We start from the raw sequence: 72,089 nt of genomic DNA, 5'->3' as shown, positions 1-72,089 counted from the left end.
TTCAGTATGGCCTGTCCTGGGTATCAGATCTTCAGGCAAAAGAGGGTTTTGCAAGGTAGAGAAAGTACAAGGAAACCAAGAGGATTATTTAGAAATTGATCTTTAGAATCCCCCAAAATATCGAGCCCCTAATACACAGGCAAATGAATCCACCATTCCAACACCAGCAATCACTGCATATGCCTGTGATTATCTCCCTCCACCCCATCTACCACCAAATAAACACCTTTAAATATCCTCCTGATTTTGCACATAGATAATTAAAGAATGCAGTTTGATTGCTCATCATCTGTGCTATAGCTATGAGTCAATGTATGGGATTTACACTCTGGCTGTGGTTATCTCTGAGCATTCAATTTAGCAGGGGAAATTTTCCTTTTCTCTTTCTACTTGGGGACCTAGCTCTTTAAATTCTATCCTTATTGGCAGGCTGTTGTCATGGAGAAAAATAACTTTAAGTAGCTCTTTGTAAAGCTTTGAGTTGCTGTTCCCTGCTATTTAAAGATCCCTCAGTAAAGCAAAAAGTACACTCTGCTTCCATATAAGGCTCTGCCACTCCAAGACAAGAGTGTCACTGGGGGGCTTGATTCCATGTGCTCATAGCAGAACAAAACATGTCCTGAGCACCTAGGATCACATTTACTAAACAGGTCAGCTTGGGAAGGCAAAGGGAAATCAGAAATCAGAACTCTGATATCTGAAATCTTTGGACAACCAGGCTCCCAAATCATTATGAGCTGAAGTAAAGGAGAGAAGCCAGATCTTATAATCCCCACTTATTTGCCTCCCACAGGGAGTATTTGCTCTATATGGCCTTGGAACCAATTGCATAATCCATTTCTTTGTCAAATGCTCACCTTCTAGTTGAATACTTAGCATCTAAAACTTCCTTCATTTCAATTCACGAGCATTTACTACACACTTAAAATATGTCTACCTCTTGGTTGGACTCTGTAGAGAATACTGAAGTGTAGAACAAAGTCTCAACAGGGTAAGATATGAGAGATGAAACAAAACAAATAAAGCCGACGAAACACCAAGTGATACAGAATGTAAGTGATTCCCATCTTCGCCTGATGATTGGATTCAACCATGAAGCTATTTTAAAAACACCTGTTCCCAGGTCCTTGCACCTGACCTATTGAATCAGAAACTCTAGGGCCAGGGGGAGGGCAGAATCAGCAGGATTTTTCCCTATGTGCATGGTTGAGATCTGTAAGAACTCTGACAAGAACAGCTCCTGACTGATTCTCTGTTTTCTCATCTGTAAAACAATAGAGGCCTCTGAAGTCCTTCATGCTCTGATTTTGTTATTTAAAGTACCAATAAATATGGTTTAGATAATAATCAATGTAAAAAGTCAAAGAGGGCTTCGTGGACAGTGTGGGACTTGGAAGAGCAAAAACATTCCAAGGAGTGCACAACGGCCCCTAGTGTGGACTTCAGAATAAGACATCTTTGGACTTGAATCTCAGTTCTGCGACATATTGGCTGAATGAACCTTAGCTATGTGATTTAACCTCTCTAATTATCAATTTTTTTCTATAAAATGATTATATTAATAGTACCTACTTCTTGGGGTTGTTAGTAGTAGTCAAAAAGACAATGTATAAAAAGCACATAGTAACAGCTCAATGGTTATCGTGAGCATTGTTCTCCTTTTTATGGCTGAAGAGAAGAGAATAAGAAATTCCACCCGGAGCAAAAGCTCTTGGGCAAATGCATATAGGCTGTAAGAAGCTTAGCAGTTTGCATGGAGGGGAAGAAACTGGTTTGACTCTGTTGTGAGGAGAGAGATAAGTTTGGATGGCACGGGTGGGGTTAGATTCTCCAGTTTATTGTGCAAACTACTTGGCTAAAGAAGACCTCTTCACTCCCTCCAAGACAGACGCTTCCTCACTTCCTTGTAACCACAAACTATTTAAATGTATCCCTCAGCATTAGCTATTTCAGCAAACGCTCTCTGTCATCAGGCACAGAAAGAATCCAGATGGTGTCTTCTTATACAGTTGATCTGGTTATGCCAGGATGGACCATACACAGAATGACCTACTTCAACAGAGCAGGGGAGTACAAGCCTTTACAACCACAGCTGTGAAAGACATGGAGCTATGTCTGGCATGGAGATGATTAGACCTTTCTCTGGGGTCAGAAATGCTGGCCGACAGCCAGATTACCATTTGGAAGAGGAATCTGTGCTCACCATTGTGATCATTGTAGATAAGGTCTCTCCCTGTCTAGAAAGTGAACTCATTCTTCAGTGAACCTGTGGCCAAATCTATGATATCCAAGTTCTAGGAAAGGGTTCATGGGGAAAAAGTATCATAGAGAACTAGTTAGGGTTATGTAATGGGTTGGGATATGTTTTGTATTCATTTCTGAGCACCAAAGTATCAACATTTTAAGAGAAATCTCTTCCTTGGTTTCAGTTTATTTACATTTGTGACCAAATGAATCAGTTACATAGTTTGCCTTTTTGGTTATCAAATATGTTGCCTACTCAAGAAAAGGGATTTTCTACCTTTTAATTGAAACACCTACCTAATTAAATAAATATTAAGTTTTAAAGGAATGGCTCGAGATTGGCTGAGTCTGGGAGATAGTTCTATCTTCGCTTCATTTACTTGGTCATTCTATTCACTCCTGAGTGTCTAATATATAGGAAGAACTTTGCTAGGTACTGGGGCAGTGATTCACAAATGGGTAAAATCATGGCTTCCTAGGCTGCTGTTCAGAGATTTTTCTTTCTGTGGTTCTAGAGTGGGTCCCAGAATGTGAATTTTTAGCAAAGTTGATGCTGAATGATCAGACTACGCTTTCAGAAACACTTGTATAGAAGATGCGAAGATGAATAAGGCAATATTTTTGCTTGAAGGAATTTACAGTGATCCATCAAATGCCTTTGAAGAACCAAATACATTTTTCTGCTTTCAACTTTCATCTCTCCTCTCTTCCCCCACTTATTTACCCCATTGTCTGTATACTCAGTACAAGGTGCAGAGCTGGCACCGTGAGAGACAGAAACATGAAAAAGAGAGACTTCTGTCTTCTAAAAGTGTGCATTTATGAAACTCAAAATAATTAAAAGTTGCCATGGCAAGTGAGCATAAGCTACCCCTGATATATATGCACCTTATACAACAGGCCCATGTAGGGAAATTTCCTTGTTCCAATTCAGCAGCCTCTTAAGCGTATGAGATTAATTTCAAGAAGTTCATTTGGTGGGCTGGGAAGAAAGTGGATGGGGGACAGAGAAAAACGTGTATCGCACGTATTTACTTAGTCACTACTCTGCTTTGAGTGCTGGGCCAAGTCCTCAGGAGGAATATAAAAATTAAAAATGAGAGGATGTTTTCAGGAGGTTTTAATATTGAGGTTGTGTTGGTTAGGACCCATTTGGTTCCCAGGAACCATATAACAAATTAATATTGGTGTAAATAATAAAGGCATTAAATGAAAGGATATAACAAGAAGCTGACAGATGATTGTTCTAGAGCTGGTTCATCTGCTCTGTACTGTCAAGAGCACTGGGTTGGCATCTCTGGGAGTCCCTTGGATTTCCCATTTTGTTCACAAGGTGGTTTTGCAGATCTAGATGGTTCTCACATCCCTCAGAAGCTCATCCAAAACAAGGCCAAGGGAAGCGCCAAGGCCATGAGAGGGTCCCTGCATGCACCTTTTCCCTTTGTCATGGAGGATATGTCTTTTTCATCAGATACCAGTGCATGAGGTCTGTCCAGAAAAAGTCCAGCCTAATATAATGAGAATGCTGTGCACATCAGTGTAACCTGACAGCCAAGTAGAGTGGATTGGAATGTGCATACGTGAACAATGATGACTTCACTGTCCTAGTCAGTGGGGGCAGTAGACACCATTGAGTGAGCATGTGTACTGTGTGACCATAGCATTCAAAATAACCTGTGCACCACAATGTTCATAGCAGCACAATTTACAATAGGCAAAAGGTGGAAGTGACCTAGGTGCCTGTCAGTAAATGAATGGATCAAAAAATTGTGGTACATATACACAATGGAATTCTATGCAGCAGAGAGAAAGAAGGAGCTACTACCCTTTGCAACAACATGGATGGAACTGGAAAGCATTATGCTGAGTGAAATAGGCCAGGTGTTGAAAGACAAATACCATATGATCTCACCTTTAACAGGAAGTGAAACAACAAAACAAACAAGCAAGCAGAATAAAAACAAAGACACTGAAATAGAGAACAAGGGGACAGTGACCAGAGGGGAGAGGGAAGGGAATTTAAGGGGGAAAAAAAAGGGAGGGATTTGGAGGAACAAATATGAAGGATCCAGGGACAAGAACTAAGGGGGGTGGAAATGGGAGGGAGGTGGGGAGCATGGGGTGGGGGGGCTGGGATGGGAGAAATAGACAAAAAACTGTACTTGAAAAATAACTAAATAAAATTATTTAAAAAAATAACTAAGTGAGTAGAACAATGAATCTGCACCAAATTTTGCATTAAGATTAAACATTTCTGCCTGGAAGCTGTTCAGACAGTTCAGAAGGCATCAGTTATAGGCAACTGGAGACTGGAAACTTCATCATGACAACATGCCATCTCATGCATCATTTCTCATGCAGTTTTTTTGCAAAACATCAAATCACCCAGGTGACTTGGTCCCTCTACAGCTCAGATTTGGAGCTCTGCATCTTCTGGCTTTTCCAAAACTGCAGTCACTTTTGAAAGGGAAGAGATTTCAGACTATCAAAGAGATTCAGGGAAATATGACAAGGCAGTTGATGGTGACTGGGAGAACTGTGTGAGGTCCCAAGGTGCCTACTTTGAAGGGGACTGAGATGTCATTGTCCTATGTACAATGTTTCTTGTATCTGGTACCTTCTTCAATAAATGTCTCTATTTTTCATATTATATGGCTGGTATTTCATATCGTATGGGAGGTATTAAATGATACCTCCTGGACAAACCTCGTTTTTCCCCTTGTAGCTCACTGGATAGAACTACCTTACAGGTGTCATCCTTAGCTACAAGCAAGGCTGGGAAAAGGAGGATTGCTGGGTAGCCAGTCAACACTTTTTTCCAACAGACATGGAATGATTATAAAATTCTAAGAATATATTATTTAACCAATTACTCAAAATCATATGAGTATTCTGAAATAAAGAAAAGGAAGGAATATACATGGCATGCAAGGGAATTTTAAAAGAGACAGAGAAACCATTAGATAAAAGATGAGGCAAATTTAAAGTGATAGACAACACAAGGTGGAGGTCTTTCAGAAAAAAAAGAAATCAAGAAAATTGGTAATGGCATTGAATGATCTGTAATATCAATAGCATCAAGGTATAGTGTTGGCAATGTTCATATCAATATTAGGATAATTTTCTTATTTTGACTGGCAGATCATTTTAAATTTAAATAAACAATATCCTTTTTTGAAATGTGTGTGTGATATTTCCTAAGAAGTGATCCAACTCTTTAGACAAAATGAATGCAAGTTAGCCAATTACATGATAGAAGTTTCCATTTCCTAATGCGGGATGGAAAGAGGCAGGCATATTTTTTCCACTCAAAGCCTTTCTTAATGAAGTTTTGCAAGCAACTGTGAGAGTTGTCCTGAGGAGGGGTGCTAGTGCTACATGTCAACCATCAGTGATATTCCAAGCTTTGAAGGCACCGAAATGCTGAGTTACCAGGACCACCAAGAATATATGTAAGTATAAAACAACCAAGGTAGGGGATACAGTGTGTCTCTGAAATCTGCTGGTAAGATGGAGACCAGCAAAGCCTTTGCCACAGTAATGCTTGCTCTAATGGATTGTTGCTTTTCTAACTCCAGTTATTCTATATCTCACCCCCATATTTCTTTCCTTTATCAGTCTTGTTAAAGCTCACACTTATTTTACTGATGTTTGTTTACCTAGGTTTGTTATCTTTCCTTCCTACAATAAAACCTTCCCGAGGACAGATATTATATTCTTGTTTACCCAGGTATCCCCAGAGCTGGTCACAGGGCCTGGAGTCTCTCAGTGTTTATTAAGTTAGTGAAAAATGAATAAATACCCCTATCCGTAACTCATTTTTTAGACACTTGAAATCTGCAAAACTGTCCAGCCCTAGCTGTCTTTCCTCAGGCTCATGGTGTGTATCACAATAGGAATGACACTGGGAGTGGATGGAGCCTGTTCAGCAAGCAGAATAGACCAAACCAAACATTACCAAACAATCGGTAAAAGAAGAATCATTACTCCAATACCTACCACACTAAGCCAGGGGTTTGGCTCACATTAAGGAAAGCTGATTCATTATCAGCTGTCACCCCCTAGTGGTAAAGATTATACTTATCAGGGCTCCACATTTTAGCCTCATTTCAAAAGCATGAAGTCAGAGGCTTTTGCAGAAAAGTTCTTTCACTACCAATTTCAAAACCTTTGAATTACCTATAACACACACGTGTATTATGAGTTGTACCTTCCCATAATGATCTGTTTGTTAACTTACTAACATAGCCAGATGTGAAAATAACTTACTTAAAATTCCCTTTGAATCTTGTCTGCTTCTGTCATTTCACTTGCTTATGGATCCTTTTTCTAAGAAAGATTTTAAATATCTTTATTTTCAAAGCACCTTAGAGAAGAGTATTAGTTTTCTATTTAAAATTTGGCATGCCATGAGTAGATCTTTCAGACAGAAAGAAAACCATGACTAAGTTACCCTAAAGCTTGATATAGATCAACTTTTTGAGATGAATTTCAGTGAACTACATGTTTTAATGTTGTTAAAAAAACAACATTAAATTCAGCCAAACCACTACTTACAAATCATTAGCTGCAAAACAGACAGCTGCTTAACTGAATTCAACATTTCTCTGCCTCCACCCAACCCACAGAAACCTACATTTGTATCTAAGGATATAGATTAAGGAAGGTTTTTAAAAATAAACTACTCAAGATTATTTCTAATTCAAAAAGAATTATGAGAGCAGAGAACACATTTTTATATGTACATTTTGGTTTTGTATTTGACTCTCTGTCTTAGCTAAAGAGAGTTTATAGTGAGTTTCTAGTAGAGTTTAGAATGAGAATATCATCTGCTTATAAAATTTGTTTGAAATGTTTGGGGTGTGTGTGTGTGTGTGTGTGTATGTGTGTGTGTGTCAGGAACATTGTGAGCATTAATTATATAGCATTCGTTGAACTTGGCATATAACCTTTCTAACAAAACTGTGAAATAGACATTATTATCATCACCAATTTACAGATCAGCCTGTCAGATATATTACATTCCTGGTGCAAGGTTACCAACTCTGGATACTGGATCTTTCTGGATTCCAATTAGCTGTCCTTGTAGCAATGACTCTTTCACTTAATTGGTACGACTCAACAAGCAGGATCCTAGTAATTGCAGTGACATTGGCCATTGAGGATGCTAGGCAGGATTCAAAGGCTTCAGGAAATATTTATCTCCCACTGACTAAGAACAAATGGAAACTGTTCTGCCTTAAGGAAGGGAGAACTTAACTGATGCCTAAAGACTTATAGGGCATCGAAATTATTCTTCTTAATGCTACATATTTTATATGCTATTATTTGTAACTTGAACATATTCTAGAACTTTATTTAACCAAATCTCAATTATTACTTATTTTGTTGTCATTTGCTTTTGTTTTCTCTAAATAAAAAAGTATAGTGCCCTTGGTTGCCTTTTCGATCACACAAAAAAAGGTAATTTATTTAGGATTTTAGTTACTTTAGTACTAGTTAGCCAAAATTTTATCCTATTAAATTTGTGTGGCCATTGGAACTGTCCCATCTGTCTAGAAGAAAATTCCCATGGTCTGAAAAATTGGCTGCTTGTCTGGAGGGATGGTTAACATGCTGGTTGTAGTATCTTCTCCAATACACCAGATGGCGGTGGCTCATTTAACCGGTACATGCATGTAAGTGAGCCTCACAAAGATGTTCAGACTAGTGTATCAGTTAGACTGTAAAGAAAGGAAAGTTTGTCTTAAAATGTTGCAGTATGGGAAACCAAATACCAAACGGCATACTTTTCATGAGCCTCAGGTGTAAAACACTTCCTTCGAAGCATCAAAGAAAAAGAAGCACACAATGACATAGGACTGTTAGAATGGATAACTTGTCTTATACCAACGCTAAAGAACAATTTTCATAGAACTGGCCTCTTGTTAAATATTTCAGAAATGGCATTCTGTCTCAGCATGATATGGACACACTTGACTTTTGGGAAACAACACAGAGTAGATTGAGTAAATATGTTCTAAAAGAAACAAATTTGTTTTCTTTCACTGGAGGAATTCAAGCATTGCCCAGAGTCTGGATGGAACTGTGGCTGTGAAAGTCCATGGTAAAAAAATGAATGAGTGAGTGAGTGAATGAATGAATAAACAGACAAACAAACAAACAAACAAATAAATAAATAAATAAGTAGCTTCCATGCTAGTTAACATAATGGATGAGAATCGGGACTGGCTTAATTTCTGGTGCTCAAACCATTCCAGATCTTCATGGGGCATGAACCATTTTCCCATGATCTTTGTCGGATGAGGATAAAAGTCTACAGCACCTCACTATTTCTAGCTTCTGTTTTCCCTTAGTTATTTGAGATGGGCTGCTAAAATTCCTCAGTGCTTAAGTTGGTGAGCCTTCTAGTGTCCCACATCTCTAAACCTATTTCAGTGCTTAAATCCTAGCACGCGATGGATACAAAACGAGGGCATCTGTGAGGCTGAGTGTTCACTGGGAATGACATTCAGAAGGTTATGTCCAACAGAAAAGAAGTTACCTGCAAACACTAGGAAACCCGGGCTCTAGTCTTACCATTACCTGGGCAACTTCTCTGTTCTCTCTGCACCTCAGTTTTCTCATCCACCAGACACATCGACACACACGTCTTTTGTCTATTAACCCTCCCCAAATCTCTTTAGCAGGGCCTGTAGAGTAGTGTCCTTGCTTCACTCTCCTTCCCGAATTGCTCAAGACCCTTTATGGACTGTTTTCCTTCCTATCAGCTACCACCCTCTGAAACAGTCTTATTTATTTGTTCACTTATTTATTGCCTATCTCATTTTAACAAAGATCAAGAAACTTGTGGAAAAGTGACAAAAAGGAAAAGAAGTTTAGGCAGTAGGTTCAGTGGATTGTGAGGAGGTAGATATATGGGGGAAACTAACAAAAGGCAAGAACTATTTTAGTAGAGTTGGCTTATTCAGGTTCATCTTGGTGCGGTCTCCATCTCAGGTGGTAAGGGCTGTTCTGATCCTCCTGGTGCAGGTAAGGGAAGAGGGAATCCTTCACAAAGGAAATTTATACCTTGCCTTGAGGGAGGGTAGAGAGCTTTTACTTGCACCTGCCTTTACTTAATTCAGTTGAAAATGATCTTTAGGCCAAAGTGGCAGGTTTTGGGGTGCTATCTTCTCATTTCCTACACCTTCTAGAATATAAGCTCTGAACACCTTCTACAATGCACTCAGGAACCCATCTTGTTCACCACTGTATCCAGAGGACCTACAACAGAGTCTGGTACATGGGAGGACTCAGTAGGTAATGCTGAATACACGAAGGAATGAACTTATGAATTTTTGCTCTTCTGATAAAGAGTCTGCTCCAATGTCTTTTGTTAGCAGATGCGTCGTGAGAAGGGGAGGCCATCCAGAGTTTGTGCGCTGCAATGCTGACACTAATTTCCGGTAGACTTCTTTGCTTGGATGGTTCATGTCCCATTCCACCATCCTTGAATGAATACAGTCTCTCCTTAATATGGGACCAGTTCAGAAAAGTTTTTTGAGTAGATAAGTTCATTGCCCACTTTTGGTGCTTGCCCTGATTGCTGACATTCTCGATGCCTCCATCCCATTGCCTTTGAATCTTGGTAATACACCAGAAAAAAATTCAAGGGGATTCTTGAGCTATCGACCCCCCAGGGTGAGTGAATTAATCAGGCCATTCCTGAGGAAAAGTATTAATTTAGAGCACGAGAAACACACAGTCTCTTCAGTATCGAAGGTTAAGTTTACCCGAGACGATCTTCATATGAGTATTTTAGTGGCAGACCAGCCCCACCAATACCTCTCCACCTACAACAAAATTTGATTGGTTTTTCATTTAATACTTGTTTCCCCAATTTGGAAGGAGGATAAGAAAAAGGGTTTGTGTTTTGAAGGATCATTTGGGCAATCTTAAAGCTAAAAATATCTTACTGATCATCTAATACAGTGTTTCCCCAAATTTGTCAGAACATAAGAATCACCTAAGGTGGTGGTTAAAAAACAATTCTCAGGCCCCACCCTACTGGTTTGGATTCAGTCAGCTGGGGTGAGGTGAAGGGTATCCGTATTTTTAACAGGTGCCACAGGCAATCCTCGTGTTGGAGCAAGTTTGAAACATTATCTGATACAACCTTTTCAATTATCAGATGAAGAAACTGAGGCTTAGAAGGGCCTGGATGATCATTTGGGTCACATGTCTCAAGAATCTTCATGTTCCTTGACCTGAATTCTTACTTTTATGCCAACCTGCCTCCACCTAAATCTCCATCCTCCTAAAAAAATATTAAAAGCCACCCAACATGAGAACTGAGAACCCAAAAATGCTTCCCCAGTGTTTCCAACAAAAATGTCGGCTGACTTCTTTCAATATCCTCTCATTATGAAATATCTTTTTCCCCCTAAAACTTGATACTCATAATGTGTATGTGGTCCAGATTAGCATCCAGACTTTAAATGACAGACACCTTAGAACCAGTCTGATGGCTTTGTGGAGTTAGACATAGGTCAACCACTAGATTAGTGTCTTAAATCTTAACCTAGATCCTCATCAAGTATCACTTGGCTTATCTGGTGAATAAAGAATCCAGTGAGGTAAGTGTTTAGAGCAGTTTTTTCATCATCAGGAACTACAAACAATTACTAATCTGTTTGTTTATACAAATGTAGTCCATCTGTGCATGAGCAATTTTGTGGTTTTTCCTAAGTAGAATATCATATTCTCCATATACCTATAAGCTTAATACAATGAAAGAGAAGGAAGGAAGGAAGGAAGGAAGGAAGGAAGGAAGGAAGGAAGGAAGGAAGGAAGGAAGGAAGGAAGAAAAAAAGAAAGGAAGGAAGAAAGATCCCATCAGCCCCAGTGCTTATAAAGCAGAGCTGTAAGCAGGTGAGTCAGCTGACTTGAAATGACTCAGCCTGCCTTGATAGCCAAAGTTGGTGAGTCATCTGTCTACTGTCTGAAGAAATTCATTTCAGGAACACCATTTCCACAGACCTCCAAAAACTCACTAGCTCATTAGTAATGAATTGGTTATATTGGAGTTATCCAACCCTTGGTCTTCAACCTCAGTTTTTATCCCTCCTCAAAAAAACATATGATGAACTTAGAGATATCAAGCAGTGGTTCCTGTAAGGAACACCTCACATCTCGGGTGAATTTGTACTTCCTTTGGTTTGATTTTCCTGGTAATCTGGGCTTTTAGGGGGAACCCAAAGAATGGAGTGGCTTTGCTTGGGAACAAATTCTTAGATTTACTAAATCTCATGATGAATGAAAAGTGAGCAGAAATAAATGCTTAGTTTGGGTTCCCTGGGAGAGTACTCAACATAAATCTTAGAACTTAAAATATTACTGGAGTAAAATTTTTTTAAAAAAATATTTATTTATTTTTAGACAGAGGGGAAAGAAGAAAAAGAGGGAGAAAGAGGGAGAGAAACATCAATGCATGGTTGCCTCTTGCACGCCCCCTACTGGGGACCCAGGCTGCAACCCAGGCATGTGCCCTGACTGGAATCAAACCAGTGACCCTTTGGTTCACATGCTGGTGCTCAATCCACTGAGCCACACCAGCCTGAGAGGGAATGAAAAATTATTATACTATTTTGGGTAAAGAAACCTCATTTTTATCTAGTTTCTCTTCAATCTTACTGGTATAGCTGCAAGTCTTGCAGGCCCTGAACCTTACCTTAATTGGCTATTGCGAAATTGCTCATCTTCTGTCATTATAAAATAGCTGCTATTGTTTACTGAGCATTTATTTTTTACTCAGCATTGGGCTAAGCTGAAATTACAGAGGTACTAATTTTCTCACAGTGGTCTAAAAAGACAGTGGTCTTTTAAGGAATTTTGATATATTAATTATTTGTAAAAGTGAGGGATTTAGAAAAAGAACCCAGAAAATGTCAATAGTCAATCTTTCTGTGCTGGACTTGTGGGTAGCAAGGCACCATTTCAGTGAAATAGTTTCTTGAAATCAGACTCCAAAATGGAAAAGACCAAAGTTACTCAAACCATAGGAGCAACACTGACAAACCATCATCTCTAAGACTGCTTCTCACTATGGAAGAATATTCTGACAGTTGAGTCAAATAGAACATTGGCTCAAATTCCTCCTGCAGCTGATGAACATATGTCTGGGGCCAAATGACAAGAAAAATGTTCTCCTAAAATATCTTATACTTTTCCCTCAGCACCCATCAGTGTTAATCTGGACAAAGGCTGAACTCCTTATCAACACAGCTCACTTTCTGAGAACTGTGGCTTCCAGCTTTGACTAACATTCACTCACAAACAATAGTACTGGAAGTCCTAAGTGGCAAACAAATCACAGAAAACCATTCTGTAAGATAGTTCAAAGATTATATAATACTCTTTTTAGAGATGAGAAAACTGAGATCAGAAGAGGTGATCGGGCAAAGATCACAGTGTATGTCTATGATCAACCATAATACAACCTCAGGTCTCCCATTCTTGCTCCAACATGAAATCTTTTTATTTTAAGTGATAGCTTTGGATCTCAATATCATTATTAGAATCTCTGTTTGCCCTGAGTATTTTTAAAACAACAATAACAAAAAAGAACAAATGCTGCATAAGCCTCTAGTTAAAACAACAGAATGGAAAATTTACCAGATGGTCATTTTTATTAAATCCTCCTTAAAATATTATCCATTCTTACCTCATTGTTATATCCAGAAGCTCATTTTCTGCTTTGCTTTGTCATTATCATCAAAAGGTGATTTTATTGCTTATATACCCTTTGACCTAGAACTTCATCATAGACATATACTCCCCAAAATATGCTAGGATGTACATTGTGGCAATGATTAGAACCGCCAAAAAAAAAAAACAGAATAGCCATCCGTTGAAGATTAGTTTAAAAATTATCATGGAGACATACTTAGCCTATGTTGCTGTTTAAAAAAAAAGAAAGAGGAAGGAGGGAAGGCTGGAAGGCAGGCAGGCAAACAGGTCGGGGGGAAGGAAGGTGGGATCACTTTCAGGATAGGTCGTAAAGTCAACCAAGAATGTATGTAGGATGACTCCATGTTGGCATGTTTTTAAGCATTCATATACATATATATACCTTTGTTTCTACATAGAATATTCTGGAAGGATACCCAGAGCAGTACTGTTTTCACTATTACTATTACTATACTATTACTTTATAATAATTTCATAAGTAATAACACAGAGCAGGCAGAGGGAAAGCCATTGTGTGCTTCTAAATCTGGGGCTGTTGGCCAAAATCAATAGAGCTGACCTATTTGTGAAAGTAAGTTAGTCCTCCCAGGCAGGCTGCTGGAACTGCAACCCGGGAAACGTGATGGAGACAGATGGTAAAACACTTGACTTTTACCCACTGTTTTGGTTTTCCCCTTTGGCCAAACACATTAAGAGCCATTTAAAAGGGAAACACTATAATTATGCCTACACGAGAAATAAAAACAGCAGCTAAATGATAGGATTAGACTCTTAATCCTTATTACCACCTCCTTAGAAGACAGGTGTGACAGCCACTCATTCAGGAATACACCTGAGGCCACACCTTATTTGTCATACTACATCTTGTTTGTCAGATACCTTGTGCTTAGTATTACAGCAGAGAGAAAAATAACAAAAGACATTCCACCCAACAAGCTATTCAGGTTAGCTTAGCCTTGGCACACGGCCTGGCAACTTTGCCGACCATCTCTTTCTCCCTCCAACTTTGGCAGCTTGTATTTTGGTGATGAATGAGTCTTTATAAAGCGTCAGCAAACCAGCATTTCCTGTTTTCTCTATAGAGTTCTAGTTTTATTGCACATAAAGCCTAGGGTAAAAAACAAAAACAAAAACAAAAAACCTCACAAGGGTCCATTCCATGATATTTATATTATATTATTAACCTTAAAATGAAGAGAGCTTTCACCCTCCTCTTTTTAGAAAGATGGTCATCTATGGAAATACAGTCTTTTAAAACCTTTTTCTAAAGCAATTTCAGGTTTATAAAACAAGAATCTTAAAAATATCTTTACTTTTTGATCTAATAATATTATATCTATACTTCCATTCTAACCATAATCAAAGAGGTAGATAAGGTTTAGGTACAAGGAATGCTCCTCAAATTATTATTAATATCACAGTGGAATCATGCTTATCTTATAGAGTAAGAGTTAAATCAGTTACAGTACATTCACATGATAGTACAGTGTCACAGAGAACATTAGTAACAAGAATCATGAACTATGTACATATAATATCATCTAATTTTATTATTTATAATGTTAACTGTCAGTCTTTCTGAGATTTTGGGTGATTTTATGCTTTTCTCTGCTTTCTGAGTTTCCTTCAATGACTGTTTCTCTCATTACCAGAAATATATAAATGTGAAAGGCACTGATCTTCATGAGAGTTTGCTTAGTAACAGTCAGCTGCCTATTGAGAACTGGTGATTGGCTCCAATCAGCCCCCTGCTAGGAGTCAGCCTACCACACCATAATGTCAGCACTACCACCATGAGCATGCCACCAGGACTGGGATTGAAACGGAGTGAGCTTCCATGGTAAGCAATGCTAGAAAACCAGAACTGGAACTTTTCTCCAGTTCCAATCGTGACTCCTAGTAGCCGGCAAACATTTAGCTTCAGTCTGGCTTAGTTTCTCATACACAAAAGTGAGACACCAAGACCATCAATAAGAAAGAAACTCAATTCTCCCCCTGGCATTATAAGCCAATTATTGAAACTTCCCAAGAAGTTAGAGTGGCGTGTTTCATGTTACTATGTCCCCAATAAATTGAACTGTGGAAAACTAAGATATGGACATCCAGAGTTTACTCTGTGACACACACACACACACACACGCACACACACACACACACACACACAGTTTAAGAGTAATAACAGCCCTGGCTGGTATAGCTCAGTGGATTGAGCATGGACCTGTGAACTAAAGGGTCTCAGTTCTATTCCCAGTCAGGGCACATGCCTGGGTTGCAGGCCAGTTCCCAGCAGGGGATGCACAAGAGGCAACCATACATTGATATTTCTCTCCCTCTCTCCTCCTTCCCTTCCCCACTAAAGATAAATAAATAAAATCTTTTAAAAAAGACTAATAACATATTATCAACAATTAGATATATCTTCTAGTTTACCTCAAAGGTCAAAGTCTAGCTTTACTTGGAGCTGAGACTAGTTCACCATTAAGCATTTTTGTGAAGGAAACACCAAGACTCGGCAGTTCTTAAGTAAGTTTACTGTAAGCAATCTCTGCAGTGGTAACTGTGCTTATAGCAATTCAGTATTCAAAACCACAAAAAAATGCTTTGAGTTCCTCAAGGCTAGGTGCTAAACAGAAATCAGTACTAAATTTTATTAACATCAACAATATGTGTAACAGGACTTCTCAGATGGCCCAAGGCCAAGATTGGGACTTACTCAACTAGACATGAACAGTAGTGGGCAATGACCACTCCTATGTCTCGCTCTGAGCATCCACTGGTTTGCAGAGAGGCTGGGAAGCTTCCAGGGGGAACTCAGTGTTCACACACACACAGGCATTTCCGGTTGGAGGCAGAATCAATGGCACAGGTAGGTGAAGAACACAGGGGGATGCTAGACGCAGATCCTATTAGCTAGAGAGAGCCCATTGGGCACCTCTCCTCTCAACTCCTTGTTCAGTGAATTCACATTGGTGGCTTGAAACTCCCCATGGTGTGAGAATTTACACCATGGAAAGCAACCGATGCTAAAAATCAGAGCCTACCCCACCTCCACCCCCCAAGCCAGATGTTGAACATTTATGAGCACACCAATGTCGCATCCTTTGAAAGAAAATTTGTGGAGGGAATGAGGTGTCTGGAGTGACAAGCCACATTCAGCAACATGATGTGAGGCTATCACTCAAAAGGGTTTATCCCTACCAGTCTCAGAGGCCACCGTGGGCACAGAGTGTCCCTCTTTGGGCTCCTGTCATGCTGGGCTGGAAAGACAGGGCATGACATCCAGCGTGTGTTTGTAAGTACATGTCCACATCCCATGAGACCTTTAATATTCCAACCTCACAATAGTGTTGTCGGTAATCTTGCTGAAGAGCTGTGATATGAGAGGTCCCATAACATGAATATCATAATATCTATGTCCTCACATATTTCCTACTTGGTCCTGTCCTCCAGAAAGACCAAGTAGGAAATTAATCACATAGGATCAGTCACAGAGCAAGCCAGGTGAGGGATGCTCTAAAAACTGGTTCTCTGACTTAACCTGTGGTTGAAGCGACAAATACCTATCCCACTCTTCCTTTTCCATCATATTGGCCACTGTGATGTTCAAGTAGAGTGAATACGGAATTTCTTGCATGTTTAACTCTCTCATGTCTATTTCTCAGCAACAGCAAAGACTATTCTGCAAGAGGCAGGCAGCTCTGGTCTACAGCACTGACACCTACTGCAGCAACAGAACCAGAGAAGACCCCCAACGCAGGAGCTGCCTTCTAGCATGGGGAATAGTGTTCCTGGAGATGGACAGGAGCCATTCCCTCAGCATTTGCAGCCTGGACATTAGCAAATGCAGGGTGACTAGCAGGGGCCAGCATTCCTCTGGGTTAACCCTGCGAAGTAATGCAAGTACAAAATTATCAAGGCGGGATATAAAAGGAAAATTACAAAGTGTAATGGGAGCACACAGGGAAATAATGTTTCTTGCTGGGAGAAATTGGAAAACTTCCCAGGGGGAAATGGATAGTTGAACTGAGACTAAAAGGCTAAGTAGGCTTTCAGTAATAGATGTGGAGGAAGTGAGGTGCTAGACACTGGGTATTCTAGTCATGAAAACGGTATAGGCAAAAGTACTGCTTTGTTTATACTGTTTATTTTTTGTGTATTATGTACGATGTTTTGACATCTTAAAAACATTTATGGTTGAAGAGAGACCACTGGTCCTGGAACCAACCAATTCTTAGAGACAGCCAAGGGCTCAGCAAGGAGCATGACTTTGATGTGCAATGAACGAACCCAGAGCCCTACCTCCTCCATTTGGCCCTTGCGCTGCAGGAGGCAATATTCCTCTGCCTTAATCATCCCAAAGGGGAGGGGCCAGGCAACCAGGAATGAAATGTCCCGAAGGGTTAGAGCCTTCTGAGTTATTCACACTGGCTTATCCTAAACTGTTTACCTTAGTACTCCTTGCCTTTCCCACAGAAACCCCAATAAAGTCTCCGGTCTTGGTTTTCCCCTAGCTCCTGTCGTCTGCCACCTGAACCCAAACTGGTGTTCCCCACATGGCTCTGCCTGCCATGGAATGCCTCTGTGATTAGAATACACTTTGTTTTCCTGCTGTGTCCCTGCTATTGACTGCACCTGACTACTCATCTCATAAAAGAACGTAGAGCAACCACACAGGTAGAATGTTCTGGGTATGTTCAGGAGACTGGGACTCGGGATGTGCATGTTTAGGAGGGAGACCGAAGGACAGTTGACCTGAACTGCAATGATAAAGAACAGACCACAGAAGCTTCTAAACAGGGGAACTCCAGGTGAAAAGCTGAGTTTCCAGTTAGTGTAGTATTGGATGAGGCTTGAGGTGGGGAACCCCAAAAGTTGTTAAATTCATCCAGATGAGCAGGTATCAAGACACCAAGAGGGAGAAGGACTAGAAGTCAAGGGAGGGAAGTCAAGGGGGAGAAGCCAAGAGGGAGAAGTCAAGGACTAAAAGACAGTGATAGTAATAAAGAAAATGAACACATGATCAGGTTCAAGGACAGAGTGAGGAGTTTGGTTCTGGAGTTACAAGAATAAAACTGCTGGTATAGGCTTTAGTATCAAGGAAAGGATTTATACATTTCCACTGATTGTTGATGAGTCACTGTTATGGAGTCAAATGAAAACCTATTATAACATAGTTGTTTTGACTTGCATTTCTTTAGTAATAGTAGACTTGAACATCTTTTTGTTTGTTTATTCATTCATTATTCATTCAGCAATTACTTAGTGAACTCCTACTATATGCCAGGTACTAGTCTAAGTGTGAGGCATATAGCAGTAAGCACTAGAGGCAAAATTCCTGTACCTCATGAATCTTGCCTTCTGATAAGGAGAAATCAACAATAACAATAATGAGAAAATATATAGAACGTCCATGGTGATAAATGCTGTGAAGAAAAGCAAGGCAGGGAAGGGGAACAGGAAATGCTGGCAGTTGGGGGTGCGATTTTAAACAGAGAAGACCTTATAAAAAAGTGACATTTCAGCAGAAATCATCACAAGTGAGGGTGAGCCAAAGATATCTGAGAAAAGGGCATTTAGACAGAGGGAATGATAAGCAAAAGGCCTCTGGCTGGACCACATCTGGCTCCCTTTTAAAAAGATTGGAGCCGGCCATTGAGAGCTATTTTGCATAGCAATTTTGGTACTCTGTGGAATGGTTATTTAACATATCTATAACCTTTAACTGGTTTCATAGATATGTTAAATAGCAGTGGCCAAGTTTGGAGCCAGGGAGAAAGACTGGGACTCAGGAAAAAAAAAAACTAGGGGCTGCTCTCCTGAGACAGAAGGAACTAGGGGGGACTCAAGATGGGAACTCAGGAGCTGCGCTCCTGAGTGAGAAGGGACTTGAGCTGGTAATGAGGGGCTGCGCTCCTGAGTGAGAAGGGTTTGGACTCAGGAGGGTAACGAGGGACTCCTGAGTGAGAAGGCCTGTGTGAGAGCTTGGAAAGGACTGGCTCCAGGACACTAAGGGTCCCCACTTGGCCAGATGAGAGAGAGAGAGCCACGCGGTTTCAGCAGAGTGAGGACCCCCTCTTGGTGAGGTGAAAGAGGGAGCCACGTGGTTTTGGCAGGGTGTGGATCCCCTCTTTCCCAGGTGAAAGGGAAGAACCACGCAGCTTTGCCAGAATGGAGATCCCTGCAGCCAGGTGAAGAAGAAAGCCACATGCTTTTAGTGGAGTGCGGACTCCTGCAGCTTTGGTAGAAGAGGCCCACGTGGCTTTGGGGTGCCCCTTTGGCCGAGTGGCCTGGGAAAGCAAGAGAGACTTTGACTGGAACTGGGTACAAAGGACTCTTGCCAGTGGACCATGAGAGGGTACCACAGTACTTTGGATTAACTCGAGATCCTGCCTGCATGGTGACACAGCTGACGGTGCCAGCGGCCTGCAACACAGACGTGTGCTCTTTTCCTGATTTACGGTACCCGGAGTTGGGACAGTGGGAGAAGGGAGCGCTGTGTGGGTGTAGGTGTATACATAAAGGACTTTGATATTTTAGTAGTGGCGTTAGGCCTGAATAGCATTAAATAAACATTTTGTTTCCTTTTCACAAATCTCTGGCATTAAGAGATGTCTTTCCAATTGGCGGCGGACAGAAGGGCCCAGTAGATTTTAGTATTTTGTTTTCGGGAGGGGCCCCTGTTGTATAGCAGTTTTGGGCATCCCTAGGTGGGCCAAATATTGTATTGCCCCTCCCTTGGACCTCCTCCTCTTGTTCGGTAACACTACTAAAGTCGACATTCACAGATGCCAACAGCATTCTCTGGAGTCTCATTTCCAAAAGTACTTCTGTGGCACTCTAGTTCCATAGGATGACTACAGATATTCTGAAAAAAAGTTCTTCCATGTTAAAATAAGTTGGAAAAACTTGGGATAATTGTTTTTTAACTATAGGACAACCGAAATCCTTTAACATGTTGGTATCGTTTGGAGTCTTTAATAAGAGCACTGTTTGCCAATGGAACCCTTGTTTCATAAGGTATCTCAGGAGCCAGCATTTATACCTGGAACAGTGGTTCCTTGATTTGGTTATGTCAGAAATACCTACACAGTGTTTTATAACACAGACTGTTGAATCCGATTTCTGATCAGTTGGATCAAAATCCATGAGGATGATATGCAGGAACTTTTAAAGCTCTTGTGGCTGCTGTTTTGAAATCAGTATTCCAGAGCAACCTCTATCAAAGAAGTTTCTGTTAAAGAATTAGCTTTACAAATAACCATTTGAATGGCTATTTTCTCAGTTCTCCCAAGGATGAGACATAGCACTAGCACTGTTCTTGATGCATAGGAGGAAAGTTAATCCTCTGCATACAATGGATTCCTGAGGCCAGTAAGTTTTATTTCTCTCCCAGAATCTGGGTTGAGAAGAGCTGGTCTATGACATCACATAATAACTGCAATGGGACTAGAGATGGTGCTTGTAAACAAAATCCCCTTGTACCTTACCACCTCTTCATCTCTTATCCCTTACAAACAGAACAATAAGTGTTGAATTTCATAGTCAGGATGAGTAATTGTTGTAGACCGCTCTGTCTAGTTTTAGGAATTGTATCTCTACCCCTTGTAGCTAAGGGCGAGAGACGATCTCTGGAATGCCAGCCACAGGAGACAAAGCCTGTCTCTGGTAGCAAACTCTGCCTCAGTTCCTCTCCCTGCACCCAGAGCTTGGTCAGAAGTCAATGACAGGTAAGACCCCTCACAGCGGGGAGCAACCTAAGCCAGACTCAATCACCTGGGAGGCCTTCATGGAAGGACTCAGAGGGCTGCAACAGAGAGCAATGGACTCTCGCCCCACAGCTTTGTCAAAGCCCGAGTCCCCGTGTCCTCTGGGAGAAGCGCTTCCTGGCTCTAATCCTTTTAAGCCTGAATACCTGTTGGGGAGAGGTGCAGCTCCTTGCTTGGCTAGAGCGTGCCCTGGGGAAATATCTGGCACCACAAAGACTTGCTGATAAACCTGTGAAATCTGCTCTGCTAAAATGCTTTCATTCATATGATAAGGGTCTGGGAGGAAATGAGTATGTCTCCCAAAGTTTCTGCAACTCTCTTCCTGACAGACGCTGACTCATAGTAAGCCCTCAGATTTCTTTGTAATGTTATCTACTGTTTGATCCTTGCCACCCTATATTCTTGTGTATTACAACACAATAAAAGGCTATGGAAGAGGGCGCTCGGGGCCTTTTTCTCCTCGGAGAAACTGGCCGCTGCTGGCCTCCGTCTCCCCTGAGAAACTGGCCACAGCCCACTCCTCCATCCCCAAACAGATCCAACATGTCTCGACCATATTTATTCACTCATGCATGTCTGTGGCACTGGGGGGACTCGAGAGAGAAGTCACTCCCACAAATAATGGGATTGAAATTAAATTAAGCTTCATTGAACAGGCAAAATCACTTGTGGGCTTCTTAAATTAATATAGTTCTCAGAAGTTTGTACTGATCAATCATTTTTGTTCTTTCAGTATATATTAATGTTTGAATGGTCTGTTATAAAAGCTCATTAATAACATAAAGTCAATCCTGGCTGGTGTGGCTCAGGGGATTGAGTGCCAGCCTGAGAACCAAAGGGTCACTGCTCTGATTCCCAGTCAGGGCACATGCCTGGGTTGTAGGCCAGGTCCCTGGTAGGGGAGCACTGGAGAGGCAACCACACATTGATGTTTTTCTCTTTTTCTCCCTCCCTTCCACTCTGGAAAAATAAATAAACAGAATCTTTAAAAACATAACACAAAGTCATTTGTGATAAGATCTGATTTTTTCTTATCCTATCTTGCCCTTATCTTGTGTACAACTCTTTCCTCTGATCAGTGTCTCAAAAGAAAGTATAATGTATGTCAGACTCCAGAAATTTCTATGGATGTGCAAAACTAAGTGTATTTGATTTAAAAAGTTAAGAATTATTTCAATAATTTGAATAAACTGATGTGTAATCACAGAGCCAAATATTATGCTTATTATTATAATTATTTCTCTTTCCAAATCAATTGGTTTGTAAGCTCAAAGAACACATTTCATTATATCCTAATTGGATTCAGAGAGCTGTGATCTCCCTGTAACCTTACTCCCTATTACAAACTGGGAAAAATCATCATTAAATTTGATTTACACATTCCTTTTGGGTAGTGTCACCTATATTCCCTAACGGCAAAGATTTTCTATTCAAATCTCTTTCTGAACTAAGGAGCCTAGTCATTTAGAATAACCAAGATGAGTACATCTTACATCCTAGTCAGTTAGTATAAAAATTAACACTTTCATTTCTAGCTATCAAACCCAGCATTCTGTCAAAGCCTAAGTCATTAAAATCCAAATTCCCAAGACACATTCCAAAAAGCACTACACCTGTGAAATGCTCTGTGAAGATGGGGGTGTCTCAGGGTCAAATAAGTTTAGGAAATGCTGGAATTCAAAATATAGCTTAGTATCTTAGGTTCTTTAGACCTGCTGTAGGTTTCTAGTAAAAAATTTTCAAGTTTATTAGACAAGAAATTCTTTTTGAGTATCATACTTGGTGGCATTCCTCAGAACACAATTTGGAAATTATAGGGCTAGACTGATATTTACAGAAAATTGACTATATATGTTAGTCTCACAATAAATTCATCTAACATCACAGTAAGTCTCTTCCTAGCTGGTGTCAATGGGCTGTGTGAAGAAACCTTTGGTGACCTGGGTCCAGGCATTTCCTCATCAGACAACTAGTCGCAGGGAACTCCTTAAGAGGCCAGGGGAGTTGAGGGAGATGGCAACAGCCAGCTGTTCATACAACTTAGTTTCGTCTTCAACATTTGCTGGACTTCAGTTTTATAGACAGTCCTTTCTCCTTCTTGTGATCATAGAGTGCCTATGAACACCCAATTTTACGATTTGGTGAAATAGTACCTAACTCATGATGAACTCCTTAAGTTGCAGGTACATGTGCACTACTTAAGTTGCATGCTGGATCTGTTCCAGCATTGAATCGGTACTAGATCCCAGGAGAAAGCCAAGAATTATTTCATAAATGAAGAATGATTCTTTTCAGAAGAGGACGTGGCTTTGCTTCAAAATCCTGGGGATCTGCATTCTGAGTCCCCTGTTAGGGTACCTATCTCCAAACCCCAGACAGCATCACTAGCTTCCTGGTCTGCTAAGTCATAAGGCTCAGGTAGCAGGAGTCTCAAACTGCAGTCATGTGGACCAGCTTCAGAGCCTCTTTTATTCTAGGTTCATTCAAACTGGCAAACATACATCATATTCAGACGTGTATAAGTTGCCTTTAAAATCTAAAGAAACCCAAATGTACATTCTTAGTAATAAGAGTGTATGATGCAACAATCTGTCACCCATTTCTTAGGAGATATCACATTTCCCAGGCCACTCAACCCCAAGAAACTTCACCAAGGTGACACACCTTGAATTTTATGCATTGTTTCTCCCACCTCCAGCATGCAAATATTTTACCAAGGCATCTAAAATACCTGTTACTGCCTACTCACCTGGTTCAATCAGCATGAGTTTTGTAGAGTCGTAATACAACCTTGGGCTCTGTGGACTAGATTATTGCTAAGAACCAGAATGTTGACATAGCCCTCAAGGGAGATCATGGAGGTGTATGGCCATCCTGGTAGATAAAAGCATATCCACCGTCATTATTCTAGATTCATCTGTATTCTGCAAGGACCAAACAGATGAGTTAATGTTTCTATGACGGGAATCAATAGCTCTGCAGCTTTCAAGGGCTGATAGTGGCACTTCAGGGATGTAGTATTAATTGCTGTTTACTATTTGGGGGAAGCAGTCCCAAGGTTTTCTCCTTGGCTTTTCCTGTATAAAAGCCATACTCCAGATGAGTGGATGCCAATGTGGGGATGTTGCCAGTAGCTAATTAAATGGATTTCAATCGTGCTTCCGTAGATAAGCATAGTATGATTTTGCTGATGCACTAGACCAATTACAATATGGATTTAGATTATTCCACTTTCCACCTAAAGTCCAAGCCCTTACTCTAACTGACAGATGTCAGAGGACCTTGGGGTACTCAGAAATTTGCATCAAGTCAGATCAAGTGAGAAGTAATTCCTGAAAATGTTGGGACTTGACTTTACCTACTGTGGATTAACTGGCAAATGGCTACAGGTTCCTCTTTGAAAGGGTAGGTAACAGATTTACAGTGCATCATTATGACAGTGTTGTAGAGTCCTTCATCGAGTTGACTAGATATCCCTCCATTCGCAAGGCCCTGTGAGCTTGCTCAGGTTGGAAAATAGGGATGAGACCATGGCCATTGATGATTTAGGTCTCTGTTACCAAACAAAGTGTCTACCTACCTATTTGAGTGCAAGGGACATCATAATCAGTTGGCTTCTACCAGTGACGTGGATAAGGTACAACCATTCTGATCAGTGCTCTGGGCCTACCACTCATTACAGTCACCACATTTACTTCATTTCAGGAGTTGAGTGCTGCAACTTGACTTCCACGTCAGGATCCCATCATCCTCACCACAATGAAAGAGACCTTTTCCATGATAACATTTCCCACCATCATCTCTGAACTGCAGAGGGCAGCTACTGCAGAGCTTTCCAAGGATATGTAAACTTCCTCTTTGTCTTGTCCAATGTCATATCCAGTAGCTCTTCTGAGAGGATGTAGTAAAGGAATGGGGGATGGGATACACATGATATAGCCATTTCAATCAATATTCTTATCCTCTTAAGCCTTTAGATTCCTTCCTCTATGTTATATCAGAAAGTCCTAGCAACTCAACTTTATTTAATGTAGACCACCATTGATTCCAGTTTCTATCAACTAATAAAGTGTAAAGCTACCTCAAGTTGCTTGAGTTAACACAATGAATCCAGAATTTCTGTTAAGTATCTCATGAGACAATGTTGGCTTATTCCTAACTGGTCTAGTACACTTGTAATCCATCCATACATATTCTCCAAGTGTCTGCAGGTACAGATCAGCCACATCAGGAAGGTTTTTGTGTGTGTGTTTGAACTACCCACTGCGAGTTGCAGTTTGTAGTTGTTCTTCTAGAGTATGTTCGGGATCTCACTCTGGTTACCAACCTAGGGACAGTGTGGATGGGGGTGGGCCATAATAGAATCTTCAAGCAAGAGGAAATCAGCATCTTCCAACCAGAAAGGTAGAAGGCTCAGTGGTATTTGAGGCATTAGATTTATCCCTACTCACCTAAATTTGCCTATTCTAATTCTCAGTCAGTGCTCTAACATTACAGAAGATGTCTACACTTAAACTGTAATTCAGCAGCCCGCAGAATCCAACTTTGTAGTTTTAAGATATATTAACACCATAATTACAAGAGATAATGTTTTCTTTTAGCATAGTCATAATTATGATTTCCAACAAGGTCTTAATCCAAGAATTTAAAACCCTAAGTTTATAAATTCAGTTAGAATTTTCCATAGTATTTTTTAAAAATTATTATTATTCCTAACAGAACAATCAGTTGTAGCAGCCACTTGGTTTCCCAAAGACTTTCCCTCAATTAATATCTCACGCCAAACAAAAATAAATGAAAATAGATAAATACATATCTTGCCACTATATGTTATGAACTATCACTATCAGTTATCAACCCTTCTAAGTGTAAGTAGGGCAGATTCCCATCTTTGAGAGTTTGTTTCCCAGAACTGCTTCTGCTATAAATGTCTTTATTGCCAGAAACTGCTGGAGAAGGGTTAAGTGCCTGCAAAACCTAATTAGGGAACTAGGTTCTCATAGAATCACTGGAAGGGCTAGAAGGGAGAAGGTCAGGGTAGGCCATCATCTGTTTTCACATTCATGGTCAACTTGTGGAAATCCAGATATGATTTCTGAAGTCCAGGTCAAGAACTCAAAAACCTGCCAGTGACAGAAAAGATCATCAAATATTCTGTTTCCTTTCCTTTGTATCTTATCTTCTGTGCAGTTCCATGAGGCCAGGACTGTGAGAAGATACGTGCATCATTGCTGGGTTAGAAAGAGAAATCCCACATGCAGCTCTCCAGTCTCTTGACTTCTGTGCCATGGCTCTCCAGAAGGATGCAAGTTTCATTTGTGCAGTTACCAAGATGGGGAAGCGCCATCATCCTGGATCCTTCAATAACTGTGGGAAGCAGAGTATCCCATCAACCGGTGGTGGACACCAAGTATTTAAAAAAAAATACTTTTTTTGTGTGTTAAGCCACTTCTGTTTCAGGGTTAATTTATTGCTGAAGAATAGCCTCGGTTTGCTGGCTAAGGTGGACACTCGTAGTCACAGACACCAGCAGCAGTAAAGCAACAGATTGCAGGGAATCTGGAGGTTGCTGCTGGATCCCACATCAGTTGAAACTAATGTATCTGCCTGTTGCAAAAAGCAGAGTAATGGCCCTTGTTTTCTTCTGCCTTTCAAATACACGAGTGCTTCTCTTTGGCAGATCTTAACCGGGAATCAATTTGCAGGGGATTCTGAGAAATATAGTTTCAAGGCTTCTAGCTTTTGCTATATGAGGATAACAAAGCAGGTGGCAAAACGATGTCAAGTTTGGAGAAAAAGAAACCCTCATGCACTGTTGGTGGAACTGTAAACTGGCACAGCCACCATGGATAAGAATGTGAACATTCCTCAAAAATTAAAAATTAAATTACTATATGACCCAGCAATTCTACTTTTGGGTATTTATCTAAAGAAATCAAAAATACTAATTCAGAAAGATATACATACCCCAATCTTCAGTGCAGCATTACTTACAATAGCCAAGATATGGAAGCAAATTTTAAAAAATTTTTCATATGTTAAAGGTGCCCTTCCTGTACTAGCATAGTAGAAGGCACCTTTATCACTAGATACAGGGAATTGAAGGCCACCAAGTCTGTGTACACGGCCTTGTCGCGTCTTCACCATCTCATTATTCCAGCCCAAATCCCTTTGTCTGGCCAATTCTCCATAAATTTGTTGTGTAAAAGCTTCATGCTTTGGTCACTTTCCTGAGACTCATATCTTTACATGGCTCTCCTATGTACATATGTGCACACTTAATTAAAATTGTTTTATTGATAATATATCTTTTATTATAGGGGGCTCTCAGCTGAGATTTTAGAAGAGTAGAAGAAACATTAATTTTTCTCCCTATGATAGATCTGAGAAATATGAGCAAGTGTATCAAGGTTTTTATTCAGATGAGTTGATTTTCATTTTTCCTCACTTTCCACACCAGCCCTTTGGATGGAAGGACTGCAGGAAAGAGCTTTAGCTGAATCCAACACAGCATTAGCAAAGAAATGAGAATGGACATTTTGTTCATGTTTAAAGCAGATTCTTTTTATGAAAGACTAGTTAATGTTTTATCTGCTGAAATCATTACTAGTATTTTTAAAAATAACTATTGGGACACAGAGCACTAAAATAGTCTACTCCAAGCACTTCAGATACGATGCACAGTAATGATCGGCATTAGGCTGATGTATGAATAAACATTGCAATGATGCAAAGTAAGGAGAAAAAATTAGAATGTTTAGTTAAAGCGGGTTCAAGGAGTTAATGACTAGTGCCAGAAATTATAAGTAAAAAGAAGTAGTCATTTGGTAAACAAAGTAAGTACATTTATTGAGGTTGACTCTCTTGAATAAAAATACACACTTTAATATCATTTCCAGTAACGCTTTTGCTCACTAAATATGTCTATGGGATCTCAAGTCTTCTGTAATTCTCTGGGTTTGAGTTATGAAAGGACACAGTCTCTAAAAGGGTTCTTATCACTGGTTTGGAGAAAAAGCACATCAAATACAGTAATATCTTCCTGCTATATGATCACATGTCTGCTCATCTCTCTATCTCTCTCATAATATTTCAATGTGAATAGAAAATGATTATTTTGAGTAAGTTGCCACCTAATGTTTCAGTATCTATGGCCCCTCAACAATCTTTAATTTATTAGTTTTCCTGCTTTCTGTAATCCAGAAATTGGCTCTCTCTTCAAAGAACAGACATGTGTTGTTTTGGATTCAGTACTGGAAAAACACGGAAATATTTCTGGTGAAAAGAATTCTTAAGAGAATAAATACCTAGAGAAAATGCTTCCCTTTCTTTTGTTAGAGAAATGTTACTTGAGTACAAATCATTCTTCCATCAAAAGTTATTTCTTGCATTTGGCTTGCTCTGTGTTAAGCTGATACTATTTTAGTTTCATAGTAAGTTTTTTTTCTGGTTAGTCTTCCACCTGATGATGTGGAAGCCTAAGACACTTGACCTGTGCTGGGGACCCGTGCAGGGGGAAAAAGCTTGAGAGACTTACATGGCTAATTCCTGAGGGTGAGCCAAGAAACAGCATCCAGTGTGAAACCAAAATGAAAAACCAGAGAAACTGTGTGATCAAAGTCATAGTCCAAAAGGCAAGATAGAAGAGTCCAATTCTGGGTAGAATGGAGTAATTTGAGGCTGGCCAAGGCTTCCTTCAAGAACTACAGACACTGGGTAAGATACAGAATCACTTGTATAAAGACATCTGACAGCTGCTGAATCAAAGAAGATAAGAATGACTACATTTCTCCAGAGGAGAGAACTTCAGCTCTCAGGCAATCACTTTAGTTTTTCCCTCGGGGCATATGCAGATTCTAAGAGATTGGAAATCTGAGATTTTCCCAGACTGCTGTGGGAAAGCAAAGCCATCAGAGATTTTAATGGTCTTGTGGGGCTTTCGAGATGTAATTAAAGGCTTGAGGGACCTCAAATACACAACCACTCAAAACATGTGCCAGTTTCTGAAGTTGTAAGAACAGGTGATTAAAAAGCTAAGCAGAAAGCATCTGAAACACAAAGTAACAGTTTTTTCAGAGACCAGTGTTACTGGGGAAACAAAGAGTAGACTTTAGGACTCGCAAGCTATGCCAAAATCCTTTGAAAATCCGAGAGAAGTTCTACTCTTTTATAATGCTGAGGAGACAAAGATTAGACTCTGCCAGTAGCGGGGAGACCAATGAAAAAGCATGAGCATTCAGTTGAAAACCCTAAAGGTCAACACTGTAGTCTCGGAAAGAAATCAGAGGCAGATTTAAGCTTACCAAAAGTAGAAGGCTGTCTCTACTCACTTCACTCCATATTTGTTTTAAGATGATCAGTCACAATTTCACCTGCCTAGGGAGGGAAAGGATAAACCCACTCTAAAGGGGAAAGAAAGTCACTTGGAGTTACATAATTTTTATACACAATGACCAGCCCTCAATACAAAGTTTGTAGACATGTTTTGAGTCACCAGATTACTGAAGAGCTCAGGAAAAAACATTCGGTAGGAATAGAACCACAGGTAGTGTGTATATTTGGAGTTAGTAGACAAGGACTTTAAAATAACTGATTAACATATTCAAGAACACAGAGAAGAAACTTTCAAATGGAGGCATTTTCAGAGAATTTTGATCTGTAAAAAGAAATTGAATGGACATTTTAGAATTAAAAATATAACGTCTGCTATTATTGGTTTAATCGTCCTAGACACAGAAGACAGAATTAATGGAATGGAAGAGTGCTCAATAGAAAAGATCCAAACTGAAACACAGAGAAAATAGGGACAAAAACTATAGGGAAAACCCCATAGGACATATATGGGACAGCATAAGGTACAACACATATAATTTGAGCCCCTGAAGGAAAGGAGAGAATGAGGCAGAAGTTCTATTTGAAGATACAATGGCCCAGAATCTTCCCAATTGAAGAATGGTATGTGCACACAAATTCATGAAACTGTGCCAGAGACTTAACAAATAATTATAAGCAACATAAGTAAAAAGAAAGCCACACTTAAGCACATCATGATAAAACTGCTGAAAACCAACTGGCAAGGCAAGGGAGAGAATCCAGAAACCAGAGAAAGGCCCGATGAATAGAGGGGGGAAGAGGATGGATTACCTGGATGATCCACTGGGTGGTACACTTGGCAGCGTATTTCAGACATGGAGGTGAAAGCGCTTCAGAACAAACACTGCAACCTTGAGCTTCATTCTCAGTCCATTTGTGTGTTAAGAAGCCTAACAAGAGGATAAAATCTGAAGCAATTTTTGCATTAATTAATTTGAGTCCTAGCTAGCTTTTTTTCCTGTACATTCTATCCAATAAATTAACTTATACAATTTACTATTTGAGAAACCCTGAAAGTTTCAGGAAGGGCTTGCTTTTTGCTGGGTATCCTGATCTGTGAGGACTGCTGTAGCTGATTTTCTCAGCCAGGAGCCCCCCTTGAAAAAACTGGGCCGAAGAAGGGAAGATCCAGAGAGAATATCAGTATTACCACGGGGTACTTTTCCTCCTTCTCACTTCTTACAGGAGTCAATCAGAAATTCTGCTGAGGGCTGGCAAGGAGAGGGCCAGTAATTGTACCCTGAGTGGCTCCCCATGTATTTCTGCACCTGATTAAGAGTCACTTCTCTATTATATTGGTGCATATGAATCCTCCAGAAATCCTCCTAAAGCATAGATTCAATAGTTCTGGGATGGGACCTTGCATTCTGAGTTCTAACAATATACCAAGTGATGCCAGAAACTGCTGGTCCAGACTATTTTGACATGAAAAGGTTTGGTGAACCCCAAGTCACTTAAAAATGGCCATTCTGGCTGTTAACTGTGAGCTGCTTTAAAATAGAGGGTCCTAAATTATCCTGAGAGAGGTGTGCCCAGTGATGGCACTTTTGAAGTGTTTACCAAGGTATATTCTGAACACTAAGTACTATAGCTGCAGAAGATACTGAGATAGGTTCCCTAAAAGAAACCTTTCCAAAGCCAAATCAGTTTAGGAAGCATTTGTTCACTTTCCCCCCCTTTGGGAGATTCACAATTCACATTTGCATCTTAATGACTCCGAACCACCTGCAGTAGGAAAACATGTTTAACTTGATAATTCATTTATTTAGCTATTAACATTCTGAGGAACTGTGTTCCATGTAACAAACTTTGGGAAATGCAGCCATACTGAGCAGTAGTTTTCAAACTTTGGTGTCTATTGGGTTATTGGAGACCTAATAGGGAATACATACGACAGAACTTGTTGGAATAGGATAGGCCCTAGGCCTTTGTAGTTTCGCCCAATTTCCCAAGTGATTCCAGTTCTCATCAAGGGTTGAGAATCACTGCCATCAAGTAATCTCAGAGGAGTTTCTCTTACCGTCTGGGGAGGCAGCATTGTCTATTGCTCAGCCTCCCTCTTGCAGAATTACCCCTGTTGACTCCAGGAGGACCAACATCAGCCACGAACTGCCTTCACATTGCAACCAAATGGGGCACCCCAAAATTCCTATCTACACACTACAGGAATCCCTCCAAGTCTTTTCACTGTAACTTCCCATCAACAGTGGCTATCCCTTAGCCCTGCTCCAGATCAGAGCTCACAAGAAGGATTTTCTCTCTAGAATCAATGAATCAATTCATTAATTCATTGAACAAATATTCATCAACCAGGATTTGGGCAGTATTCAGGAAATAAGATAGACAAGACCCTCCCATGAGGCTGGGGTAGGAGACAGACGATAAACAAATAAATGAATAAATAAAATAAGTTCACACAGTAACCAGTGCTTTGAAGAAAATAAACAGTGTCATGGGAAAGAGAATAACTGAGTCAGGGATTCCATTTATACTCTTCAGTCCTGGAAGACTGGAGAAGGCCCAGGGCCATTCAGGGTAATGTGGACACCATTCCAGAGAGGCCAACAGTGACTGGGATTGGCCCGGATAACCAAGAAAATTTCACCAGCTACCCCAAATATATCTGGCAAGAAGGCAGCCAACATCCGTTGTACCTACTACAGTGACTTGCTCATACATTTCTTGTGAATATTGGTCTATGGTGTTGGATAGTTGGATGAACAGATGGATGGATGGATGAATGGATGGATATGTAGTTAATAGTAGTGATTTTGACCAGAGCCTTTTGGTGAAATCTTAAAACAGAACTCATCTAAGCTATTAGGCTAGACTGAGCATTCAATATGATGAGCAACTCTCTCCTAAACTATAATGCAAATGGTGGGATACCCTGTACCTGATCCTGAAGCTTAGAAGGGGTGGGCTGAGTAAGAATGCACAAAACCTCTTTAGTACTACAGAGTCAATAGAGTCAGTAGCTACTTCATTGAAGACCATATGAAATTCATTCCAGACCACATTAAAGGAAGTGGTTCCTCTTCCCAAGCTACTTGAAACAGATGTGCTATATTCTTCTGGGTCCTTAATGGCAAGTAACAGAAATTGCTTCTAGCTGATTTAACAGAAAAAAAAGCTTATCAAAATGGCATTGTAAGCTCACATCATCTCTGGGAAGGATAGAGAACCAGGTGAGGAGGTGCTACCCATCCAAGAGCAAGGCTGAAATTATATGACTGAAATGGTCCAGTGAAGATACCAGGGTAACTGTCCGTGGGCACAAACATCCCAACTGGCTGCAGCCAAACTGGACGCTGGATCCTGCTGCCAGAACTGGCATTGCAGATGCCTCAGAACATGGGAGGAACTGCTCCCTGCACTATCTTCCACCACTAGGCTGGTTTCTGTACCCCCCTGCCTCCTGAGGTGGGCACGTGTGATTGGCGACTTAAGTCACAGAGCTTCAGGATAGGATGGCACAGTGAGTATGTCACATTTTGTAGTTCTCTTGTAGAACACGGCTCTACCCCATTAGGTGGGGGGATTTCCCTGCAAAACAAGAAAGGGTTCAAATGCTGGGCAGCCCAAAAGAATAGATTTTCCATGATAGCTAGAGTACAGACTCCCAAGAAAAGAAAGCCAAGGACGTTACATTGATCCTGCTGGAGAATGAAGATGTGGGGCCCCAAGAACCAAGTAAAGCAGGTGAATTAAGGTCCAAAAGCAGTGCATACAAAAGAATTTTCTGGAATCCAGATTTACCAGTAGCACTGATATATGGTACTTGTATGTGTTGGGCTCAGGAATCATAACTGTTGGTTGGTTCCGAACTTTGGAAGGGAGCTTTATTTCCCTTCTGAACTTTGGAACCAATATATCCACAACAGATGCTATTTGCATTTGTTTTTGACATTTCTTTTATAAACTTCCATTTTCTTTCTTTTTTAAGTATATTTTATTGATTATGCCATTACAGTTGTCCTATTTACCCCCTTCATTCCCCTCCACCCTGCATATCCCCTCCCCCACTCCCTCCTCTTTAGTTTATGTCCATGTGTCACAAGTTCTTTAGATTCTATATTTTCCATACTATTCTTGCCCTCCCCCCCATTTTCTACCTACTGTCTATGCTACTTATTCTCTATACCTTCTCCCCCCTTCCCAACTCTCTCTTAAATAAATCTATTGGGTGCTGACTTTGCCAAGCATTGGGCTAAAAATTTTACACATATTATCTCATAATCCCAATTAGAGTGAGAAAATAAGATTTTGAGGAAATAAATTGCCCAAGATAACAATATTAGCAAGTGGTAGAGCCCAGGTCTTTCTTCAGCTATGTTAATATCTAGCTGTTTTAATATAATATCAACTGCCTTATAATCCTATCCCTGTCTTATTTTCAGCCATTTTCACATAATCTTCCTTACTTTCCCTCCTTAATTTTATATGCATAAAAGAAACTTCAAGATTGTCATTCCCTGGAGCATTTGACATCTTGCTTCCTAGCACTTGTCATCAGTTCTGGCTCAAATAAGCTCATAAAAATTCTCAAAAAGAATTCTAGCTGTTTTGTTATGTTAATATCATCAAATAGATTACAGTTAATTCACCATTTGGATTTTAATGTAACTTCATAATTTTATAATTTGATTATACATTATTATAATTCATTTTTAAAATTTTCATATACAAGGACGATTTTTTTAAATTTTCAAATTCTTGGGTAGGGAGTTGGTAGGAATGAAGGAAAACTTCATGGTTGTCCCCCAAGTACTTTCTGCATGGCCAAGGCATGGCTGTATTCTATTTTCCCCCTGAGGAAACTGTACCCACAGTTACAGAAGATGAAAATGATAGAGCAGGCAGCCCAAACCGGTCCTCCTGCAACTGCACCATTTTTGAGGAGTGGCAAGTAGACTGCACTTTGTGTGCCAAACATGATAAGCTGGAATATTAGTCTTCTGTGGCTGTTGTGACAATTAACCAAAACCTTAGGGGCAAAACACAGTGCCTGTTTATTATCTTACAATTCTATAGTTTCAAAATTCAACGTAGGTGTTCTTTGGCTAAAGTCAAGGTGTCAGCAGGGCTGCATTTCTCTCTGGTGGCTCTGGGGGAATCGTTTTCCTGCCTTTTCCCACATCTAGAGGCTGTCCACTCTCCTTGGCTTGCAGTCCCTTCCTCCAGTGCCAGCAGTGGCAGGTTGAGTCTTCCTTGTGTCATTTCACTCTGACATAGACATTTTTTTGGGGGGGGTGTATTATTCTGTCCACCACAGCTGGTCATGACTGTGCTGAAAAAGAAACTGAGGTCATGTGTACATGTATCAGGAAAGATAATTATGGCCAATTAGCAGTATTTCTTGTGGATTCAAAAGGAGGAAATGCCATGTATTTTCCATCCCACCATAGCTGCAGGCTTAAAAGAAGAAGAATTTCAAAATATCTACTGATAGGAGTGGTGACCAGCCAGTCCACACGTTCTAGCACTAGCTGGAAGGGCCCTTATCAGGGAAATGCTCCAATAATCTGTGTCTCCTCCTCCAACTGGAGCTACTTGCCCTTACTGGCAAACTGAGGCCCTTCCTAGGCTGTAGGTATAATCCTATGCTTTATGATCTGTCTGGAATGGAAGTAGAGCAACTAGTCTGGTGCTAGGTGCTGGACATCAAGATAGATTAGGACACAGTCTACAGGATAGGTGCAGACCAAAGAAGCTTACCCTCTTGATGGGGAGACAGATGAGCGAACATATGGCCACACGAGGTGAAATATCATTACTTCCTGGGCCTTGTTGGGCCTGTGCTCTCTACATCCATGGCTGTGCTCAGACAGCCTAAAGTGCACTTCTCTTTTCTGTTATGCCCAGTCCTACCTATTCTTCAAGCACCACTTCCCAGCTGGAAGAAAATCCACATTCTCATCATTCTTTCCTCTTTTAACATACCTGAGGCTACTGATGTTTGCATGCTCTGCACACAATACTTAGTGAAGAGCCACTCTGTGCCAGGCACTGCACCTGACATTGGGGACACACTGGGGATAAAAGCTACAAATATGGCCCCTTTTCATGGAAATGACAGACTAGTGGGGAAGCAGATGTGAGTCAAGGAATCACACCGTTAGATCTAAAGGGGCACCTCAGATCACTGCAACAATGAAAACGTACATGATGTTCCAAGAGTTATGAAGCTGCCCTGGGGAAGTGACAGTTGACCTGAAATCTGAAGGCTGAGTAAAAATTAACCCAGTGCAGATAAAAGAAAAGGGCATCCAGGCAGAAGTAGGGAGCAGAACGGTGGTGCTCCGAGAGCGCAGGGTATTTGCAGTGCTCGGAAGGGAAGCCAGATGCTAGAAGGAGGGAGTCAGCCGTGTGGGACTGGAGGAGGTGGGAGAGGCAGGCCAGAGCCAGAGCGTGTGGGCAAGCTCAGGGCTTCGTCCTCCGTCCCATTAACGACTGCGTATCCACCCACTTGCCCTTACCCCACTGTGAGCACCTTTGTTTCTGCTAGGGAGACCCTCACTTTGTAAGACTCCCAGTTCCCTCCACCAGCCTTCTGTGTTTAGGGTTATTTACGAAATTTTAGCTATGGTGTCAAGTTACAGGATGACTTAAAGAGGGATTAACAACAAAAAAAAATGTGGTGCACTCCTGACATGAGGGGAATGGCCACAGGGTCTTGAACAAAGAGGAGCTGAGGTATATAATCGGCTGTTTCTCTATGCCAGGTAGACCTAGGTGAACGCAGCACCTCTCTACCAATCTGAAGTGTCCAAAATATGTGCATTAAATTCTAACAGACTTCGATCTGAAACTTGGGAAATACTTAGCACATTGAAATGGCCCCATTACAAGCTGGGGGAGTCTCTAGAGATGACAGAGTGGTGATCATTTATGTCGCCCACAGAGGCTTGTATTAAATAGTTGCTATAATTGACAATAAATACTAAACGGAATTTTAGGACAATGAGGACCGTTGTATAATCAACAAATGCACATATTTAGGACCATTTTTCTGGGAATCTTGTCAAGGAGGTGTCTCAGTATTGTGTAAAAAGGGCTAGCTGAGATTCGGGAAGACAATATTCTGGTTCTCTTGCTTTGTCTGGCATGAAGGAAAAAAATTTTTCAAACCATTGTAAACCCCACTTTCATTACAAAATATGAAGTCACGTTCTTAAATATTGACAGAAGGCAAAAGTTTAGTATATTTTGTACTACCTTAAAAAATGCCCGAGGAAGGCATAACACTGGAGCCCGATACACTGCAGGCCGTCTCAAACTGAGTGCCACGTTGCCAAGTCCTCCCGCAGGGTTGGACAGCATGGCTGTTAATTCAGCTGAACACCAGATGAAATGGCTGGCTTGCTCTCAGGTGCCATGTTTTAACAAAAAGTGCACCTTCTCTTTCAACACTGAAACCGCATTCAGTGAGGTGAGGCGCTTCCTGAGAAGCACATGGTCCTGCCAGATGTACACCTCCCATTTCCCCAACTGCTCTTTCTGTTCCTGCTAGGGGGAGAAACTGATACCTCTTCACCCTACCTGCCTCAAAAGCATCTATGAGAATAACTGGAGGTGAGTGTCATAGGACATTCCATCAAGTTCAAGTCAGTGAAAATCCCTGGCTGGGTAGCTCGGTTGATTAGAGTGTCGTCCTGATACACCAAGGCTGTGGGCATGATCTCCAGTCAGGGCACCTACAAGAAGCAACCCATGAATGCATAAATAAGTGGAACAGCAAATCAGTATTTCTCTCTCTCTAAAAAATCAATAAATAAAAAATTGAAAACAAGGGCAAAACATAATTTTTTTTAAAAGTCAGTGAAATAAGATCTCCTAGATCAGTCACCGTGTCAATACAAAGTTTTATATAGGCCAAAATAGTGTAACTCCAGTACCTATGGTGGAATCCCAGAGTTACATGTATTTTGAAGAATCCAGTCCAATTGCCCACCCAAAGAAGGGTCCCATCCACCATGAAGAGCAGTGGGGAGACATGGAACTCACTCTTCAACAAGGAGACCTATTACTTGTTGAATTTAGAGACATTTTTTGTTCAGTGAGTTGGTACCTGCTTCTTCAGAACTCCCACTCCCTGATTTTAGTTATGTGTTTTGCAGTTACGCAGAATAAGTATTCTTGCATGTGACAGCCCTTCAGACATTTGAGGACAGTAAGCATGACCTCCCTTCTCTCAGAACTTGGGCGCCAAAGGCCTTGATCACCATCTGACACCTGCCTCCACGTATGTAACATTTAATGGTGTCCCCATTGCAGCATGGGCAACACAGCAGGGCCTACCTATGCATATTTACTCTCATGGAAAACCTCACTTTTGTCTTAGAATAAGGGCTGCAAACCCAGAAGCAATGTATCATAGGGAGGGCTACAGGTTGAAGATCCCTTTCAGATATGTCAATTTTACTGATACAGAACATGGACAAAAAAAATTTCACCACCTTAATTCCACAAAAAGGAACTCAGTTTTTAAAGTTCCCTCTCATTTACGTATTTGAAATGACTCCAGGGCTTGTGTTTGGGACCCTGCATGCCTGCCATCTCTGGAGTTCATTTTTCAAGGATCTCAACTGAGAAGAATCAAGATATTGAGGCTTATGTTTTCTAATGTCCAGAGATAATCAAGAATGTCATGGTTATTTCTCAATAATCATATGACCTGGTGAACTCATTAACTTTAATGTAAGTATAAGAACAGACTGTGGTCATCTCCCTAATAGTTCTAATAGCTCCTGAATAAATGGGAGTCCCCTAAACTCTCCTAATTCCATGGTTCTTGAAAGACCAGTGGTTGAGAAATTCTACCAGTGATATACTTCTCTTCTCTATGTGATCTGTCCCCATCACTCTCTGGGCCTTGCAATGACTAGGATAGATAACATATATAGGTAGAGATGTACAGTGTGAAATCTGGTCGTGGTTTTCGCTAAGAGTTGACAAGTTTAAAAATATAGTGTGGGAAAATTACTCATAGTTATGCAGGAAGATGGGAGGAAAGTGCCAAATGGGCCTGTGTTCTCAGTGTGAACATATGTAAAAAGAACTCTGAGATACAGACATTATGATAAACAAAAACGATCAACCTAACTTATCAAGAAAGTGTACAGATAGAAGATCACGGTGATCGTGTCTATAAGAAAGAGCTTATTCATAAAAGACGACTTTGTTCACTGATAATGGACTGGCACACTTGGCTCTCCAGGAACATTTCAACTAAACAAAACATGGCAACACATTAATCAGAAATATAGCTTTATTATTATATTTCATAATTTAAAAACTTTCCTTTTAATTCTTGGAAGAGAATATTCCAACTTCCAGACAACTGACCGACCCTGCAAAATACTAGAAAACAGTGTCTACGACATCTGACTTTTGCAGTTAAGAATCTGTAACCTAGTTTGGGAAAAAAAAGGAAAAAACAGTTCCAATAAAGATTATTTTACTTATAAAACAAATTAGATCCATTCTTGAGTTTAACCTTTAACATGTTTTCCCAGAACTCTGGTGATTTCTTCCAAAGAGCAACTCTAAGGTTGGCTTCCCATGTAGACAAAAAAATAAAAATAAAAACTAAGACGCAAGTGGGACATGGCACCTGGCTCAGGCCATGGCGTGGAAGTGGGTGTCTGTCGGAGTGAGCCAGCTGTCACGCTTCTATCGCAAGTGTATGTGACTAAGGAAGCACAACATACATAATGCATTTGCTTGTGTGAGGGTCAGACTTTAGTTGAAACTTAAAAAAAATTTAAATATAATACATCTTAAAAATCACCTCCCTTGTGTAATGTACATAGAGTAGAAAGACATGGTGCTTTCTAAAGATCACGGGTACCACTGTCAAAAAAAGCTCTTGGCATATGCCTCTCGGCATGTCAAATGAAAATCGAAAATGTACCTTACATTAAAGAAATTAGAAAAAGAGTCTGGTTACACCACCTTTAAAAACAAGTTGTGGCTGCACACACATGTTATAGGACCATCAGCATGCAATACAATCACCAAGCCAGTTTTCAGTGTATAAAGGCTAAAGTGCAATCATGGTATGAACATCAGTAATAAATAACCTTGGAGAAGATTAGTTCTCCAAGGAAATAATTGTAACATTACAATTTTACAATGTTAGCCCAAACAGGGATATTCACAGCAATGTTTTTCCCACTTGATAGGTGCCTTTACACACATGAATGGCCCACCCCAAAGAGCCAAAAGTCAAAGTGAAGATTAAAAAATCAACATTTTCACTATAACAGGTTAAAAATGTTTGTATAATGATAAGTTATACTTTTCAATATACTGTCATGTTAAGTAATTGCTTTATTACCTATTTTTAATGCACTGCTAATCTGATGTTTATTGTAACAACAATCATAATTCTACTAATGTTAATTAGGTTACAGTTTTAATTTTTAAAATGACAGAATTCAATTTACACGAGCTAACATATGTAGTTTAAAAACCACCCACCACAAACACACATCTTTTCCATGAGTATTTAAAAATAAACTAATATACTTAACATATATTTTTATGTTATATATACGTATACATGTATATATTTGTGGACATAATTATTCTTATTTCCAGGAGGATGTCAGCACTTGTAAACTCTGCAGGAGATTTGAGGATAATAGTAAGTTTAAAAACCACAAAAGTTCATTCTTGAAGAAAGTCATAAAGCAGGAGATTCTTAACAGATGGGTGTTTGTGGAAGCAAAGGCCATTTCAGGGCAGGAGAGGAGGACCGTCTCAGACTCTGGATCCCACATGTGCTGCTTATTTCAGAAACTACTTTAGAAAGCAGTGTACAATGAATACTGCAGGTACCTGGTTGAAAGGTAAGAATGTATTTCAGTCATAAAAGGGCGCAGAAGCAGCAGGAGGTGGACCAGTGAGGTGAGCAAGGAGACAGCCATGCCCGCAGCTAGCAGAGAGGCCACTGATGCTGCCAGAGGTCTCGGGAAAGGGGTGTGGTACCTCCCGGGTGGACGGCTTGCAACGCTCGCCCTGTGCAGCCCTCTGGCTCTGACCACTAGGACCCTGAACTCGTGATGTGAGAGAGTGGCCGTGCCGTTCCTTTTCCTGATGGCTGCTGATCAAAAGGGTTTTATGTCCTCCCCCAACCACAAACAACTATTAGGACAGAGGCTGCCAGGGAAGACAACAGAGGGGCACCAAAATCTGAATAACCGTGCATCCGGGGGAAACAAAAAACCAGAATCAAGCAAACTGGAAAACAGTCCACTGAGATGAGAACTGAAATCTAACAAATGAGTAAGTACTCTGGGAAACAGGAATTCTTATTTTGGAGGCTTTCAAACGAACTGAGGGGCAGGTTAAAAACAAAAATATTTTTTATTTCACTGCTATTAAGAGACTTTATATTGCTATTCCTTGTCTCATAATTTAGCAAGCAGTGAAAGACAAACGTGAACCTTTCCCCAGTGCCTGACATCCTGTGTGGCCTTGGGCTGGGGAACTAATTGCCACTGGATAGAACGCCAGATGCAGAAATGACTGGATACTGGGTTAATTATTTTAGAAGTTGGAGCTTTCTTTTACTAAAATTTTTGGAAAGACAGCTTTTTTAAAAAAATTCTTTTTGTAATTTGCCTGTTGGTTTTATAAGAGTCCTGTAATAAAAGTTTGGTTCACAAAGATGCCTGTTTGTTAAATTCTGGTTAATCCATGTGGTTGGACAGACAGGAAGGACATGTGTTATGCACTTTGCTTTTTCATTGTGTCTTGTTATGGGATGTGTGAAAAAGAACATCATAGTTGTCCCCTGAAACGACATTCCCCAAAGCCCAGCAATGACAGTCCAGGCCATCCACCCTATTAGATGATGTTCACGAGCGCTGTTGGCTTTTTTTTGGCCATTTTGGGCCTGATGTTGCTTTTCCGACTAAACCCCAGAGGCTCTCCTTTCTTCGGCGGTCTGCAGAGTTCTCTCGGGGTGTCCGCCTGTTCATGAATGGACTTAGCAGGCTGCAGGCTGGCTCTTTCCTCCCTGGCTTTTTTCAGGTAGCTCCTTCCCTTTGCATGAAAATGAGTCTTGAGATCCGGATGGTTACACACTGAATGTGGGTGCCCTCGGCTTCTGCAGATGGTCAGGGAGGAGGGGGGGAGATGAGCAGAAAGACTTCTTTAAAGCCTTAAAATAGCAAAAGCTACCCACAGCACAATCACTCCTGCATGCCAGGGCAGCGATAATGCTGCCAGTAAAACAAGTAATACATATTGGTATTTTTCTTTCAAAAATTCCTGTGACCTTCATGAAGTGATCCTACTACATGTAATGAAGCGATATTACATTCTCAGAGAAATATTCCTAGTCCTGAGAACTGGAAGATGTAAATGACTCCCCAGGATAATACGCTACATACAGGTAGTCGATAGCGAAGATGGGAGCAGAACCCATACCTCATGAGTCTTTGACTACTAGAGGAATCAGACACATTTGTGGTACAGCTATTATAAAGTATACAATTCATGGCATAAATGCATGTATGCAATATACTATACACCCTGCAGTAGTAGTACTAAAGAGCTATTATGACTATACCTCAATAAGAGAAAGTTACACCATATAACACTATATATTGTATAGTACTATCATACTGCCATATACAAACAGGCAACTAGCATAGCTAAAAGTCACATCTATATTTTAGAAAGTTAGGTATATAAGCAGGTAAATTTTCACCTGAGACCCTCAAAACCATTTATATTACAGGTGCCATATAAGATGCAACAGAAAAACATTATGCAAACATTATGAAATGACCGAAGTATAAAAACAATACATACAGGCATTTGGGTCTCCTGTTTGAAGAGATATCTGCAAGCTGAAGGAAAACAAATAAGAAAAAACATTATTTAACTTGAAGACTGAACTTGGTTTTTAAAATCTTGCTTATATTTTTAAGAGATGGTGTTTCTGTTAAGGAAGCGGGAATCATTGGAGCACTGCCCAGTCGCCCCAGCGGTGAACAGGAGCATCTCAGGCTTAGCCTCTGCTCACTCAGGGACCCGCTGCCTCCCTGTTCAGAGATTTCCAAGAAGCCCAAATCAGCAGATCTCAAAAGTCTCAGCGAGTCAAAGAGCCCCTCAATAGAGCAACATTTGAAGAAACATGTTATTAAAAACTGGAATGATGTAGCATTATTTCTTGATGGATTCAGACGGTCTTTGCAGCTAATTTACTACAGCTGTGGCTGTTCACAGTGTATCAACAGAGGGGAAAATTGGCATAAAATGTTTATTGCCTAAAATACCTCATTTCTAAAAGGAGAGCATATGAAGACCAACCTACTCCACAATTGTCTGAGGCCATCTATCACTGAAATTATTTTCCACTCCCATTAAAATACCTTCAGGCACTTTTGTGGCCGAGCTAGGAGTATCATTTTCAAAATAAATTGATAATTATCATTTTGTGATCCAGATGTGACCATCCACATCATAGGCCAGCCCAGTGTATTCCAAACCTTCTGTTCCTGACCGCCTTCATGACAAGGAGTGGCAGGCGGACAAACAAGATAAGGATGACAAAGAAAATGTGGAGAAAGAGCCATCTTGGTGCCGGGGCTCAAGGCTGCCAAGACACGTGTGCCTGCTGGACTCAGATACCTGAGAAGAAAGCTCAGCATATCAGGACCACGTCCCCCGTTTTCCTGTCTGCCCCTTGGGCTTTGGTCAGCAGCAAACCAGAAAGAAGTTTTCTTAACTTTTGAGGATGACGTCCAGAAGAGGGCAGGATGGCATTCTTGCCTTCTGCCTCTTGACAATAAAAATTCAGCATCATTGTTGGCCCCGCTCACAGTGGTGGGTTTCGGCATGAGGTTAGGAAATATGAAGAGAAGAAGGCCCCTTCCTTGCACGAGGGTCCTGAGGTTATGTGACATACAAAGAAGGTGGGACAGGTGACGAACACCAGGTTGGCAGCTTCTGGGAACCCCAGAGGCATCAGCATTTCTCCCTTCTTGCCCCTCCTGTCCCCACCACCAACTAGGGTTTCTCACCTGGGCTCCTTTCATAGATTTAAGTGTAAATCACACACACACACACACACACACACACACACACGTACAGGATCTATCTCCCTTTAAGTCCCTCCCCCATTTTTGTGCATTAATACTGAGGCCTAACAATTTTTTTCACTTTGCTGTATGTTGTATACATATAGCTTGGCCCTGGCTGGGTAGCACGTTGGTTAGAGCATCGACCTGACACCCCAAGGTGCTGGGTTTGATCCCTGGTCAGGATACATACAAGAATCAACCAATGAATGCATAAATAAGTGAAACAAATTGACTTCTCTCTCTCTCTCTAAAATCTATAAATAAAAAAAGAATTGTATACACATTGTTTGATGACTTACTGCTTTTATGTAGACACAATACCCTTTGGAATTTTATGAGAGAGAGAGGAAGTGTGTGTATGCTTTCCTGCTTCACTTTCTGGGGGAAAGGCCAACAGTGTTCTCAAATGTTCAAAGGAGTCCCTGTAGTTTTAAGAACAACCTTAGCACCTGTGGATGTCACTAATGGACCCCGCTGGGACCTCAGGAAATAAGAATAATTTACTATGTATTATAAAAAAAGAAATGCATAAATAAAAATGGGTAAAGATGAGCCACAAACTTCATATATGTAGGTACCATAAATTGTGCATTTCTATACATCACATACTGTGTAAAATGTTCACCGAGGAACAAACGCAACCCTCCAAACAACCTTAAGAGACCTTATAATCCCCATTTTACAGATATGGAAATTAAGGCAGACACGTTAAGTAGCTGGTTCAAAGCCACATGTTTTACCAATGTTAGGGCTGGACTTCAAATCCAACATGGCGTCTTCTTAGCCAAAGCAAGTCTTCACTCTGTACAGCCTCCCTAAAAAAGTGTGTGTACACATAAGTACGAGAGCAAGGAAGTATATACACAAAAAGTTAAGTGGACTCCAGGCTGGGTCAGAATTTCTCCACTGATCCTTCAGATTATGAGGTTTGGGGTGGAGGTGGGACCAGTTATCACACACTATAGAATTCATATGCTCTCCTCTCCGTGAACACAAGAGGCCACTGTTCCTTTGGGCCCCCAGAGCCTCAGGCAGATGGAAAGGCTCTGCCCGCTTAGCCCATCCACCTGCCTCCACTTTCCCTAGTCCACTCTGTCTTCTTTTGGTATGGAAAGGAGTGTATGAAGATGGGGATCAAGACTGTGTTTGATTGAGTGTCCTTGATTGAGTGTCTGGGTTGGAAAAATAGAAACAGCCTTGAACTGAGAGCCAGCCTAACTATTTCTAAAACACAAAAATGGTGTCTCAGGTTGTTACAATAATAGGCTTGGGGAAAGCCAGCCTCCTTCCAACTTCCCCTTTGTAAAAACAGCACTGTATATTCAATTGTTCAGGCTAAAACCTTAGATTCATTCTTTTTAGTTAAAAAACTTATTGATTTTGAGAGAGAAAGAGCGAGACAGAGAGATCAATGTGTTGTTCCCCTCATCCATGCACTCATTGGTTGATTCCTGTATGTGCCCTGACCAGGGATTGAACAGCAACCATGGTGCATTGGGAATGATACTCCGAACAAGCCAGCTACCCAGCCAGGGCCTTAGATTCATTCTTGATTCCTTTCTCCTTCACCTGCTAAATCTAATCCTTCAGCAAGGCCAAGTGGTCTTGTCAATTCTACTCCCAGAATATATTCTATACCCATCACTTCCCTTTACCTCCACTCTATCCAAATTGCCACCTCCTCTCTCCTGCCACTGTAACAGCCTCCTAACCCATCTGTTATTCTTACATTCCTCCAGTCAATTCCCCACAGAGCAGCTAGACTGATTCTGCTAAAACACGGATTGCTTCTAGCTTAAAACCTTCCAATGACTTCCCTCTGTGCTCTGGAATGGATCCAAACTCCTTACGTGACCTGCAAGCCCTGGCATGACCTGGATCCTTCCCAACTCTCTGACTTCACATCCTAGCACTGGAACGTGCCAAGCTGGTTCCCTCCCGAGGCACTTGCAAATCCTATTCCTTTGTCTAGAACATCCCGCTTGCAAATGTTCAGAGCTGGCTCCCTCTTGCTATTCAGGTCACAGTGTGAAGCTGCCTCTTCAGCAAGGCTTTTCGTGAGAGCATTTCACTGAAGTGGGCATCTCAAACATATCATCTTACTTTTTCCTTTACAGTAGTTATCACTGTACAAAATTACCTTCACCATTTGTTTACTTGCTTACTGTGAGCCCCTCCTCACTGAGAGCAGGGACCTCATCTATCTCACTCCCAGCAGTTTCCTTGGCATTCAGTAAGCGCTGTGTCCTCAATAAATAAGTGTTAAATGAATTACTGCTAGTCCTAATTTAGCAGCCTGCAGGACATAAATGCAATCCTTAAAATAAGATTATCCAAGCTGTTTCATGACCTTCTGTGTGAGCAGCTCTGTCCATGATTCTGGCAGATGGGATACTGGGTCACTTTGCATCTAATTCGACAGCCTTTCTCAGAGCGTAAAGAAAAAATATCTGAGTAAGCAGAGCACACTTTTAGAAACCAGCCAGGTGAAAAAAGAACCAAAATGCTCCAGGGGATCAAGGGAAAGATACAGATGCCGAAACAGTATTTCAGAAAAGGCACTAAATGTGAGGGGTGAAGGAAATCTTTCTAGAGCACGAAAGAATTTAAGCTTGAAGGCACCTTAAAAACAATGAACTTGTACACCAATCTAGAAATTTCACTGCTATCTGAAGGTGGTAATGGAAAAAAGAAGAAAGAGGAGAAGGACCCCGGGGTGGGAAGCAGAAGGGCCATAAAGAAGACTCACACTTTCTGTAGTTATTGATGATGGCAAAAGCCAGGCCGGGCAGGGCATGGTGTTCCCGGCTGCTCTGGAGGAAGGGGCTGATGTGTGTCTGTGGGGGAGCAGGGAAGCACCGAGGTCAGAATGCTCTGCTCCCTCCTTGGGTGCACTGGGGCCAGAGCTCTCCTGGCAGGCAGGTGGGGGGGGCAGGAAGTGAGGCTCCAGGAAATGAGCCTGGGTGTCTCTGTGCTCTGGATCTCCACTAAGCCAGACCAGAGGTTAATAGAAACATGATCCAGAGCTTCTCCATCGAAAAGCATCCAAGTTCCTCTGTGTAGCTGCAGCCACAGTTACCCTGGGAGTCCAGACTCAGCATTCGCCTTATATCAAAGACATGGCTCCTACCTTCATTGCGAGTGTGTATTGTTATGGTGAAACAGACAAAGTAAAAAGGAGACACAGATTCAGGATCTGTGGATGCCTCATGATGTGGTCCATTATGAGTTAGAGGATTATGCACAAAAACAGGGGAGACGGGGTCTGCTAAATCCTTTTAGAAATCAAACACCTCATTCTTGGTCTTCTCGGAGAGATGTATGCTCCCCCTACGGTGTGATCACACTCACAAACAGCTCTCACATCCAAATTCCCTGTTGTAATCTTAGCTACACTGTATTTGAATGAATTAGTTCTTCCCCAGGTAAATCAAGTCTGATGAAGGCAGGTTACGTCATTCATGTTTTGGGACACAGAGGGCTTGCACATTTATTAATTTCCTACCATATTTGTTTATAGGTATGTATGCATAAATGCATGTGTGTACTTACATGTATATGTGTGTACATGTATATATGCTGTATATACATGCACATGTATAAATAATTTTATATATACTCCTGACTAGAGAGTAGAGATGCTGTTCAACTTTTGATAGCATGGCAAGAAATAATGACTGTCTATGTCTTAGGAAAGTTGTTCAATTTTCAAGCTGGAAAAATAAACTGAGCAGAGGAAGTGAGCACAGAACTATAAGAGAGAGAACTAATGGGCTTCCTTTCTTCCCACTTGCTTTCCACTGTTTTCTCTCTAAGATCCTCTTGGCTTAGCATAGCAGAATCTTACACACTTCTTAGCTCTGGGTTATTTATAAGCCTGACCATATCGATGCTACACTTCAATCTCAGAATTCCTAACCCCCGAGTCAGGTAGTGAGCAGAGAATTTTAGAGACCAAAAGATCTTTTGGAGCATCTAGTCTAACTGCTTCATTTTACAGAACTTAAAAGTCCAGGAAGATAAACTGTCTTGCCCCGCCAGAGGGAGGTGAGACATGAGAACGATCAAGGCGAGAATGATCTGGAACGCAGGCCTTTCACCTCATATGTGAGTTCTCTGACCTCATGCCACAACCCTTTCCTGAAACAAGATGGAAGAAGAAGGTAGGAAGAAACTCGGAGTGGCCCTCCAGCCAGTGAGCTACACCTGGACACTCGCGCGGTCTCCCAGGGGTAACAGCGGAATCAAGGAGGGGAGTGAAGGTTCCCCCTCAGGGAACCACAGATAGACACCCGGAAAACAACAAGTATGTCATGTAGCTGAAACTTCTTTGAGCACAGAAACCCCACAGATATAACACGTGTACTTCCTGTCAGTCTACTTTGTTTCTGGAAGGTTCTGAAACTTGTTTTACTGAGTGCACATTATACAGTAAGCACTGGGTAAGATTTCTTTATTTCATACCTTCCTCCCTTTCTCCTTTCTTTCCTGTAATCTGTCTCTCTCCCTCCCATCTTCCTTCTTTTACTCACCTGCCCTTCATTTAATTCCTCCTATTATTACTTAACCCTATTTCCTTTCCCTCTTGGCTTCCAGAATGCTCAACCTGAAGTTTTTAATCAATCAGTAGCAGCAATCTTACTAAACTGCTGATTAGCATAAATGTTCCCTATTTCCTAATATATATAGTCCATTTGGGGGGAAAGTAAAAGGATCATTTTTAAATCTTCTGGGAAGGAGGTAAGTGCAAGTGAAATTCAATAAATAATAAAAATGTTATAAATAAACCACTTTGGCATTTCCAAAGTCCTTTCTTTGGCTTTGTTGTTTATAGCACCAAGGAAATCTTATAGAGGACAAACATCACCACCCGTACCACGCCCCTCACTTAGAGCACGGTTATTTCACCTCCCCCTCCCTCCACAGTGACCAGGGAAACTTGATCAAGCCACTGTGAGAGTCTGGACCTTCACCCATATCTAGGGTTTTCATCCGGACTCTCGTGATTTCTTAAGCCCCTGAAACTATATGTAAAGCTTATGCAAAAGTGTATTCTGTAACAGAGCTATTGCCCTTAAATTTTTCTGTCTCTAAAAATATACTTAAGAATGCTTAAACTTTAGAGGCTACTGAATAGTGTTTTCCTTCCTACTAAGGAAAAAAGTATATAGGTAGTTAAATCTTGCTTTGCTGAGAAGGGCTGAAGCTTTCATAAAATTCCCTTATGAAAATACTGTCCTATCTTCTGTTCTGCTTGAACACTGAGGCTGGGACAGATGACTTATCTGAATACTACAAACTCTGTTATTCTACACATGTAAAACTATTCCTGCCAATTCAGCTTGGTGTGCGTGGAGTCAGAGGGGAGAGAATGGGAGACGGTGCATCCAGAAGTAAGCTCACTTCTGGCTGTCTTGGCCCCACCTATCTCACCTCCACAACACAGGCCTGGCCGGGCAGTGCTCCCAGATGGTGTCTGGAGAGTGCCTGCAAGTCACTCCCCAGATCTCATTTCCCCTGTCCTTGACCCGATCTTGCCAAACCCAAGGACCTCACGCTTTGGCTGGACCCACGTGACTTACCACATGCTCCCTGACATCCCGGCAGAGGCCCGAGGCCTGCTGGCTCTGATAGTACTCTAATTGCTTTTCCGCCAGCTCTACCCGTTGCAACAGATTCTCAATGAAGTCCTGGAGCCGAGCCTTCCCTTGAACCTCCTTCTCCGCTGCTGCTTCGAGGAAATGGTTGAATGTAACAACTTCTCTGCAAGGAAAAATGTCAGAACACAAAATGGAGACATGAGACAGGAATTCATTCATTCAGCACATATCTATTGACTACTCCGTGTCGGGTACTGCCCTGGACTGCATGGCCACAGCAGTGACAAAAGAGGTACACTTCCACTCCAGTTATAACATTTAGAGATTAGCATTTTAGTAGGAGATAGTCACTATAAAATATACAAAAGAAATGTCAGGTGGTGATAAGTGGTAAGGAGAACTCTGCAACTGGGTGCAAGGGGACAGGGAGTGACAGAAGGGAAGGGGTGAAGGATGGGGTAACACCTGAACACACACCTGAAGGAAGTGGGAATGAGCTGTGCAGACGCCTGGGGAGACCTTGGGGTGAATGTGCAGACGGGTCTAAGGTGCAGCAAAAGGGCCTGCGTGGTGGGTGCAGAGTGGGGGGAGGGGAGGTCAATGGGGGCAGGGAGCCAGGTGGGGCCTCGGAGGTCACTGTGAGGATTCTGGATCTTCTTCTACATGAGAAGTGGGAGACCACCGGACACTTCTGAGAAAAGCTCTGACTTGCATTTTAAAAGTCTGGCTGTTAGGGGAGAAGAGACTACAGGGAAGGAAGAAGGTATGGGAGCAAGAGGTCGCGCTGACTGCTCAAGTTATAAAAGGAATCAGCTGTCCAGCGGTAGAGTTCTGAGCTCAGAATGAAACAGTCTAAGAAATGCTCTCTTGAAGTAGATCCAGGGTCCACTGGGAAAGCTATTTTAGTTGACACAGGAGAATTGGGCAGGTTGCCCTTCCCTAATAAATTACGCAAAATACCTCAAACAATAGTCTTCTACCTATGTAATTCCTTATGGATTCACAAATCCAGAAAAAAATTATTACTTTATTACTTCTATATCTTATTTTTTTTGCTATTGCAAGTATGAAAATAACATTTTGATAGGCATCCCCACAGCACTTCTATGCATGCTCTCACACACACACACACACACACACACACACACACACACTCATGCATGCATGTACTTTGGTGCTCAGCCCTCTTCTCAGGTCAGGTTCCAGGTAATCAACACTACCAGTGGGTGTCCAGTATCCCAGCTCTCCTCATCTGACTTGCCTCACTTAATAAGCAATCATGAAGATCCTTTCAGTCATGTTCCTGTATGTTCTGCCACCTCCACTGGGGATAAGGAATTCCGTAACATCACTACCTGTCGGATATAGTATTTTCTTTTGTGTCCTCACTGTCTGAGGTCACCCTCAGACTTTGAAGGGTGACCCCTCATTTTTCTGGCCATGCTCAATTTAGGCTTTAGCAAGATTCTAAACAATCTCCCCCTCCAGCCTCTCTCATTTTAAAGAAATGAATCCTATTTGAAAAACCTGACCTCATGCTGTTGTTCTAAAGTTGATTAAATGCATGGCCTTCTCTGCATCGTTTCAACCGCCACCCGATTTTTATTTTCCATGGAGCTCCATCATTTCCTAAGAGGAGAAACTTCAGGGAAGGCCCGCTCAGGAGTCACAGTTTCACAGAAAGTCTGGGCCGAAGAGCTGGTTGTGGCTTCCAACTCCTTTCTGTCTGACTAGTCAGTGAGCTGCTGTTATAATTAGTCATGATTTTTCTCTCACAAATATATTATGTCATACTGAGCCTTCCTACAGAGTCAAATGTCTCTGCAAAACCTTGGGAACCATGTATTTATAAAAACAGAAAGGAGACTGGTTGTCAAAAGTGATTCACTAGAAGAACTGCTCATTACACCAGCCACCATTTTTCTGTTTCCCTGTCTAGGATCAAACATAAACCCTAATCCCATGGTAATTCCATTATCTTTTAGTAGTCAGAAAATATTCACATAAGTGAAATAAGAGTTCTTTTGGAAAGGAGGTTTCTTTCATCATCGAGTTTGGTCCCAGATGTTTTTATACCGAAGATGTGCACTTTCCAAGTTCTTCCAGGCCATGGACACAGGCCAGTGCTCAAGCTCCACTGCCATTCGGCTTTGGTCTGCTTCCGAAATGAGTTGCAAATCTTTAACGAGCAGCAAAATAGTGGAGGGTCCATCTGAGCACTACACTCAGCCCTTCTGTGGCTCCAAGTCATGGTCGGGATCCTCTGGAGACAGTATCTTCATAGCTCAAAAGCACCACTGAAAACATGGCTCGGAAAAAGGCTACTGCTTCCTCCTCCCAACATGAAGGCTTTAACTCATCTGGCATCAGAGCTCGTTGTAGAGACTTCCTGGGTGATGTGTGGATTAACTGTCATGAAACAGTCACTGAATTGTACTTATAGAAAAAACAACCAAAGACTCACAGTCCTCTCCCCCCAGCAAAAACAACAACAAACAACAAAAAAACACAGAAAAAAGAGACACTGTATTTTTTCAATTCATTTTGGTTTTATAATATTTACTATATTTATGTCATTATAGAAAGATTTCATACTTGTTATGGGAAATGTGAAAATTGACCTATTTGGAAGATCTGAGTAAGGGCTCAATTAGCTTTGTTTTCTGCTCTAAGCCCATTGTTCAACGCAATACATGCCACATCATAAATGATTAATAAACACTTGTAATTAATGTTTAAAAGGCACAAGAAACAAATAAAAAATGACCCATAATCTCACCACCCAGAGGTAACTACTAACATTTTTTCCTAGTCTTTTTTCCCCTCTGTATATATTTACTATTCTTGGGCTCTCAGGCTGTACGTTCAAAATATAAGACAGAAATAGCTGACAGCTTAATCCCACAGGATTAACATCTCAAAATCAAGAAAACAATCTGAATGCAATACAGCTTATAACTGTGGCTCTATTTTTAAATCATGTAATCTTTTGCCACTGGTTCCATATAAAACTTTTATGAATTAACATGAGTGCTCCTAGCTGTTCATGCAGTGTTATGTCATGTTGGGAGAGGACATGCATCTTTTTCCAACTTTCCCCTCATCCAATTATCTTGTGCCCTGAAGCTGAGAAGTTAATACCCTTTGTATTTTCCAACCAACCTGGCACCAGTGTTAACCTAATTTCAGTTTATGGATGTTTCACATCAGCTAAAATAAAAGAAGTTAAAATAAACCTGATGATTTAATTTTAAAAGAGAAGTTACGCAAAACAAAGACTAGAGAAATTCATCATATTGAGACGGTGTTTGGGTATCTGTACTGGAAACAGTAAGGAAGTGTAGTAAGTGTGGGAGAACATGTGTGCACAACTTCAGATCCCCGTTCACATCCTGTGCAGCCTGGATTAACAATATCCAGAAACACCTCTTATTTCCCTAAGGATTTCGGGAATTTCCTGAATGGAAAAGAAAGAATTTAACTACATTGCATTCGTGACATTTTAAATAATTATACCCCCCAAAGTAAAATATCCATTCATGTGGATTTCAGTGCAAGGCAGAATAAAATACTCATTGATATGATTTCACATTCTATGTTGCAATTAACTTTGAAGAAACTACAAATTGTCGAATTTTGGCATCGTATCAAAGCAGAATACCCACTATTCTCTGAAAATAATATTAAAACACTTCTCCATTTTCCTGCGACATATCTGTGTGAGACTGGATTGCCTTCATCTACTTCAAACAAAACAGCAAATTTGCAACAGATTAAAAGCAGAAAAACTAACAAGGTCCAGCTGCCTTCTATTAGGCCAGGCATTAAAAATATTTATAAAACTTATAAACAATGCACTCTTTCCACTAAATTGCTTTTGGGAAAATTGTTATTTTTCAGAGAAATGTGTTTTGTTAGCGAGAATGGATTTCTTCTTGCTATTTGTAAATGAAATACTGTGTTTTTCAAATTTCTAAGTTTTAGTTTCTAATGTAGTGAGTATCAGTAGATAAAACCCACAGAAGAAAAAGCTTTTGGAGATCCTCACGTTTTTCTCTAGGGGTGTAAGGGGAAGTGAAGCCAAAAAGTTTGAGAACTGCTGCCATACTGTGCACCAGAGCAATCCAGAACCTCACAGCTCTGGTTAGGGTGGGGAACATGGGCTACAACTCGAGTAAGATGCAGCCACAATCTGTACGTTTAATTGTTCCATTATTCAGTCAGTGAGCAAACATTTATTGAATGCTACCAGGTATTGGGCTTAGTGCTGGGGCGCTCAGGAACCCATGGCTATATTCATGGAACTTACTGTCTAACCCAGGGATATGCAAACTGTGTCTGTAAAGGGCCAGGGAGTCAATATTTCATGGTCTGCAGGCCAGCAGTCTCTGTCACAACTACTCCACTCTGCCCAGTACAACAGACCACAGATGACATGTCAATGAATGAGCACGGCTGTGTAACAAAACTTTATTTTCTTCCTCGCTCTACTTCATGGACACTGAAACTTGAATTTCCTACAATTGTCCTATGTCATGAATTATTATTTTTTTCTGATTTTTTTCAATCATTTAAAAATGTAAAAACCATTCTTAGCTCATGGGCTCTACAAAAACATGTAGCAGGTTGGATGTGGCTGGTCATGTGCTGGGCTCGAATATACTGAGAGAAGCAGACCTTAAAAGCAACAAATACTAAAATAAACGTGTAATTACAGAATGTGACTAAGAAAAAGAATAATATGATGCTATCAGACAGAAGAGTAGAAAGACCTGTGTGGTTTTATGTTAGGTTCTCAACCCTGTGATTCAGGATACAGTGTGAAGACTGGGAGGCCAGGCGAGGAGATAAGAACAAACCAGATAGTAATTCAATCAGGGTGTGGGTATAGACTAGCTTTGGGGAAATGAACTCATTCTAGGCTGCCTCCAGCCCCATCTTGGACTTATTTCTTTTTATAAAAATGGTAAGTACGATTAAACTCAGGGTTTCAAGTTTTAAGCCTCAGTGGGAAACATGCCTATTTAAAGCAAGGTTTTGATACTAAGGAAAAAACACCAGTGTAATATAAGAAACTGTCCTGAAGTTCATTATTTTGCCAAATGACTTGCAGACCTCGAAATCTGTCAGTATCCTGAGATTTACAGGCGTTCAGAAACACACACAGTATAAGGAAGCACTGAGTGAAAAAAAGCCCTTCCAGTATAATCAAGGCTTTATTTAGAAAAAATATTTATTCGCTCATGCACTCATTCATTTACGAGATGGCCATACGATCTGAAACATAAATATTATTTCATTTCAACTCCCTCAATTAGTTCTTCTGAGGTTGGTTAAAGACAGGTTCATTAAGAAAAGCCAAAGGCATTATCAGGTGAACAACATACTCCAGAAGCAGAGGGAAGTGCACAATAATTTTGATTCTACATAGGCATTGCACTATGCATTGTTAACGAGGGTCAACACACCCATCATATCACATATTGTAATCTACCGTAAATAAACCAACTGCTATGTCTAGTCCCCCATTTTTCCAGCTTTCATGGCCATCCTGTAGCCTTATGCGGGGGCCTCATTAATAATGTACATCACACAGCTCTCTGCTCCAGCACCAGTGAACTCCATTCAGGCAGATTCTTACTGTTGCACAAGCTGTTCCTCCACCAGGGTCCTTCCGCCCACCCTTCCCAAGCTCCCATCCTCATCGATCCCTCCAACCTCAGGGCTCTCCTGCTGGGAAGCTTTCCCAGACACGTGGCTAGGCGTGGGTTAGGTGACCCGCTATGTTCTCCCTCAGAACCTTGTACCTCGTCACAGCACACACTGCAGAGGACTAGTGCCATTTACCCCATATCACTGGAAAGTCACCTAGTAAAATCAGGAACCCTGCCTGTTCCTTCACTGTGATACTCCCAGCACCTAACATGGACTTAGTACATAGTAGGGCTGTGATAAATTTTTGCTAAATGCATGAGATGTGCAACCAGATCTCTAGCTGAAAATCTTTAACTGATGAAAAGATCCTTAGGTTTCTTTCTACCTTTCTCCAGACAAGTACTGGGGCCTAAAACCAACAGGTAACGTACAATACAGGCATCTCTTACAGAATGAGGGTGGGATCTAAAATTGATGCCTTTCTTCTATTCTTTAATATCAGCTTCTCCTCCCAAAGGCAAAGCTCTACCAAGTTATTTAAATTTCATTTTACATTACTGATTTATGAACCTCTTCAGAGGTGTATGAAATGGTAAAAATACCTCAGACTAAAAATAGTCTAGCTATTGATCACAGAGCACTTCAGACAGACGGGAATGTCAGCCACAAGGCAAATCCCAAAGTCAGACTCAACCACCTCCAAACGCCAGGAGCCTGGCTGCAGACTCGGAGCTCAGGTCAGCTCCCGTGCACGCCCAGGGCCCCATGGGGTGGACTCTGCACCTGCTACACATCTGGGACCATAACATTTCTACTTTTGTTAGCCCTTCGCTTTACCTTTCTTTTTTTGGCTTTTTTGAATAAACCAGAAAATACATATATCTCATTAAGGATTTAAAAAATAATGAGAGGTCAAGTTTTTCTGATTAGTTCCAAGTAGATCAACACTTACGTTCCAAGCCCTTCGGGCCAACAATGAGTGGGGTGGGGTGGGGTCCGAGGAGAAGAGGGAGAGAGCGAGAAACAGCCAGGAAACTAGAAAATGTTCTTGTCTCCAACTTTTATCACAGGACAACCCTCAGAGGGCCTGCCTGACACCGTCTGTCCTTCAGTGGTTTGTAAGTCTGCACGGAACACAGCCTGGGGAGAGAGGACCCCTCCTTTAAATAAATGCATTAAAATGCGAAGCAAACCAACCCCTTCTTGTCCCACTGAACTCTACATCCAACATGATTTTTCTTGGCCTGTGTCTTAGCTCTGGAGCAGTCTGGAGCCCAAGGTGTTTATTCACTGCTTTAGCTCATCAAAAACGGGAAAGACATAATTAAGCGGGAGGAGGGTTTTGTTGTGATAAGCAAGTCACCAAGTCAAACTTGCCTTTTTAAAGGTCAGTGCCCCACAGCCAGCTTTGAATAGAAACCCAATAGACTTTACCTGGGTCAGGCCACCCCTATACATCTCTTTATCATACCTCTGATGATCTGTTCAAAGTCTATTTTACCTTCTGGTCTATTCCTGACATTCAAGCAGGACATGGACAGGACATGGTTTACCACTTGTTTAACCAGATCCTAGAACAGTACCTGGTACTCAGCACACACTCAGTAATGGCTGGTCTTCTGCCGGCTCCAGTCTGGGGAACAGGGCAAATTATGAAGGAAAAAGGGGAAAGATTATATCAGAGCTCTCCAGGGAGCAGGCTGGGTCTTAGAGATGGAATTACAAAGAAGCCCCTCACAGCAATCAAGGGCTGGGGGCTCCTGCTCCACCCTGGCTGGGCGTGGACATGCAGAGCGTCAAGCTTAAAAGCCCTTGTTGGAAGTTAAAAGCCCTGGGCTCTTGTTCTGGAAGCTTAATATCAGAACCATAATTAATGACACCACCATTTTCCATTTCCCAACACCTATGGTGCCAGCCACATTTTCTTTAATCGCATCAGAAAAATAAATGATGTCATTCTGGCAGCCCTCTCAAAATAGCAAAGCAGCAAGTCTACTCCAAAACGGGCCAGATTCAATACTTCTTAGGTCTTGACACTTTGGGCAAATACCACATTTTCAAAAGTCTGGCTGAGACCCTGTGAATTAACAGAAAAAGCACTCAGCAGAGAGACAGGGAGTTTGGGTTCCAGTTTCAGTTTTCACACTAAATTTTTGTCCTTAGGCGAGGCATTCCACTGCTCTGGGCCTTACTTTCCATATCTATAAAATGAGGGTGTTATCCTGAAGGAGACAAGGGGGTACCATCCAGAACCGAAATTACACAGTCCCCTCAAGGGTCGTCTCTAACCTCCCAGCTGCCCTTCAATGTCCCTATCCTCTGATTACCAATGCAAATTCTTGCCCTCTGTCCTCCCTTCCTCACTGTGGTCTTTTAAATAGAAAACCCTGTTCTCTAATGTTTTACTTGAAACCACAGCTTGTGTTAAGCACTTGTTCATAGCCCTGGGTTTGAACCTGGGCATGCTCTTGGGTATGTTGATTTTTCTATGTGGAGTGTAAGCTCATTAGGGAAAAATACCAAGAATTTCATGCTCCCGACACACACCTAGCACAGTGCTGGGCACCTCCTAGGTGCTCAGGCAGCATTCGGACCTCACCAGCAGCAGAGAGTGTGCGAGTAAATTCAGGATTACTGTTATTGCACTGATGTTCTCCAAACCTCAGGTGACCAACTGAGCCAGGAGTCAGCTAGTACTCACAGCCATCCTTTCTTGTTAAGGGATCCCTTACTGGGAGGATAGCTGGGATTGATTTACCTGATTATGGGCAGCGCTATCCTACAGGCCTGAATACTCTTGAATAAGTAAATAACTGTTTTCATAGGACGTTTAAAATTGCACGCACTTCGTGAAGACAAAGAGATATTTGTTGTTTTTGATTCGCTCTCCAGAAACATATAGCTACCTCTCTACAAAGGTACAAAGAGACTCACCAGCATGGAAGTTTAAAATATTGCCAATTCAAACTCTGTTTGAATCTCCTCTGTTATAAAGCATAAATACTTGTAAATATCTACAAGCCGAGGTGATTCAATCTATAGATGGCCTCAGGGCAGAACTGGCCCTCAGAGTACAGTTTGAAAGAAAGAATTTTAAAGTTGAGGGGGAAACCCATAGGCAAGAGAAACTCATGTGAATATTAAATACTTGATGTTTCCCTCTCCAAAGTTTCAGTCAATTTCAAACGGTATTGTAACAACCTACTTTTTCCCCACGAACAGGTCATGAGAACTCATTTGGAAGGATTTAGCAGGGGAGCACACTGTCGGGTAGGTTCCTTGGTCAAAGAGCAGCTTTCGCCCTGGCTGGCGTGGCTCAGTGGATTGAGCACCAACCTGCAAACCAAAAGGTCGCCAATTTGATTCCCGGTCAGGGCACATGCCTGGGTTGCCAGCCAAGGTCCCCAGTGGGAGGCATGCAAGAGGCCACCACACATTGATGTTTCTCTTCCTCTCTTTATCCAAAAATAAATCTATAAAAACCCAAAAAGAGCAGCTTCCCATATCTTAAAGGTCATCTCTTTGGTGGAAGGCTCAGTCCTGTGAAGAGCTGGTAAGGAGGGAAGGGGCATGGCCCAGCCAGGCAGATCTAGTCAAATCGACCTGGTTTCAATGGTGTGGCAGGTGGGCCGCTGGCTCAACTCTGCATCCCCACTTCAGGGGGCTTGGGTGGAGGTGGCAGGGAGGCTGGACCCTGCAGACAATGAGGGCCAGGGCCACAGATGCTCTATCAAACCAAGAGCTCCACTGTCCTTCCTGGACACAAAACTCTTTCTGTCCTATATTATGGGCAAAAAAGAATGATTATTTGAGGCCTGAAGACAGAAACTGATGGAACAGGCTAACTGAAGGCTTACAAAATGAAGACTTTGTTTATTTTATGTTTAAACATTTAAGGCAGTTTCACTGTAGTTTCATTTTAAATGTTTTTTTTAATGACATTGATTTTTTTTTCTGGTAGTCCAAAAAATGTCGCACTAAAAACCAACTCATACTTTACCCCCAGATATACTCACAAAAATGTGAACGAATACGTACAAGGACCTGAACAGAGGCCCCATTTTTAATACTAGGAAAATGGAACAAAACCGTGTATTCATCAATAGCAAGCTGATTAAATCAGTCACTATGCATCCCCACCATGGAATACCACCCAACAACCAAAAGGAATGACATGATTCTATGTTTGCTGCATGAAAGAGGCTTACAACACACTATGTTGAAACAAAAACAAACTCCACATACAAGTGGAAGAATAGCATGTGTCATGACTCCATTCTGTGTGTATGAAGTACCTGTGATTCTATGCACAAAACAAAGGTCTGGAAAGCCATTCGCTGAACTACACAGTGGCTGTCTCCAGAGGATGGGATGAGGTATGCCATCATACATGTCTCCAGGATGGGGAGGAGGGAGGGCTTCTAACACAGACCATTCTACCCTGTTAATCTTCTTTATAAGTATGTTGTAGTTTTTCAGTTTTCAGCTGGTCCTCAGCAGACGGCACCGGATTACCCAAAACACATTATCATTATTGATCCATGCATGGCCCACTTTTACTTGAGATAGTTAACCAGTTCTTTTTAATAATAAGACATCCTTGAACCCACCGCTACAATAAAACTAGATCCTTGACCATAACCTTGACCTAACCATATGACCCTCCCTGCCATCACAGTGTCTTCTTGACTCCAGGCTTCCACCACTTCAAACTCCACCTCGATTATCACTAATAGATTCAACAAATGAAATACAACAAATAAACGCAAACAATCAATTTGGTTACCTTTTTAATTCACTGCTCTTGAGTCCAATAGAAATACCACAAAATTTAATTCTAAGCTTTTCTCTGCACACAGGGAAATGCCATCCGCCATTATCCCAGTGGCGTGATGTTAGTTACCCTGGAGCCACAAGGGGTCAAGGCACTAACTTCCCACCAGGAAACACCACAGGCCAAGAGAAAAACATTTTTCATTAGATAGCATTTCTCCCAAGATCGAAGCAAATCAGTGGCTGAATCAATTCTGCCCTCACTATGTAACTTGAAAAATGTCTAGTGGAGCAGACAGAGCAGGCTTTTCCTCTAGGTAGAATGGAAGCGTTTGGTATAGGGAGTGATGATCTCTTTAACATATAGGGCTTCTCAGCCTCTTACCAAGTGCAGAAACTTTAAGTTCTACGACTAAGAGACAACACATAAGCAAGAGTGCCAGAGGGCAGGAAAGTATGGAATTAAGTCAACCTCTATAACGGGACTCAAATTATTTGGAAACCTTCCTTCTAAGATGTTTTAGTTTATCAATTTTCATGTTCTTTCATCCTATGTATTCCAAGTCTCCATTTAAAATTAAATCCAATATTCTGTGTTTGGGGAATACATAAATGCATTGTTACATACACTTTTTTTAGTGTGGTTAGTTTAGTTTAGTTATGGAAAAAATTTCCATAGTTACTGAGAAGGAAATGCTTTTCCAAGTACAAGTTTTGAAGTATTAGCTTATCTGATCAACTATAACTTGTGAAAACCAGTGTCAACTCTTTGCAAGCAGGCATGGTTTACTCTAGTATGACATCACATTTTATAAAATGAAAATTTTCAAACTTAATTCACAGAAGCACAGCAATATCAGAAAGTTCCCTCTGGATTTCTTAATGCCTGTTACCTCCAAATAAAAAGTATAATTGAATGGATCCTCAGCAAGTGACATTTCATTACAGTAGGCAGATAGTCTAAAATGGTGAAGAAGCCAAATTTATTTGTATATAGAGCAAACTTTTATACTTGAATGATAGCAATCATCTTCTGGCACGTATCTTCTGCCCACCCACTCAACTCCCCGGAACACCGGTGGGTGCTGGGAATGGCACCCACCAGAGAAACAAAGCACTACTCCTTACAGTTTCCACGGTGAGAAGGAATTCGATATTCTGACTTTCAGGTTGCTGGGTAGCAGACCATACATAGAGAGGGAGAATAACATTTACAGCGTTGTGCCTCCCACATTTGACCATATCAATGAGAAATGCAGCCAAGGTGACTGCAAGTCATAAAAACCAAACCTTGCTTAACATTTGCTTGTAACTTGGGCAGGGCAGGGTGGGAAGCGGCCTAGAGCAAAGGAGTTAGCGTCCTGTTTCAGCGACACTACTTACTCTTCTTTCCTGAGAAGCTCCTCCTCAGACTCGGTCAGGCGTTGCCTCAGCCCAGCGATCATCTCCACGGCCACGTCCACCTGTCTATTCAGGGCCCGCTCTCGCCTCTGAACTTCCTGCTTTTTCTGAGTCAGCTGGACAAAAGCTGCCCGGACTTCCAACAGTTCTGCAGTTTTCTGGGCCAGCTCTTTGGTGAGTTTATCGATTCTCTTCTCGATGGTCCTGTCCACCGCCTCGACCATCCGATTGAACTTTTCTCGGATATGGGCCTCGAAAGCAGCTTTGGCGTCTGGGGTGGGAAGTCCGGGACTGGACCGCAGATCATCCAGAGAGTCAGCACGTAGGTCCAGGGCAGTGTAGGTCTGCACGTAGGACACAGGCCTCTCTGCCACCACCTCGAATGGCTTCCTGTCCTTGGAATGTTCGTGCGAAATGCTATACAAGTTAACATAGCTGGGTTTCTGCTTCACCACATTGCCACAGTTCTGCAGTTTTCCCTGTTTCAGGGGTTCGGAGGAAGCGACTAAGTCTGTGTCTTTGAGGGATGGAAAGAGGCTGCATTTTGTCAATAGGGTTCTTTCCTGGTAGCTGTGACTGAATTCCAGATGGGCCCTCAATGACGAGAGGCTTCTAAATCTAGTATGGTCTCCGCACCTCGGGCAGCGGAATGGCAGGCACACAGCAACATTCTCAAAGGACTCCTGCCAGGGGTATCTGCTTTCTTCAAAAGCCTTCTGTTGCATTACTCTAAAAGTCCTGGGCAGGGGAACATAAAGCAGGTAGTTTACATGTATGGTTAAAAACTCCTACTGAAATGACTGTTGTTTTTCATCTCTGTAAGGGCAGAGGGCTTTGTTTCCAATGACTTTTGCATATAATATAAAATTAAAACCTGCCCTGGTTGGTGTAGCCCAGTCAGTTGGAGCATCGGCCTGTAAACCCAAAGGTCTTGGGTTTGATTAGGGATCAGGGCATATACCCGGTTATGGATTCAAAGGCACCCAATTGATATTTCTCTCTCACATGGTTGTTTTTCTCTCCCTTTCTCTATCTCTAAAAGCAATGAAGAAATGTCCTGGGGTGAGGATTAAAAAAAGTAAATTAAATTAAAACCTACAATCCTTGTGCCAAATCCAGCCACATCTACCCATTTCCATATTGACTACAGTTGCTTTTGCATTGAACTGATTATGATCTGCAGAGCCAAATATACTTACTACTTGGACTTTACAGAAAAAGTTTGCTAACCCCTGGCCGGAATAAAAAGGGTGGGTAACATCCCTCTTTTTCACATGAGAAAACTGGAGCAAGGAGGTAATGTAATTAGTTCAAGGTTAGATGGAAAATGTCAGGTCCAGATATGGATTCAAGTTTCCTGCCCTTCTGAATTTAGTATACTCACTGTGAAACCATGCCCTATTTTACTAACAACCCGATAAGCATAAATACAAAAGAAAAAGAAAACTCAGCATGAATTGCCAAAATAGGTCCTAAGAGAGCAAGCTCAGTGATCTTTTCTAAAGGACAGAAAAGATGTTACTGAAACTCTGTGTGTGGCATTAAGCACACAGCTGAAAATTTTTTAGCCTGAGATTTTTGCCCTTAATTTTGTCCTTTAATTATTGATGTTATGATATAAATCAAAGTGTTATAAGAACAATGGCCTCCATACTCGACTTACTAAAATTTAGGAATCCAGTGTGACAAATATTATTTGATCTAAGTGGACCATGGCTAAGGCTTTATTAAAATAGGGTGTTCTGGATGGATTTATCTTGTCTCTGATCCTATTTTAAGGGTCAACCTCTAGAGATGGCCAATGTTTGAACTGCGTAGGCATCAGCATAACTCCTTTAATAACAGGAAGTTCTTATTTCATTGTAGGAATTTATCTTAGCCGTAGCAACAGATGACTGCTAGCAACCCAATCCTGCAAGCAGCGCGCAGTATCTATTTCCTCCAGAAATGATTTCTACTTAAACCTAAGAAGCACTGGGTTCCCAAAAGAGGGAGCTCAGCTAAGGGTCTAGGCTGAAAAGTACTGTTCCTGGGCCCCCAACTTCTTCAAAAGCGGAGGTGCAAATGGTCCCCAGACATTTAAGGCAAAGCTTCCTAAATAAGCCCCTCGCCTGCAGAAAGGGGAACCTCTTCCTATGCTACACTGGACTGTTTAAGCATCCCAGTTTTCTGGGATGATGTGCAAACCCTGGCCGAAAAGGCGGGTGAGAGGTGAAGGAAGGGGGAGTCAGGATTCTAAGAAGCAATGGGAAAGGGGTGGCGTTCTGGAGAGGGAAATGGGTAATCACACAGTCCGGGAGTATGCAAGCTTTCAAGGGCCCAGCGGAAACCCCAGAATACAGGGTTAGCAGAAAAGCCCTAATTTCCTCTGCCTGGGCAGGGCAGGCAAGGACCCTGACTCCGGTGTCCTAGCTCTCCCCGCCCCCGCCTTGTAGCATGCCAGCCCGCGGGTGCAAAAGTGGATACGTGCGCACACGAGTTCGTGCAGGTGCGGGGCCGAGAAGCCCAACTCCCGGCCGCTGTGCGGAAACCGGACCTCCTTTCTAGCACCGACCCGCCCCCATCCGCTGCACCCACCAGGCTGGGCCACAGCGCAGACGCCCCGCGGCCGCCACTTACCTGACTTGTTGCTGCACCTGCAGCCGCTGCTGCTGCTGCCACTGCGGCCGGTGCTGCTGCTGTGGGAGCAAAGCGGTTTTCAGCAGAGCCGTAAATCAGGATGAGCCGGGCCCGCTCCCACCCGCGCGCGCCCCGGCGCCGGGACCAGCGGCGTCCAGGGCGGAGCGTGGCGCGGGCCTGCGGGGGCGGTGCGCGTGGCTGCGTGGCGCCCCGAGCGCCTGGAGAGCGAGCGCCCTGGGGGGTTTGGAGCGCGGCGGTTGCGGGGCGACGCCAGCGTTCTGCCCCGCCGTCTGGCACACCGGCTCCCTTCCCCCAGCCCGGGCTCTTGTGCTCGGGCTCGGGCTCAGTATTCCACTGACACGCGGGGAGAGATGCTGAGATCGTTCCCCGTAGGAGGGAAAACGAAATGCATGCCAGCCTCGTAGGCGCTGTGCTTTCTGCAGGCCCTGGCAAGCTTTTTTGCACTTTAGAGTTATCGGGGAGAAGGGGAGTGTGGGTGAGGATGATGCGTGGCCATGTACCCTCTTCGAAAATCGGGCAGAAAGGTCCAGGTATTATATTAGGACCTCTTCATGCTAAGCAACAGGGCGAGGGTGTTCCAAAATAACTAACCTTGAGAGGCTACTCTTGCCTTCCTAGCCGAGTGCCCTGTTAGTTAACCGACAGAAATAAATCTAGTGAAGTATTTGGGTTGTGGTACATAAAGCAATTTAAGACCCCCAGCAGCACAGGTATACCTGAGGGACATGCCCCCTCCCTCCCACAGAAGCTAGATTTATGCGAAAAACAGATTTCTTCCCTTCTGAAGGATCCTAATGACTCAGCTTTTTATTAAAAAATCTGTTTTGGTATATTCCTATTCTAACTCTTGAAATATGAAACCAGTAGACACGTTACTGTTGGATTTTCTTGTCAAAGGAGGGTTGTTCCTGTGTGGACAGTTCTTCTGTAGACAGTTATTGAAATGCATCATCTTGACTCCTCAGGGCATTTCTGGTCTCAGAGCTTTACTATTACATTTCAACACTGATTTTTTTTTTTTTTGACAAATGAATCATCACATCATTGTAATTAAGAGCCCAAGGTCTGGCGTCAGCCTGGATTCAAGTCCTAGTTCTAGGATTCAATCCCGGCTCTAGGACATGCATCACATTACGAGTTTTCCGCAGCCTGGATTCTTCATCTGTGAAGTGGAGATAATCAGGGCGCAACCTCTTAATAGGGTGGTGAGGACCCAAGGAGGTGATGAGGGTACAGCACTCTCTGACCCAGACATACACGGATAAGATAAGCTGTCATTTTCATTTCAGTGTTTATTATTAATATTATTACTACAACAGAGGGTACTACATACATTTAAAAAAACAGAAAAGACAGGGCAAGCTAATAGGTACTCGTTTCCACATAAAATGTGATAGGCAGTTGTCGTAAGATATATTCTCTTTGAAAAGTGTATATTTCATTGAATTCATCTCATGACTCCCCAAAATATGTTTAGTCCAAAAATTACTTTATTCAGTAAGAAAATATTGCATGTGCAAGGTGCATGTCATGGAGGGCCAGGTCATCTTGGTCATTTAGCCCACGCGGGGAGCATGCGTGGTAAAGCCACTCTTAGGGGCTCCCTTGCGGTAAAGTACACCCGAAGTGCGCTCTCCTGAGGAAAAGCTCTTGGGCTCAGGCTGCTTCCACTGCTTAGGTGGCATTCTCACCTTCTCTAGTCCTTGAGTTCCTCTCCCATATAAGTGAAAGGGTGTGGATTTTCAAACACCTTTTCTCACTCTGAAAATATAAAGAATATGTATTATCAAATAATTATGGAGAGGTTGTTCTGCACAGGGTCTAGAGCTGAGCATTGTGGGAGATTCAGCTTTGATTGACAGACAGGCATTTAGGACCTCACAATTTACACTAGTTGTTCTCAAATCCCAAATCCCCTTTTCTTCCCCCCTCCACACACACCAGGATAATGAGCATGATCTAGCAATTTGTTAGATTAGAATTGCATATTAGCTGCCTCAAGCCAGACCTACTGAATCAGAAACTGTGCAGGTTGGACTAAGCAATCTGTGATTTCAAAAGCCCTCTGGGTGATTCTGATGAATGATATAATTTGAGAATCTACACAGTACTTCTTCATGCATTGTCTACAACAAACCAGATGTGTTATCTCCATGATTATATGCTTCTCGGTGCTGGGCACTGTGCTAAGCACTTTATTATCTCAATTCTCTCCACACCTGTGAGGTGTGAGGGGGGACCTTGTGCACTCAGTTTAGGCACATGGATATCCCTTTACTTCTTCAAAAGAGTCCAGCTTCTTCTCATTTCAGGTCTTTCTTTTTCTGGATAATGCCTCCTCATCCCTCAGGGCTCAGTCTTCCCTATCCCAGGAGGTCTTCCCTGATTCCCGCAGGCTAGGTTAGCTCCTACTAGTTAAATGTCTCACAATAGAATTTACCACAATGGGATTAGTTATTTATGTAGTTACCTATGTAATATTTGTGTCCACTATTAAATTGTAAGCTACGTTGAGTCAGGGACCATATCTGTCTCACTCTCCAATGTGTTCTTAGTACCTAGCACAGTGTTGGTCACATAGAAAGTGCTCAGTAGGTATTTATTGAAGGAATGAATGTTGAACAAATGAATCCCCTTTCCATGTAAAAGGAATCTGAGGCTCAAAGAAGTTAAGCTGCTTTCCTGAGATCACATACTTAGAAAGCATTAGGGTCAGGATTCTAAACTTTTAGACTTTTAACCACTACACTTAGTGCCTTTTTAATTTTTGATGAAGGAAACAAAGTCCTGAATGATGAAATGACTTGTCTAAAATCATACAAATAGTAAAGAGAATTCATGTCTTCTAACATTTATGTTCTTCTCTGATACATTATACTGCTTCATCCTGCCCTTTAGGAACTTACACGTAATGGGATGGGGCAAGGCATACATAAATGACAAATTAATTCCTAGTAAAAGAAATTAAGTGAGACATAACTATAGAGTCTGGTGTCATGCCTGATACACAGTAGATGTTCAATAAATGTTTACTGTGTTAATAATGATCATGGCTCCCACCTTTTGAATATTTTCAACAAATCTCATTTTTGAATGAGATTTCTATGCATATACAGTGTTTCTCAAAGTAAGACCCTTGAAGTCCAGAACTGACTACAGTTAAAGATCTTACCTTTAGTCATAGTTAATAGGCTTCAGTGAGTAATGCTTGTGGAAAGCTGTTATTCAAGGAACTGGAATTCATGACCTACTCAACTCTCGGTGGTCAACTAGCAATTCAACCTCTGTGCCCCAGGGGGTCTGAAAGTGGTGGAGATGGTGTCTGAGCCATTGTGTTCCAAGGAGGGGATGTCCTTGACACAGATAGAGAATTGTTTGATCATCAGATAAAGAAATACTAGGGAAATTGCCACTGGACTGCAACTCTTATCTGCCTAACCTTTTTCCAAACTCCTTACCTACCATTTTCTTCTTTCAATAAAAAAGGTCAACTTGAAATGAGATGTTAAGACAGTTTTTTTGAGGATATGCAACCCGTCATTTTCTCAGATCACCAGCATCTGAATAAAGTGCCCGTGAAAATTCAATCCTTATCTCTACTTCCTGGTTCTGGTAGTGACAGGCAGCATGAATGCCAATTTTTCTGGTTTCGGAACCTTGTTAACATGCAGATACCTGGGACTTTGGCCTAATGGATTAGAGTCTAGGCCTATGGATCTTGAGAATCCGAATTTTTGCCTATCTTCCTAGGTGACTGATGCTCACTAAAAGTTTGAGAAACACTCCACTGTTGCCGTAACCATCCAAGATAGACATTGGTAGTGCCTTGTGTACAAAAAGAAATTCTGCTCGAGATGTAATGAAAGTTGGGGAATGTCACACCACAAATAGGCATCAGAGACAGCAAGAATTTGAATCTAATTTTGACTCCAAAAGACTGCTCTTTTCTCTGCCACTGGAAGGAAGGAGGGAGGGAGAGAGGAAGGCCAAAAGATTAATAGAGAAAATAGATTCTATTGAGAAGGAAGGAACTCGTCAGGTGGGATTTTCAGAAAATACTTGCTGAGAGACCTGGGAACTGAACAGAGATTTACAACTTCCCCTGACTGTCTGCTTATCTGGTGATGCTCAGTCACTGTGGCTAGGGGATGGGCCTTTCAAACATAGGTTGCTCAAAACAGAGAGGCTATTTAAACAAATTCGCTCATTAAATATGGTCATTATATTTGCAAAAATGCATCCTTAGAAGGACTGAGCACTGACCCTCTCAGATGTGCACAAGTTCCCTGCCCCCGTTAAAGACCCGCGAGTTTCCCTGGTCAGATTCCTGCCACCTTTTCTGTGTCTGCAACATGCAGCTATGTGCAGCTGGGGACCCCTGGGTTGCACAGCTCATCAATGGCCTCAAGATCAGAGGCAGTCTTTTGGAATCAGGCAAATCAGTTCACACACAGAGTGTCAGGTAATTATGAAAATCCGGGGAGGATATGAGTAAACTTGCTCCAGACTGACTCTAAGTACTGACTGTAAGCAGAAGATCAGTTCTCTGCTGCTACACCTTCAGCTTCCTAATGCAACTAATTGCATTCATGTATCCATCCTGTTTTTCAGCAGGGATTATGGGGCACCTACTACATACCAGTACTAATCACTTGCATCATTTAATCTTCAGAGTCGGAACCCTAATCTGGCTTTAAAGCTGCCACTAAAATAATCTACTAGAAAAACCCAATTTCCTTTAAATTTTGTTGGCATGGCAACCACCAAGCAACATGGAGAGTGCCTTAAATCCCACAGCAGTACGTCAGCCCCAGTGAGTCTGCAGGGAGTAGGCCATATACGGAGGCTAAAAATAGACAACATACAGCAAGGTGCCCCCATATCCCACCCCCACCAACTAGGAGGAGTGTGCCTGAGTTGCTCCCTTTGGGGGTGTCAAATGTGAGCCAGAAGAGAGAATGTGCCAGTCTTCTAGTTTGCAAGTCTTTCCAGCCAAGGGGCTGAACTAGGAATCGGGAGACGCAAGCTCTAATACCAGCCTCACCCCCTATTTCATCTGTGTGAGATTCATTTCAAGCTGGGCAATGTATCCGGGCTATGGTGTCCTCATTTGTAAAGGGCAGATCCAGGATACCCTAAGCCAAGGACTTTCTGGTGCAACCACTAGCTTCTAGTTCAGTTAAAGTGTTTGTCATTTCCTTGCTAGCATGGATGGGTAGCTAGGGCAGAGGATGGCAGGCAGTCCCAGTGGCAGTGAAGTTTGTCAGTAGGCAGTTCGGCAGATATTGTGTCATCTCTTCTGGGAATAACAGCTGACACGTACCATGTGCCAAGGATGTTTCTCAGTGATTTTCACATAATATGCCACTTAACCTTCCTAAGAAGGCTGGCAGAAAGGCTTTACTAGTACCACTATTTCCTAAATAAGTAAACTGAGTCAGAGGGGGAAACAGACCATTTTTATTTTTAAGATTGTATTATTTGATGATGATGATGATGATTTTTAGAAGGAGGGGAACGGAGGGAGAAAAGAGGGAGAGAAACATCGATGTGAGAGAGAAACAATGATGGGTGCTTCTCATACATGCCCTGACTGGGAACACAACTTGCGACCCAGGCCTGTGCCCTGACTAGGAATTGAAACTGTGACCTTGTGCTTTGTGGGAAAATGCCCAACCAACTGAGCCATACCGGTCGGGGCATAAGCGGACCATTTTTAGAGACAGAGTCAATGATATACCGAGGAATCGAACCCAGGCTCCCTAAATTCAGAGCCTACATGCTTAACAATTATTTCACTGCAACTCTAGTGACTAGTGTCATTGCCTGGCACCCTAAGGGCCCTCAGAAACAAACTGTTGAATATGCAGTGCTGACAGATGTGTTAGGAGGTTTTAAATGTCTCATAGTCACAAAGCTTCAAGTCCTTTTCTTCCTTGGTAGTTTGTAATGTGAAGAGAAATCTTTGAGGCATCTCCCCTGAGTGAAATGGTTGTGGGGGAGCCAGAAAGCACGTTGCTATGGAACAGAATATACAGAGAAAGATGCAGTTACACAGGGGGATTGTTAGATAATGTGTTTGAATTATGTAACTATGTGAAGAATAAATTATGGAACTGATGTTCTGTCAAAATAGGGTCTGTTTTCTAGGACCCAGAATACATAGGAAATTTTATTGTACTGTTTTAGGTGAAAACTATATTTGTTTTTAGAGGCATAGAGAAAAAGAAAAAAACTTATAACTGTAGGCAGAAGAGAACTGAACTTGAAAATAAAATATAGGCTAAGGAAATAATTCTTCTGATTGGGAAAAAAAGGGGGTCCCTCCCAGCACTAGCCCCTATAACAGTACAGGAGGCATTTTTTAGGCTCTTCTAAGATGTGTATGTTATAAGGCGATTTATGGCTAAGATCACAAAGGAGATGAAAAGATAGTTTCTTTGGAACATTATTTTTGTAACAAAAAGAAGTAGTATTCTTCAATCTCCATCTTCTAGTCTTATTTTATGTCATAAATGCAAATCCTAGTGAATTTTCACATCCAGATATACTTATATGACCAGCATTCAGATCAAGAAACAGAAAAGTTCTCTACTTCCCAGAACTCATATTCTTGTCACCTTGACCCCTGTGCCTCCGTGGTAACCATTATCCGGACCCCCAACACCGTGGCCTAGGCCTGCCTCTGTGTGCTTCATGGACGTGAAATCCTGTTATACGTACTCTTTTCAGTTTTGGTAGCCATTGCCTCACAGTATTCCAAAATATTATACCACTTTACTAAAATACCAGCAATGTGTTGATATAAGAATTCCAAATGCAATACTTCCTCTCCAAATCTTGGAATTTTCTCACTTTAATTTGGCCAATCTGGTAAGACTAATTTCATTATGGCTTAATTTCAAAGTTCCCAGTGGCTAATGTAGTCAAAGCACATTTTCATGTTTTCTAGATATTTGCATATGCTCTTGTGAAGTGTTTGTTCAAATCTTTTTGCCATTTTTCTCTTGAGTTGTCTAATTGGTATTGATTAGTAAAAGTTTGTACATATGTTAGGTATGAATCTTTTGTCAGATCTTTTGTCCTTATGGGGATTTTTTTCTCTATGGTTAAGACCTTTTATATGTTGTTTAAGAAATCTCTACCTATGCCAAGGTCGTGAAGATGTCTTCCTACATTCTCCTCTAAAAGCTTTATTGTTTGATTTTCACATTTCAATTGGTGATCCATCTGGAATTAAATTTTTTAGTATAGGTAGGGGTCCAGATATTTTTTTCACATATCCAATTAATCCAGCAACATCTTTTGAAAAAACTATTCCCTTACCAATTGCACTGTCGCCTCTGTCATGAACCAGGTGACCATTCCTGTGTAGGCTCTCTAATTTAGGTCACTGGTTAGTTTGTATACATTTGTATCCATCCCACACATTCTCATTACTATAGCTCATCATGGGTTTAGTTATCAGGTAGAATGAATCTTCCAGCCTTGCTCTTCTGTTTCAGTTGCCTTACGTAGCCTTGGCCCTTTGAAATTCCATAGGAATTTAAGAGTCAGCTTGTCAATTTCTAAAAAAAAAAAAAAAAAAATCTTTCTAGAATTTTGATTAGGATTGTGTTAACTTATAGATAATTTGAGAAGAATTGACACCTTTACAATATTGGGTTTTCTAAATATTAAAAGTTTTATTTCTAAGTTTATTTAAATATTCAATTTCTCTCAAGGATAATCATCGTTTTCAATGTTAGGGCACTGCAAATCTTTTGTTAGAATTATTTCCATGTAGTTCGTATTTTGGTACTATTGTAAACAGTATGCTTTACAATATAATTTTTTACTTGTTTGTGAATGATACATAGAAATACAGATGATTCTTAAATAGTGACCTGTCTCTAGCAACATTGTATATTTAATTTTTAGTTCAAATAGTTTATAGCATCTTTTGAATTTTCTTGAAATGTAATCATGCTGTCTACAAATAAAAGACAGCATTTTTCTTCCTTTAAAGTCCTAATACTTTTTAAAAAATTATATTGCAATGGTGAGGACCTCCAATAAAATATTAAGTACAAATAGCTGGCATTGTTGTGTCACTTCCAAACTTGGGAGAGAAGTTTTTAATATTTCACCACTGGGTATGAAGTTTGCCAGGAGGGATGAGAATGTAATTTTTTTATTTGTTTAAGAAAATTGCCTTTTATTCTCAGTTTGCAAAAAGTTCTTTTAATATATAATAAATGAGGGAGAAATAAATTTTGTCAAATTGTTTCTCTGCATCTATCAAGATGTTCATATAACCTTTCTCCTTTTTGATATTAATATGGTTGGGTTAATTTTAAAATGTTAAGCCAACCTTGCACTCCTAGAATAAGCTCAATTTATTTGTCACCAGATTCAGTTGTCTACTGTTTTGTTAAGGATGCTTACATCTATTTTTACAAATGATTGGTCTGTAATTCTCTTTCTTGTAATGTCCTTGTCAGGTTTTGAAATGCTGGTTGTCTGGTCTCAGAAAACTTGCTTTAGAAAAAGACCTGTCTCGTCTGTATTCTGGAAGAGTTGGTGCGAGATTCATGGTATTTGTTTTTTCTCCTTAATTTTTTTTTGCAAGAATTTACTAGTGAAACCATGTGAGCCTTCAGTTTCCTTTGGGGAATATTTGACTATTAAAAAAATAAATCTTTTTAATAATTTTAAGCTATTAAGGATTTCTACTTCTGACAGTTTAAAAAAGTTGTATTTTTTTAGGAATTTATCTATTTCACCAAAATTGTCAAATGAATTGGTGTTAAAGTGTTTCATCA

General features: G+C 41.4%; 1 protein-coding gene across 1 annotated transcript; it reads right to left on the bottom strand.

The window, feature by feature from the left end:
* Positions 1-38,423: 38,423 nt before the first annotated feature.
* Positions 38,424-63,403, bottom strand: ZNF365 (zinc finger protein 365). The gene is made up of 5 exons (XM_037153992.2): positions 63,265-63,403; positions 60,628-61,383; positions 48,799-48,979; positions 41,943-41,980; positions 38,424-41,232 (listed from the first exon to the last, which is right to left on the bottom strand). Exons 2-5 carry the CDS (start codon positions 61,368-61,370, stop codon positions 40,971-40,973), a joined length of 1,224 nt encoding a protein of 407 aa, XP_037009887.1. The 5' UTR covers positions 61,371-61,383; positions 63,265-63,403; the 3' UTR covers positions 38,424-40,970.
* Between the last annotated feature and the right edge of the window lie 8,686 nt (positions 63,404-72,089).

This window comes from Artibeus jamaicensis, unplaced genomic scaffold (assembly GCF_021234435.1).
Source record: "Artibeus jamaicensis isolate MK-2021 breed Jamaican fruit bat unplaced genomic scaffold, CSHL_Jam_final contig_332, whole genome shotgun sequence".
NCBI lineage: Eukaryota > Metazoa > Chordata > Mammalia > Chiroptera > Phyllostomidae > Artibeus > Artibeus jamaicensis.
Note: the sequence above shows the minus strand (reverse complement) of the source record. Positions and strands in the feature narration are given on the sequence as shown.

What these genes read in the sequence shown, in the direction of transcription:
- ZNF365 (XM_037153992.2), bottom strand. Translation starts at nt 61,370, where the DNA reads ATGCAACAGAAGGCTTTTGAAGAAAGCAGATACCCCTGGCAGGAGTCC. An exon ending in GAGCTTCTCAGGAAAGAAGA is followed by an intron (nt 48,980 to 60,627) that starts GTAAGTAGTGTC and finishes TTTTCCTTGCAG; the next exon opens with AGAAGTTGTTACATTCAACC. An exon ending in AACAGGAGACCCAAATGCCT is followed by an intron (nt 41,233 to 41,942) that starts GTATGTATTGTT and finishes GACCATCTGCAG; the next exon opens with AAGCCGAGGGCACCCACATT.